Source organism: Plectropomus leopardus, chromosome 17 (genome assembly GCF_008729295.1).
Source record: "Plectropomus leopardus isolate mb chromosome 17, YSFRI_Pleo_2.0, whole genome shotgun sequence".
Classification (NCBI taxonomy): Eukaryota; Metazoa; Chordata; class Actinopteri; order Perciformes; family Serranidae; genus Plectropomus; species Plectropomus leopardus.
This window is the reverse complement of record NC_056479.1, coordinates 1,722,052-1,794,140: the sequence shown is the minus strand read 5'-3', so window position 1 is coordinate 1,794,140 and position 72,089 is coordinate 1,722,052. Positions and strand designations below refer to the sequence as shown.

General features: G+C 39.2%; 3 protein-coding genes across 6 annotated transcripts in view; 2 read left to right on the top strand and 1 right to left on the bottom strand.

Moving 5' to 3' along the window:
• cog1 (component of oligomeric golgi complex 1) overlaps positions 1-5,281 on the top strand; it is an 18,029-nt gene extending 12,748 nt beyond the window's left edge. Inside the window, exons 12-16 of one of the 4 annotated variants that reach the window (XM_042504617.1) lie at positions 373-481; positions 707-816; positions 1,542-1,623; positions 1,769-1,792; positions 5,053-5,119. In XM_042504617.1, coding sequence (XP_042360551.1) covers positions 373-481; positions 707-816; positions 1,542-1,623; positions 1,769-1,777 — 310 coding nt within the window. In that variant the 3' untranslated portion in view covers positions 1,778-1,792; positions 5,053-5,119. Of the gene's footprint in view, positions 1-372; positions 482-706; positions 817-1,541; positions 1,624-1,768; positions 1,793-5,049 lie in introns of all 4 variants that reach the window. The other 3 variants (XM_042504616.1, XM_042504615.1, XM_042504613.1) reach the window with 3 other exon arrangements.
• Positions 5,282-17,523: 12,242 nt separating this feature from the next.
• gna13b (guanine nucleotide binding protein (G protein), alpha 13b) lies at positions 17,524-42,704 on the bottom strand. Its single transcript, XM_042505851.1, has 5 exons — positions 42,422-42,704; positions 29,192-29,421; positions 27,520-27,570; positions 25,422-25,622; positions 17,524-24,999 (listed from the first exon to the last, which is right to left on the bottom strand). The coding sequence occupies exons 1-5, from the start codon at positions 42,702-42,704 to the stop codon at positions 24,628-24,630; spliced, it is 1,137 nt and encodes a 378-aa protein (XP_042361785.1). The 3' UTR covers positions 17,524-24,627.
• A 2,705-nt stretch (positions 42,705-45,409) lies between these two features.
• On the top strand, positions 45,410-71,487 carry rgs9a (regulator of G protein signaling 9a). The gene is made up of 17 exons (XM_042505673.1): positions 45,410-45,478; positions 49,551-49,638; positions 53,684-53,734; positions 53,870-53,976; positions 55,329-55,380; positions 55,908-55,966; positions 57,769-57,845; positions 58,757-58,838; positions 59,073-59,135; positions 61,637-61,666; positions 61,896-61,957; positions 63,351-63,464; positions 64,950-65,065; positions 65,356-65,443; positions 67,070-67,208; positions 67,724-67,806; positions 71,331-71,487. The coding sequence occupies exons 1-17, from the start codon at positions 45,410-45,412 to the stop codon at positions 71,485-71,487; spliced, it is 1,437 nt and encodes a 478-aa protein (XP_042361607.1).
• Positions 71,488-72,089: the final 602 nt, after the last annotated feature.

Genomic DNA, 72,089 nt, shown 5'->3' with positions numbered 1-72,089 from the left:
CACCGCTGCTTTGATAAAGTTTGGAGAAGATCTTTTTGTTTCAAAATATATGAGTTTAGTCTCCTAGCAGTTAATTTTGTTGTCCATTTATGATGGAATTCCAGGCAAATATGTGATCTCACTTCCCAGAATTAGCCAACAGTTCACCTCATTTAAGGGGATAATGTGATCATGTAAATCAGAGGTTTAGAGATGGGTCATTTATAAAAATATTAATTTAGTGTTTTGGAGTTCTAATGCAAAGTAATTCCAGAACTTTTTTTCCCAGCATCCTTGCAATATTTTGGTTGCTGAGTTTCTCTTTCAATGTAAAATCCTGACCATGTTAAAATTGCTCTGAAAGCTGCAAACACTGTGTTGTGTGTCCTTCAGATTCCACGAGGTCTGTGATTGGCTGGAGGGATACATCGACCCGTTTGACCTAGACGTGTTCACACCTCCGCTGAACGCCAACCTCAACCGCCTGTCCCAGAGGACCTCGGTACTTCCAGGCCTTTGCCAGCAACACACACACACACACACACACACACACACACACACACACACACACACACTAAGGAAAAACACATTGTAGCTGTATCTTGATGAAGCATCGTCACTAAATGTATAGAACAACTCTTCAGCTCCTAATGCCTGTATTGTGCAGACTGTAGAGCTAACTCTGTTTGTAACATTGCCTAAAGGTTCATTTGACGTTGTGTCTCAGGTGCTGCTGGGGCTGCTGACGGGCTCAGAGAAGCAGTTTGCCTTGCGGAGCAGCAGTGTGAACTCCCAGGAGCCGTACAACATCCTGCCGCTGGCCAGCAGTCAGATCAGGTGAGAAGTTCACTCTAACACAGTGACTCAGAGCTGCTCTGTGGGATGTGATCCTATACCTGTTTTTTAATTTGGAAACAAATTTGTTTCTCCTTCAGCAATGACTTCACACCTTTGTTAAAAGCAATACAATTGTTTTGCATTTTTAACTCAGTGGGTAGACTGTTCCAAAGTTTTGCTCCAGTAACAGAAAATGGCTGATTGTCCAAATGAGGTTTTGCACATTAGAATGCGACAGTTTCCATTATGGCTCCATAACACGCCTATGTGGCCTTGGATTGGAAATAATGACAGCTAATGTGGTGACTGCAATAGAAATAAAGCTGCTAATGTTTTGAACATCCATCACCATGTTTCTTGGAATGTTATCGCCAGAGAAGAAATTGCAGAATATCACTCAGTTGTGTTTTATCGACATTTAAAAAATATTGCTCAAGTTTCAAGCAAATCTGTAATGAAAACTCGCCTTGTAATAATATTAATGCTAATTTCTGCTGGCAATGAACGTACTTCTTTAGTTCAACCAAAAGGAGACCAAGATTATTTAAGGCAACCAACATGTTACGAACTAAAAACTCTGAAATAGCAACAGCTGTGGCTACGCCTGTAATGTTCCTGTTTTTACTGCAGCTTCTGTTATTAGTAAGAAAGGGGCAGGTATTGTTTGTTCATGTGATGTGTATAAGTGTAATGAGAAAAAAACACGACTGTTGTGTCCTCTGCAGGTTTGGGTTGCTGCCTCTCAGCATGTCCAATGTGCGTAAATCCAAGTCAGCCAGCAGGAGCTCTGATGCTCCTCATCAGCTGGTGAGTAACAGATGTGGGATCAGCTCTCTGAAGCTGCTCAGAGTTTCAGTGTTGTTTTATATGCTGACAACCACTGTATGTCTTCATTTCATTGTTGTGTTCCACCTTGCGTAAATGTTGTCTGTTATACCCTCTGCCTTTCCAGCGTTTTTGAGTGTGAGCAGCCCAGGCAAGTTCCTCAGTGTGTATGTGTGTGTGTGTGTGTGTGTGTGTTTGTGTGTGTGTGTGCGTGTTTGTGTATGCATTTTGTTTGTATTGTCAGTAGTGCCTTGGTTTTACCTGTGGTGCATTTGCAGTGTGACAGTAAAATGAACTGATGAAATGATGCTGGAGTCAGATGGGTTAGATTAAAGAATGCTGTTCTGCTCTCTTCTCACTAATATCCCTCACTCTGCTTGGGCTTCTAATGTATCTCAGGATCAGACTATTTGCTGGAGACTTTTAATGGGGCAACAGCACAGCAGCAGTGACCCCGGGCATTCTGCCTGTTTTGAGTGGATCAATCTTCCCTTGAGATTCATGCATTATTAGTAAAGTTTGAGTTAAAGTGACAGTTCACCTTGAAATCATAAACACATATTTTTCCTCTTACCAGTAGTGCTATTTACTGATGTGATAGTTTTGGTGTGAGCTGCTGAGTGTTGAAGATATCGTCTGCAGAGATGTCTGCCTTCCCTCCAATATAATGAAACCAGATGGCACTCAGTTTGTATAAAAAAATACATGTAATACATATACAAAATACATGTAAAAAACTGAACAGCAAGCACAGAGCTTGTTGAATGCAGTTTTATGTAGGAACTATTTTCTGTCTACTAGGCTTAGGTAGTAAAACAGTATTACGGTATACCAGGGTATTTAGAAATCCCAAAGTTATTTCCGTACCATCATATATACAGACACTCCTATTATAGTAATTGTTTGTAGTGTACAGCACGCACCACCAGAGCTCTTCAGTCTCTCTCAGTCTGAGCTGAGCTGAAAGACACAGTGATACCTAGTGGTGGAGGGAGAAGTTACAGGACTGTAAACGGTGCACTGTTAGTCCCACTGCTCTCTGACCCCTATAGAAAGTCCCCCTATGTCTAATTTTTGCGATGTTACGGGCCAAGAACAATAACTTCAGTTTTGTCTGAATTCAACATCAAGAAATCATGGCTTATCCAGGCTTTTACGTCCTTAAGACATGTTTGAAGTCTAGATAGCTGATCAGTTTCATCTGGTTTCATAGATAGATATAGCTGCATATCATCAACATAACAATGGAAATTTAGAGTGTTTTCTAATAATGTTGCCTAGAGGAAGCATATATAAAGTAAAAAGGATTGGTCCAAGCACAGAACCTTGTGGCACTCCGAAGCAGACCTGAGCATGCGCGGATTAATCAGCTGAGCTGGAACATCAGCTAGCTCAGTGGTGCAAGTTGAGCTGGCAGTAGATGCTTCCCTCTGCGCAGTGATACAATTGGCAGGTGTAGTTCGGTAGAAAGAAAATAGTTCCTACATGAAACTGCTCACAACAAGGCCTGTGTAATATCTTGACTAACAAGGTCATGATTTCCGGAGAGAGACATTGCTGTTCAGTTTTTTATGTGTGCAGTATGCAGTGCCACAAGCCGAGCACCATCTAGTTCCATTATATTGGCGAGAATGCAGACATCTCTACAGTCGACATCTCCAACACTCTGCAACTCACACAAAACAATGTAGACTGGTATACAGCACTACAGGTAAAAGGGAAAATATGTTATTTTGATTTTAGGGTAAACTGTCTTTTTAAGATTAGCAGGAACTAAAAAGCATATCTTTATGAAGCTCAAGTTGGGATTTGTCCAAAAATTCCATATTTTAGGTGTCCTTGTTTAAAAACAGACAAACTGACACTTTGGGTAATAATATTGTTTGTTGTCTCATCAACAGTCACATGATAACAACAGTATCAGTTTGCTTTGGAGCTTTGAGTTGTATCACTTTGCACATCCAGCAGTGTCCCCATGCTTCCAGTCTTTGTGCTAAGCAGGGCTCAAATTGTCTCTTCTTTGTACAGGGCACACACAGGTCCAATCAGTTTCTCTTCTTTTCATCTGGCTCTTGACAAGACAGCAAACTTGCAAATATTTCCAACAACCGCTCTTTGGGAACTGTTCAGTGATGAGCCCATAGACACCAGAATAACCCAGGTTCTCTTTGAATAAAACATGTTCCGTAGTAACACTTTCAATGACTGTGTAGAAAGATTTAACTCTTTGAAACCTGGAGCAACATGACTTTTCTTGTACTGCCTTCAGCATTTTCAGTATTTTAACTCTTGAACCCTGAGCAAAGTGGCGCAATTTCATTCAGAAACATGGGAAATTTCTTGGGTAAAAAAGCTAAAAAAAAGTAAACAGCCAGTAAAATATATGTATAGCATATGTATATGTATAAATATATGTATAGCATTTTTGACAGAATTATACATTTTAAGCACTTTTTCAGCTCATTTCAGATTATCCTTTTCTTTTTCTTTTTAACTTATTTATTCATTTTTCAAACAATTTTTAGGTAATTTTCTTATAGTTTTTTTTTTTAATTTCTTGCAAATTTTGGGGTAATTTCTTCTTTTGTTTCTCATTGCCTTCTTCCCATATTTTTAAAAGAAATGAAGCCAATTTGCACAGGTTTGAAAAGGTTGAAGGTTCCTCAAAAAACAATAAAAGTATTACTTAAGTGTTGAGCCAGGATCTACCTAGCCCTGATCAACAACTGTTATGCTACAAATCACAGTCCTGGATTTCCATCGGATCTGTGCTGGTATTTTTATTTAATTTATTAATGAATAATTATTATCAACACAAATATTTGTGACATTGACTTGTCAGTTACGACAGAACAACAAACCCAAAGACATAAGCTGAAAAACAAAAAACGCTTGGGTGCATATACATGTTTACATGAAGATTAGTGTATCTATTAATTATTGTTCCAGTCCGGTGTCTTCTTTTTGAGTCTTGTATGGATACCACTTTTCCCATCTTCTTTCTAGTTGTGCGTCTTGTAGTCTTACAGTAAGTGTGTCACTTTTTTCCATTGAAAAAGTTTCGTCCACTATTTTTAGCCATTGGTCCTTCGTTGTTGGTGTTTCCTGACCCCAGTTAGAACAGAGATATTTCGGACACAATAATTAGAGCGTGAAAATCACCTGCACGTGCCATCTCCTGGAACTGGGAAAATAAATCATTCTAATGAATTTTATCAGCCCTCGACTGACTGAAATGTCCAAAACTCAGAAGACTGCATAATGGTAGTCCTGGATCAGTGCTCTTTATCTTTTACAGTGGTAGACCCAGGGACAGTGGTGTTGTATGTTGTCATCACTTACCAATGACTAACAACACCATCCACCAAAACCATACAAAGCAGACCTAACGTTGTCTCCTCCCTCCAGCAGGCACCTCCATCATCCACAGCTGACAGTGAGGACAGCTTCCGGCCAGGCAACCTGTTCAGACAGCTGGCTGATCAGGACGAAGACACAGCCGCTCCCTCTTTATTCAAACTCAGCTGGCTGTCTGGCATGGCCAAATAACCCTTTAGTGCTCCAGACTTTTTATTTGACTTTGCAGAAACTTTGTAAAAAACAAAAAATAATATGTATAGTAAAAATGATTTTGTCTTTCAAGAAATGTGTCTTGTTTAATTTAAATCACTTGAGCTATTGATGCAAGTGACACAAAACAGATAGTTGGATGGAAATAAGTGAAGTGTTCATGTGTGTCCAAGCTGTCAAGTGGGGAGTGTCAATGGGTGCAGATGACCCAGGCTCAAGGGGGGGCATGAAAAGGTCCAACACTGAGCCTCAAATGGGAGCCAGTACAACAGTTTACTTGCTGACTTAAATCACTGAATACACAATTTATATGTATTTTCATGAAAAATAAATGTATGAAAATGAGCAGACAGGGAAATGTTTGGCCAAAACAAATGTGAAGAAGCAGCAGGTATGACAGGGAGAGCTGAAGGTGAAGGTGAAGGTTTGGCGGACTAATGTAACAACTCACCTTTAAAAAAACATGCAAGGTAAACAGATGCATATGCTAATGAACAGGCTACAGGTGGATCTGTCCTGCGGTCATTGGTTGCTCCAAATGAAACTGAATCATCAGCTGTATCTATATATATATGTATATATATTTATATATATATATCAAATTAAATTGTGATACGGAAAACCACAAAGGATGCAGCTGCTGACATTTCAGACAAATTAAACAATTAACCACAGCAATAACCCTGCTAATGAATGGGTACAGAAAAGTGCCCATTTAAAAAAAACAGTGCATAGAAATATTAAATTCACTGTTTTGAAAAATGGTAAGGCACTGTACTTTGTTTTATCAGAGTAGGGGTTGGCAGGGGTGAAATGCATGACCCTTCCTTCACTATAAATAGCTAAATTTCACAGTTTTGGGCTGGGATAAATGGTGTGATTTTGGAAAATTTTAAGGAAATATGCCTTTAAAATCCATTTGTGAGTTTTGAATACAAAATACAACCACCTAAAGTTTAACTGTCCCTCTCCTCAAAAAACATAACTCCATCCCCAGTGTTTAAAAAGTCATTTGAAGTGCCTCACCTGTTTTGCACCACCCTTTTATAAGTAATGAACAGTCCCTAATGTCACTTTCTCCCTCACTGAAATTTAGTGCAACTTTAGAGTGTATTTACCTTCCTTGAATTGTGTACATTGGGTATGACTGGAAAACTGAGAGCTGACAGCCATACTCTTAATACTATTTTAGTTCTGCACGTGATTTAACCAATATTTGATTCATGTAACCCCCAAGATTGAATGAACACATGAACATGTTGGCTGTGCTCTTGAGTATTGTCAGTGCTTGCACTCTAATTTTCACGATACACATTATTTTTACCAATGTCCATGCACAGACAAGCAGCAGCAAAGCAAGCAGCATTCTTCACATACTTAACCTTCATACTTTGTGAGGACGTGGATGAGGAGGAAAAGCATCCACCAGGTGGCAGATCGAGACCGAGTTCTCCCTGCTGACTGAATATCTGCAGCATTTCTCAGCATCGAGATTAAGAACTGCTGTGCCTGCATGCAGCCTCACAGAGCTTGTTCAGAGTGGGCTGTTGATTTGACCTCTGACCTAAGATGCAGTTAACAATCTGCTGTTTATATGGGCTTTATTGCAGCTTTCAAAATGCAGCATTTATTTCTGAAAATGTGCACAATCAATTTTTTTTAACCTGTTCTGTTCAGCAGCTTAGGCATGCAGTATGAGAGGTCTGGATGCCTTGAGGTGCCATAACAGATTTGCTCTGCAAAGGAGGAATCTTCCTGTTGCAGTCCGTACTGAGATTCATTGGCAAGGCTACCGGACAGCACAACGTTAAAGTGGATTTGGGAGAGAGAAAAGAGAGAGGTTGGGGGACACAGAGGGGAAGACACAAGAGACAACAAAAACAGCAGCAACAATAACAACAATAACGACAATGAAAACGATGACAACAATGCTAACTACAATAATGACAGCTGCTAGTATTTCCAACAGTATTAACGGTGGAAGCAGGCAGGAAATGAGTAAGTAAAAAAAAAAAGAGGAAAAGAAAAAATAAAAAAATAAGTAAGTAATTACAGAGAGAAAAAAAAGAAATTAAAAAATAAAAAAAAGAATAAAGTAAATAATAAATTAAAAAAAAGAATAAACAAGAAAAAACAAACAAAAAAAAGACCCCCCCCCCCCCAAAAAAAAAAAAAACATGACAATCTATTTTTCTAAGTAGCAAAAGATGGATGAGGTAGCCAACATATGGAAGCCATTAATTATACAAGGTACAAGGTAGATTTATTGTCATTTTTCTTAAATGTGGTTTAGCAAGAAATGAAATTAAAGTTGACCCTTAATCCCGCTACATCTTTTTGGCTTTGAAGGAGGAGTTGAGGAGTCTCACAGTCTGGGGAAAGAAGCTGCTCTGTAGTCTGGTGGTTCTGCAGCAGATACTTCTGTATCTTTTTCCAGATGGCAGCAGGGTGAACAGACTGTGGCTGGGGTGGATGCTGTCTTTCAGTATCCTTTGGGCTCTGTGCAGAACCAGTGATATTCTGGGCAGTTTTAATCACCCACTGTAGAGCCTTCCTGTCCTGGGCTGAGCATGAACCACGTCTGTGATGTTTCCAGTCAGTATGCTTTCTATTGCTCCTCTGTAGAAGTTAAATAGGATCTTGCTCTGGAATTTAGCCTTCCTAAGTTTCCGTAGGAAGTAGAGCCTTTTTTGTGCTTTTTTAACCTGGGTGGTGATGTGTGATGACAAAGACAGGTTCTCAGTGATAGTAATTACAAGGTTCCTATAACTGTTCACCTGCTCCTCAGCTCCACTGATGCAGACAGGGGTGTGTGTCTTTGCCTCCTTCTTTCTAGCTCATTGTCAGAACCTTTCAAGTTTAAAGGATACAATATGATAAAATGTATTGTCCCTGTAGCATAGTACCTTAAAGTTTAGGGACTTGTGTGAGACTGATAAAAAATAAATACATTTTAAAAAATGTGGTTTAAGTCAAAGCAGCAATGATACTGTATATGTACCCTGATTCCTGACTTTTAGTCCCCAGTTAGTTCCAAAGATGCCGTATCCTACACTTCCCATGACTCAACCAATGGCATCTTCTTCTTAAAACCTTCCCTGCTTGGGAAATACCTGCATGAGTCCAAGACCAATCTATGAGGAGGTGGAGCAAGTCATGTTCAAATTGGAAGCTTGGCGGTTCGATCCCCGGCTCCTCCAGTCAACATGTCAAAGTATCCTTGGGCAAGATACTGAGCGTCAGATTGATCCATGTGGTTGCTCTATTGGAGTATGAGTGTCTATGAATGGTCAAAAACTGATGGTCAGGTGACACCATGTACTGTTGCCTCAGCCACCAGAGTATGAGTGTGTGTGTGAATGTGTGTGTGAATGGGTGAACATGACTCGTATGTGTGCAAGTGCTTTGAGTGGTCAAAAATGACTAGAAAAAGTGCAGGTCCACTTACTGTGGTACTAATTAGTTAAGCAAATAAGCAAATTAATAAAACATATTCATCAATTTGAAGACCCATGTGCAGCATTTGAAAAATGCGCTGACAATCCCGCTACACATTAGGAAAAGGTGGTAAAATAAATCACAAAAAATTAAGAAAAAACTCTTCATATACATCAAAACACAACACATTATGAAAATGTGCTACAATACATCACAACACAATGGAGGCATTTGCCAGAGGACACTTAACAGTGATGCACACATTCAGACATGTTTTTTTTTGACTGCAGTTTATGACTTACATTACTGGAGTTGGCCATCCATCCATCCAACCATTCCCCATTATTCCATCCATCCATCCATTCATCCAAAATGTGTTAAAATGTGTCTTATAAGCTGCCACACATGTAAAAGCTGATGTCAAAATTAAAGCCCAGTTCTGGTGAATCAGTCTGGTCTTTTGTTAGTACGTGGTGCCATTATGGAGTTAAATCTGTCAGGCTGTGTTGTGGTATTTGCAGCACATTTGCCAAATGCTGCGCATGTGTCTTTAAAATGATGGTGTTCTCTTAATTAGCTTGTGTTTTTTGTATTTGCCTGTGTTTTCTTAAGTTGCAGCACATTTGTGGGTCTATGTAGTCCCTCAGCTTTAACAGTTTTATGATCAGGGTGAACTTGATCTAGTTTATTACATCTAGTCAAGTAAACAGATTCACACACTGTTCAAGTTTTTCATAGAGAAATGAGCTCTCTTTTACTTCAATTTACTGATATTGTATGGTACATTTTGAACACAATAGTGAATAATATCACTTCAGTATCTCCTCACACTGTTACTAATATGGGATAATAGGCATGGAAAGAAATTAACTATTACAATTTCAGCTAAAGACAAAAGCCTGTTCAATCAGCTCTAGTGAAAATCAGACAAACAATGGGCTGGGCTTAAGAAAAAATGGCTAATGTAATATATGGTGATAACATTTTCTTGTTGATTTCTGGAGATGCCTTTCATTCAGATGTATCCATGAAAACCATTAAGAGATTATGAGACATTGGACACAGGGACAGACATGTAAAAAGCCCCCCGGCCCTCTTACATTGATGCCAGACAGTACTTTTGGCATCTCTTTTGGTCATGTTGAGTGGCTTTGTAATTGTTTTAAGTCTTTTGGTTTTGTTTGGAGTCTCTTAGTGGTTGTTTTCTCTATTGTGGTCATTTTGAGTCTCTTTGTAATTGTTATGATTCTTTTTGAAGTTGTTTTGAGTCTATTTGTTTTTTGTTGTCGTTCTGAGTCTTGCAGTATTTGTTGATATCGCTTGTTGTCATTTCGAGACATACTATACTATATACATACTATGTTATTTTTATCAGTTTTTGGATGACATACTATCTTATGATGTTTTGATCATGTTTTGAACAACATACTATACTATGATGTTTTTATCATGTTTTTGAGGGACATACTGTACTATGACATTTTTGTCATCTTTTGAACAACATAGTATGAGGTTTTTATCAGTTTTTGAGGGACATATACTGTGATGTTTTTTTGATCATTTTTTGAATGACATACTATACTATGACATTTTTCTATGACATACTTTGAATGGCTATGATGTTTTTATCATTTTTTTTGACGTCATACTATACTACGACATTTTTGTCATTTTCTGAACGACATATTATCCTAGGATATATTAATCATTTTTGCAGGTATTATAGTATGATTTTTTTTCATGTCTTGAACAACATAGTATACAATGACTTATTTTTTCCAAGTTCTTTTGACGTCATATTATTCTTTGACATTTTTATCATTTTATTGAAAGGCATCCTATACTATGACCCGTTTGTTTGGTTTTTTTTTTCATTTATTTCCAACATAAGACATAGGACGTTTGTATACTTTTTGTGCGACATCCTATACATCCTATCGTTTTCATCATTTGCGAACAACCTATAATACTATGATGTGTTTGTTTTATGGTTTGTTTTAGTGACTACACACTATAAATAGCTTGTCTTTTATCAATTTTTGAATGACATACTTTTTTCTGACATATTTATCACATTTTGAATGACAAACTACACAATGACATTTTTATCATTTTTTAAAAGACATACTACACTATCATGTTTTTATAATTTTTTGAATGAAATAGTATACTATGATGTTTTTAGACATTTTTGAACAACATACGATACTGTGACATTTTTATGATTTTTTTAGCGACATACTATATTATGACAATTTTATACATTTTTGAACAAAATAGTATACTATGACGTTTTTATCAATTTTTGAACAACACACTCTAGCATGATATTTTAAAAAATTTTTGAAAGACATAGTATACTATGAAGTTTTTATCAATTTTTGGACGACATACTATAGTATGACGTCTTTATCATTTTTTGAATGGCATACTATACTATGACGTTTTTATCAATTTTTGAACGATAATACAGTATGTTGTTTTGATACGTTTTTGAATGACATACTATAGCCTGACCTTTTTATCATTTTTGAACAACATAATATACTATGACATTTTTTCAATATTTGAATGTTACACTATAGTATGACAGTTTTTATCAGTTTTGATCGACACACTATAGTATGATGTTCTTATACATTTTTGAAAAACATACAATAGTATACCGTTTTTATCAACTTCTAAACGACAAATTATAGTTTGACATTTTTATCATTTTCTGAACAACATATTATTCCAGGACATATAAATCATTGTTTGAACGTACAATACTTTGATTTTTTTTTTTCATGTTTTGAACGACAAAGTACATTTTTTTTTCCTCATCCCTATACCATCATCTTTTGTTTGTTTGTTTGTTCCATTTTTTTTTTTGGATTACATAGCATAACATGACATTTATATACTTTTTGTGCAACATACTATACTGTCGTTTTCATAATTTTTGAAAGACCCACTATGCTATGATGTTTGGGGTTTTTTTGCAAATTTTGCGGGACACACTGTTCCATAGCTTTTTTTAAGTTGTTGTTTGAACGACATACTATATTATGACATATTTATCCTTTTTCAGGACATGCTATAGTATGACATTGCTATCTTTTTATAAATGACATACTATAGTATGACTTTTTATCAATTTTTTGACCAATATACTATACTCTGATCATATTTTGAATGAAATACTGTACTTTGAATTTTTTGGCATTTTTTGAACAGCATAATATCGTATGAGGTTTTTTTTTTATCAAGTTTTGAGGGGCACGCTATACTATGGCATTTTTATCATTTTTTGGACATAACATTCACTGAAATTTTAATTTTTAAAAAATTGTAATCATTTTTTTGAACAGTATATTATCCTATGAACATTTAAGCAATTTTTCAGTGACATAGTATATTATGATGTTTTTATCCTTTTTAACTGACATATCATAAGCTGACTATTTAATGCTCATGCAGATGACATACTACACTATGACTTTTTTTTTTTTGCAATTTTGGATGACATATTATATTATGACTTTTTTTCCATCGAGGGGGACAATACTGTAGTATGTCCTCCAAAATTGCAATGAAAAAAAGTCATAATATATATATTATACTATGTGTATTTTTTTTTTTTTTTTTTTTTTTTGTTATTTCAGACAACATATCTATCTCTGGAGGAAATGGATGGTTTGCTCTGAATCCTGGGGCCCAGCCGCTCGCAGTGCCAGCTTCATGTCTCATGTTGTCGTCAATGGTTTGACTACAGCAGGAAACTGTCTGAGACTGCACCCAGCTTTCTCTCCTGAGACCAAAGAACCAGAACACAGACACACACAAACACACACACACACACACACACACACACACACACACACACACACACACACACACACACACACACACACACACACACACACACGCACAGGATTGGGGGACCAAAACTTTTAATTCAATTCAAAGTGCCATCTTGGCATGTCTGCAGTGGTAACACTTGCCATAGAGGCGATATAGTCGGCTGCCTATGGCACCATCCCGAAGAGGGCACCAAAATTCTTTAGGGAAAAAAAGTTCAAGTGAATCATCACAGTCTAATCATAGTGTGATGCCCGAGTCAAGTGGACATCAGGGGACCTTTTTACACCCAGCTATCAGCCACACAGCCAGTGGAATATATAGAAGAGTATGTGGGTACAGATGACCCTGAACCAGCAGTGGTTTATGCTCTGCTGCTGCTGGTGGTGGGTGTGATGAGGGACCCAGTTTGGAAAATTTTGTCCCCCTGACACCTCCTACCCTCAGCTGTTGTATTAAAAAAAGAAAGGCAATTGGGTACTGTGACCTTGGATAGCTTCATGTCAGTTTTCAGTACAACGAGGAGATGAAAGTAATATAAAGAAGTCCTGAAGCAACGGAAAGAGGTAACAGATGTCAAGGAAAGAGAAAGATTATTCCAGATGGCATGTTATACTGGAATGACCTACGTCCAACTCCTTTGAAAATTCTGGGGACAAAGTAAAAGGGATATTGCATATGTCTCAGTGGATATGAGGAATTATAAGTAATCAAAAACTGTTTTAAATGTGAGGGACAATTAAAGTGAATACATTTGAATGCAAATTGAATCCAGTGAGATTGAGCTTGAGACTTAGGCTGCAACATATTCAGTGAATCGTACATAAAGCAATGGTGAGTTCTGTATTAACACTACAGAACAAATCTACACAGAGAACAAAAAACGACATTTAGAGGGCTAAGATGAGTGTATGATGTCTTTTGATGGACAATGTCAGCATAATCAATAATAGGAAATATCAACTGTGAAATTACTCTTTTTCTGTCCTGAAATGTTACACAATTTATAAATTGACAGCCACATGCTCTAGGGCTGTCAATTTGGGGCTTAAAGGAGAGTTCAGATCGATGCAAAGTCCAAGATATTTAAATGAGTCAACTTTCTCAAGACACGACCCATCAGCAAAATAAGTTCAGGGGATGTGAATGGTTAAGTTGTGTATCAAAAACCATGCTGCAGAACTTCTTATTCAGGACAATTTTGTTGTTATGAAACTAATTTTGGACCAAGTTAAAATAAGACTGTAAAGAATTCTGGATTTATGAGTTCTGGTAAATCATTAGACGGGTTCACATCAGAGATTTGTGCAAAAATTAAGAGATATTTTCGAAAAGTCTTTACCATACAATTGCGAGATGCGTTTCCACTGAGTGATGTTCTGTGACTTCTCCTTTGGTGATTAGCAGCTTTGTTTCTATTGCAGCCACCACGCTAGGCGTCATTATTTCCAATCCAAGGTCACTTAGGTGTGTTATGGAGCCATAATGGAAAGACAAGCCCCTTAGATGTGGGAACAGCCACGTATGAGGGACATCTGGGAGGTGATAGTCCACAATTCAAAGCTTCCACATGATCCGCTTAACTTTCGAGAGTTATGTGATGCAGTAACAGCTCTTGTAGCTCCTGCTGCATCATGAGGGAGCCAGTTTCTACTGACAAGCACATTACCATAGCATCATGTGACCTAGAAAAGACAAAAAAAGTGTTTCCATCACAGTTTTGCAAAACACAGGTTTTTGGAGTCGCCTGAAATATCACCTCATGCATGCGTAAAAACTTTTTGGGGATAAATGAGATTTTTTTTAAAAATAGACGTGTTTCCATTACGTGTATTTTATATTCGCAAATTCAAATCGTGCAATTTGAGGGTTAATGGAAACCTGGCTACTGGTGATGATAAATAAATGAAGCAGACCCAAGTTGGACCCTTGTGGAACACTGTTTTTATCAATATGCAGCCAGTCTGAAAACCCTTAAGAACACGCCAATGTCTCTTGTAAAGATAGGCAGTAAACAGGAGGAAAACATTTGGTTTTAAACCAACAGAAATTAATTTATATAGGAGGAGTCAGAATTGACTTTCAACATTGTGGGGAGGCACACAGCTGCCTCCCCACAATGCTCTTGAGTTATTGGAAACGTTGAAACTAGCATCCTCAGGCATCCATCATCAGCTGTAACACGGCGTTATAGAGCCCATAATCACAAATCACAGTTTTCCTCAGAGGGCTTTACAGCAGACACCATCCCTCTGTCCTTACACCCTCACATCACTGCTGTGCCGCAAATCAAGCACACCCTTTCATATAATAAAGCTTAAATAAAAAATATTTTTGCTTGAAAATAACTAAAATGATCAAAATTGTTGTGCAGTATCCCAGCTAACAATATTGGTTTTAACAATTTTCTGGTAATGGTACAATGCAACCAGTGCAACTTAGTTTTAGTTTTCAGCGGCAATTTTTCTGTTAGTTCCCAAAACAGTCTTCTTAAAATTGGGGTGACATTAAAAAGTGTAAAAATTGTTTTTTGGGTTTTTTTTGTGGACATATTTTCTTTTTAAAAAGTTCTGAAATCTCAATCCTCAATAACATGTTCTGAATGTTGCTTTGAAAAAGTTCTTCCTTTGTTCTCATGTAACATTATGGGAACATTTTATATAAGAACACTCTGATCTGTCACCTCTAAGCGTCACCAAAAATCCTCAGTGTTGCAGTTATGACGTTAGGTCTTAGTCAGCATTTAACTTTCAGGAATATTATTTGAACACCCTTGAACATCTGTTCATTAGATTAAAACATTAGATTAAAATGTTTTATTTAAAACATTATTGCTACTTGTAGGTGATGTTAGCCAGTGTTGTGGGAACATTCTCTGCAAGCTGGGATATGCATAGTATTTATACATCAGCATCATATACCAAAAACAATAGTTCAGCCAGTTTGTATGACAGAGCCACATCTTATTTGCAAAGCAGGAATTCAATAAGAGCACAGATACTGACAGACATGTTTTTTAAAAAACAGTTTATTTATGTTTGATTTATTTAGGAGTAGAAGGGTACGACAGCATAAGTTAGACTGTACATTGAAAGCTTGTCTATCTGAAAATAGCAAAACTGGGAGAATTTTTTATTGTATTACTTGATATGAGGAGAACTAACTGCTTGAGTGGCACCATTTAAAAAAACCTAAAACAGTATAAATCCTTGTTAACATGATTGGAGAGTCGAGGCAGAGCTTGGAAAAGGAGGCACTAAACATCAGTATATTTGGCAGATCATTTGCAGATTTTTTTTTCCTGACATGACTAAACATACATTTATAAGACACTGGTATTAAGAGAATTATCAGTCAGTGAGTTCATCATTTTTTAACACGACACAATACAGTCATGGCTGTGGAGCAGTGCTGTTGCATAGTTCCGACTATGGAAGGTGACACTGTGTCCTTTCACAGGTATTTACAAACCAAACATGTACGAAAAGGCTTTTCACTCAATTATTTAACCAGAAAACACATTTTTGACAGTAAAGTCAGCTTCACAGGACATACAGAAGAGGAGGGTACGAAAGCACAAGTGTCAGAAGGCAAAGTCAAAGGCAGAGTCTGGTTCATCACGGCTGAACCACAGAGTGACGCGGAGCTTAAGGAGCAGAAATCAAACAAGGCCTTGTGATTCAGAGAGGGTTCTTCCCTGTCCCCAGATCAGCGTCAGGTCGGGTGAGACGGCACATGCCCCCATGGGATGTGCTGACAAATCCACATGGGTGCTGGAAGGCAGATGGTGACTCAAATACAAAACACTAAGTGTCAGCCGTCACAAAGCCGGGACCACAGAGAACACACGCACAGCTCCTGAGCAGCCAGCTGACAACTGAGAGGACCTCGTCTGGGATGTGAGGCAGAGAGTTTTTTGGCGTTGGACTCTCAGTAAGCTTCAAACTAATTGCACATCACATCACCCAACAGCCTCTTTGAGACGGCACAACACACAGTAGTCAGTTAACTGCTCAGGTGTTTGAAGAAAGACATGAGGTTTGAACGTCTTTCAGGCCTTTTTTTTTTAAATTCTCAACCCCAATTCTGTGATTTAGGGTGAACGATACAAAGAGAGAGAGAGTTGGCTGTTGGCGCGAGCTGCAGGCTTCTCAGCCCGACATCCAGCCTAACACTTGTAACAACTTTATTTAAACATGTTATACAAGCTTGTTTGTGTAAAAAAAACACCAAACCCTTTAAAACCTGGTCAAATTGACTCGATTTCTTTCAAAAACGTACAGAAGGCAATGAGCAACTTGGTAAAAAAAATGACCCAAAAATGAAAAGACATTAATAAAAAGTACAAGAGAGAGTTAGCGCAACAAAGGGGAAAGTTAAACAACAACAAAAAAGAAAATTAACCTGGTAAAAACATTGTTTAGAAATTACAATAATTATGTTAAATCATTTCAAAAATAAAATAATTAATATAAATATAGTTAAAAAAATATTTTTCTAAATCTACTTATTTCTTACATCTTGTGGAACATTTCTTGCCAGGTTGCTGTTTTTCCCATGTTTTGTTTTTTTATTAATTTTTTTTTTTTTTTTTGGCTTTTCAGCGTTATTGGATCGGACAGACTATCAGTGAAAGGAGGGAGAGAGAGGGGAAGACATGCAGCAAAAGGCAAAGGTCGGACTCAAACCCGCGGCTGCTGCAGCAGGGACATAGCCTTCGTACATGTAGCACCTGCTCTACCAGCTACTGGGCGGCCTTTCATATGTCTTTGAAAGAAATCAAACCAAATTGCTGAGGGTTCGAAGGATTAAATACTTGTGAAAGGTGTTGAAAGCAGCACAAGAAAAGTGACGTCACTCCAGGTTTCAAAGGGTTAGGGGATCAAAGCAGCAGTGGACAGTCAGCTGCAGCAGAGCCACCACTGCTCTGTCTTTGCTAGAGAATTAGGGCAACATGAAAATAAAAAAGAAGTAGGGAACTGAGGTTTTCCTTAAAAGTTAGAGTTTGATCTCAGAATGTATTTAAAAAAAAAAAAAAAAAAAAAAACTCAAATGAAAACGTAACTGCTTTTTGTAGCTTTCAAACACATCTCTGGGTCTTAATCAGTGATCGGAGCCGGCTCAGGAGTTACTCTGGTCCCATGACAGACATAGATCTCTGTCAACAGACGGTCTTTGGCGTTAAAGCTGACTGCGATCCTGTGCACACTCCAATCACCGAGGGAGACCAAGAGCTCCAAAATGCATGTAATTCAGTCCCTGCAGGATGCTGCGATTGCAACAATTAATGCAAAATTAAACTAACCCTCGTCTATTCTGCACAACCTTGCAACTTTATCCAATCACCTACAATTTTCCTCAAATTTGACCAATCATTGTAGTTTCACCAATTATAGCAAGCCCCTGCACAACGTTTCCAAACTCACGTCCCTGTTTCTGTCAAAGTCCCGAGTCAGCGACAGCATTGGACCAGCCAAACTTTGATGCCACCTCTGCTGGAGTCAACAGTCCACTAAACCACACTGTAACCCACCAAGTCTTTATCATCATATCCTTCCACATGATTTGAAAGCACACAATACCTGACGCTGACTGACATTTCTTTAATATAATGTCACATTTCTTTTCCTTGTTATTGGTCTCCAAACAGATCAGGAAGGTGAAATCAGGAACATTAGGACATAAAACCCCTAAACCTCCTGCGAAATCCTCAAGAGACTGCAGAGTGTGCCTTTTAGCTTAGATTTGTTTTTTGGTTGTTTTTACACATTCTGTTTCAGTAGGTTCCAAATGAACTTCCATACTTTAATCCATTTTTCTTTCTTCCTGGAGTAGATTCACATTTTGAAATGGATCACCAAATTCAAAGTTTTTCCTCAGATTTCTGATAAACCTCACAACTCATATCTTATTTAGTCCACTTAGTTTTCTGCATCCATCAGAAAAGAGAGACAGTTTAGCACGTGTTATGGAAAGATGTGACTCCTACAAGTTAACTCTGAAAGCCTGGGCCTGAATTCGGAGCCCTGATCTTAAACGACAGTGAAATGTGACATCACAGAGGCTACAGAGCTAAGACAGTCTGACAGCATGAGGGACATCAGCACTAATTTGTACAGAGTGGACAAAGGCCGTGTCAGGGAGCCGGCTTGTTCTGCTATGACTTCATGGTGTCTCTTTGTTTGTGCAACAACAGGCTTTCTTCTGGCCTCAAGTCATTACATGACACAACAGTCTGGATCCAGACTCTGCTGGGCTTTCAGCCTCCGGCTGTCTGAGCAGCAGCAGACAGGACGCAGTGTGTTTGTGTCTCACACACAGCTTCGTTCAGATGCGGACACACTGACAGAGAGGGAATCAGGCTGACTGGCTCCACACAGTTTGTTATTCACTGAGCTGCAGCTAGATGCTCTTGTTGGTCAACTTCCTCTTTCAGAGTTTGGAACACACACACCAAAATTAGCCACGTGACTCCGCTGCTCCATGCTAACACACATGTTGAGGGACAGAGGGCACCTTGTTAGTCTGGGGGACAGGAAGGACTGAGCTGATACAGCTCGGGGACACAAGTGGCTTGATTTGTATCTCTCAATGTATCAAGTCTTGCTTACAGTTGTAATTAGTGAAGAGCATGGGACTGCGAATACCTGGGTCTTTATGGAGACCCTTGGGGGACATGAGCAAAACCTTTTTTTTTCTTTTTTCTGGTGATTATCATATAGTTTCTTGTTTTCACTTTACAATGACACGGCAACGGTCATGAAAACGCAAACTATGGACTCCGGGTTCCAGAGTGTAATCTTTTGAAAACGCCGCCCCTTCTGTCACTGTGTAAACTGGAAAGGTACGGATCCTGTGAGCATGATGACATCACACCCACACTTGGTCTTCTTCTATGGTGTGACATTACAAAGTTAAACCACCAACTACTGGCCTGGCATGCACACTACAGCATTTCACTGTTTTTGTGCATCCGTGTGCATGAGGATCATTCTCACAATGTTATCATATTCACATGGCTCTTTTTTTAAAAAACGCAAAGGACAGACTTAAGTTTAGTAGTTCTCGTAAGAAACTGGCCTTATACTCCCATGAGGCCCTGACACACCAGGCCGACTGTCTGCTGTTGACTGATGATGAACATCAATGAGCGTCAGTTGCTCTAGATTTTGTGATGTGTCTTCCAGTGTTGGCACTAGTCAGACAGTATGCTGAGTCAGTGTCAGAGCCCGCTGGTGAGAGAAATCACTCTGATTGGCAGTTCAGCCCAGCACACGACAGGAAGTAAGGAAAATAAACAAAGAGCTGAGGTAAAGAGAGCGAGATCCAACAATCTTGTTACATAGGTAGGATTTTTTTTTTGGCCATTGAGCAGAAATACTTTTAATTATTCACCGGTGTTTTGCTAATGTGTTAACTAGCATCTTGAGTCCTTTCTGTCAGTCTTCCGTTTTCTCTTTTGAATGACCTCTGACACAGACACAGAGCGGACCTGCTGTTGGATGTAGTCTTTGCAGTGTGTTCGAGTGCAACGTTTTGGCTGAGACAAAAGCAACAGGAGGCAATGAGTCAGTCGGTCCTCTTTCTTTGCTCTCGGTTTGGTGTGTCTGGGCCTACAGGCTTCATAGGTTGGTAGTAAAACAGTTACAGTGTGGACAGTTGCACTGATAAAAACTGAGACAGAAGACTAAAAAAGAGGCTTTACCGCGTGCAGTGTAGATGAGACAGAGGAAGGTTGGAGCGATCAGTCAGGTGGGGGGGTAACTGGGGCATATTCAAGCTAAAACAGGGTGTTATTCAGTCTTCAGTAATTAGCTGCCATTAACATTCACAACACAACTATACAGACATGAGTAAAAAAGTAAAAGCTTGGCTAAATTATGTAGAATGTGTTCTAACACAAACACAAGAATATGCCGTTTGTTCAGACGGGATCAATAAAATTGTTCCTGTAAAACTGATTTGAAGTCTGCTCAGTAAAAAAAACTTCATTACTAGTGAAAATTGGTGTGATACATTTTTATCATCTTGACGTTTAGCCTTCTATGTATGCTGAAGTGTTAGCATGAACCAGTGGAGCCAGGACTTTAGTGTTCATGGTCCAAAACTCGTCTGGAGGAAGCTGAGTAATGGGACGAAACACCCTGAGCCAGGCCTTCTGTTTGACATAAACACCTCCGAAAAAAGTTCAAATAAAATAACACTCATGGTCATACATACAAATGTGTGTGGGGGGTTACATGAGCTGTTAGAGATGACAGTGAGGTGGGTGTGAGAAATACATACTGATAAACATGAGGAGAGGAGTTCAAGTGAACTGTACAGAAGCAGAACACCACAGTAAGATCAGCCAGCAGATACACGGTCTGGCTGCATCCCATTTGTTTTTAACTTAGGATGCGTGCAAAGAAGGGAGAGACAGACAGCTCTAACATGTACCTTTTTACAAAATAAAAATAATCTGGGACAACAAAGAAATACCAAGCCCTCTCAGTACTCGCAGTATGATACACAACACTTGAGGAGGTAATCCTACTGGGAGGAAGAAGTAGAAAAAGAAGTTTCCAAGCCTCCACAGGGCTTCACTGATCATTTGGCCATTTTCAACCTGGACCACAGCGTCCATCACTCTTTCACTTTCATAGAGCCCCCTTAAGATGCTTTCAAACTGAAACCTGTGCAACTGTCACAACAGTGCCAACAATAGTACATGACGGTTACACGTGAAGACATTTTTAAGCCAAGGACATCATGTTTTTCAGCTAACATCTTGTGCAGTATTTTCACACATTACTAATCGTTGGAAATCTCTTTTTAATCTCCATTCATCTTTAATGTTTTTGGAAATAATGGATTCAGCAGGATTGAAAAGATCTGTGTCTTGCAGCTTTACACCACCGCTGTAATGCAGACAGACACTGGACACATTTACATTTTGGGGTCGAACAGGATTAAAGACAAAGCAAGCAAGATTTGTTTTTTAAAAAAAAAAAGAAAAAAAAAGTTCAATAGAAACTTATCATGGACCCAGTGTGCCCTTGGTATGAAAATGTCGGGGGTGTCTGGGTTATGTTTTTTGTTTTGGAAAAACATCAATTGCACACAGAGAACATGGCAGTAGGAACGCAATGTTACGAGCCACACCACATTCATGGTATGGGGTGGGGGGGTGGGGGGCGCCACTGAGGATCATAGCACCAACAGTGTTTGACCCACAGGTGGCTCTTCGCCTTCTAAGCCCCATTTCTACCAAGCAGCCCAATTCAGTTCAGTTTGGTACGCATTATTTTTGTTTCCACTTTAGGATGTTGTGACTGGTACCTTTGGAACCAGTCCTATTTTCCATCGCCTCTCTGCTGAGGGTGCCTCACACACTGATACAGTACTCAAAGACTGGGTCAACAAAGACAACAAACACTGCAGTCTGTTGATTGGTCGTAGAGAATCAACACTATAACTATAAAATGAAAGGATGTTTGCATCCTCTAGCAGCAGCTGTAGACTGGGTCAAATTTTCTGGGCCAACTACCAGCAACTTTTAAGATGGAACGTTTACTTGTAATGTTATTCAGTGCATTTGATGACGACATAAATCCATCAACACACCTTAAATTTCAATATGACAACTTTGACCAGTCCATGTGTTTTTATTGTCTCTCTTGGATGACACACATTTTTAGTGATGAGGGATCTTCAAGCATTTAAAAAATTATATTACTTGCAGCCGAAATATGTGAACTGCATAAATATTCTAATCGCTTACTTAAAGAAATAAACATGGCGGAACGTCGTTCCTGTGCGCATAGGCAGCACTAAACCCCTACACTTGCCTGACAAAGAGTCAATACACAAACCTGCTATTTATAAATATCCCATAGAGAGAGACTCTCACTCCAGCCTGCTCTTTTTTGTTCTGAAAATGTTGTGACAAACAAGGTGCGGGCTTCACTCTCTATCACTGGTGAACAAGGATATACAGTGAGTGCTGCTGGACACAGAAATGAGTGACTGATTATCCCGCCCACATGTGAGCGTACTGTCTGCGATGGACACATTTCACAGATCCAGGGTCTAGGTGCATGTCTGTGAGGGTTACTTTTGATTCTAAAGGTACTATAATGGAAGTTTTTGGTGGAAATGGGCTCTTGATGTTCTGGCATGGTGCACATCAGCTCCAAGGTGCACTGGGTGCTTTAACCTGTTTATTCTTCCTTGCAGGTCTGGATGGCATATTGAAATTCAATCATGATTTGATCAGAGACAGCACCAAGACTTCTAATACCAGGTGGAAAATGCAGATGTCATTATCCAGATAAAACTTCTAGATACAGATCAAATGGGATCATGGTTTGGACTGTTTGTTGATTGGTAAAATATGGTCCTGGTTGAAGATGGCCAGAGTTCTGCTTTTGAAACATAAGAAGTCGTCTGTGCTGGCACACACTGAGAAAAAGACACCATGAAATCTGTCTTTTTTTTGGGGGGGGGAGCGATGGCATGAGAGTTCTGCTTGGCTTCAAATCACAGAGATGTGGGGTTCACAATGTGCCCTGAGAAACAGCTAAATAAAACGTGTCACTATTAACCCTGCGCTAGCTACCCTCATAGCACGGTGTTAAATTTTACAAGTGGTCTATGTATCCAGTTAACTGTAACAGAGTCCATCAGCAAATCCACAAAAGTGTAAACCCCTATAAAATATAAGTTAAAGAAAATGCATAGGTACATACAGTATATTCATATATTAGAAAAAGAAACGAAATGATTAGAAACCTAGAATTAAGTGGACTTAACTGGAATTCCCATCTGTGTGTGTGTGTGTGTGTTTAGCCCAGTTCAGACCAATGATTTACGATGAGACCTAACCATTTCAGAACACCGCAAAGAAAAGTTACAGCAGTGTGAACTGACTGGTCTCAGGTTGACTCAGACTGGCTGATGGCGTTACTGGCAACACAAGCGTTTTAAGGCACATCACCTGTATCAACAGCCAATCAGCTTTTAGTGAAGTCCACTGGTCAAGTCAGTTATCTGTCCGCAACTGGTGTCTTGAAGCGGCATTTTCTGACAATAGTATCCTCCGTCACACCCTCATTTACATCCCAGCAGCTGTATGCACAGCTGCCGGTCACTGTCCTTACAGTGTGTCACTGCTGCTGCTCGCCATATGTGCTGCATGTCACAAACACACACACGCACACACATATGCTCACTGACTGATAAAGCGCTGCTGGTTATTAAAATTACTGTGGTATATTTACTATAATTACAATCCATCAGAAGTTTAGGTTGTTTTATGTTTTCTCTGTTTTTTTCAGCGGCCTACTGGAGGTGCAGCTGTAGCCAGTATCTCACTCTCACTATCCTCACTCGCATTGTTAAGATGCTTATATTCAGCTACAAAATGAGCCTGAAAAGCTGGAACAAAGTACACAGTGTTGTTGCCATGGAGATGGTGCACCACCTAGTCTTGTTGCATTGGCAGATTTTTAGAGCGTTGCAGATTGGTGCATTGCAAGCAAGTTTAAACTTGTCTCGTCGCAAATCTTTGGTGTGAACTGGGCTTTAGTTCCACTGCCCACAGAGGAAATCCCCACAGTGATGTCATCACCAAGTGTCAGTTGAGAGCAGATGAGACAAAACAAAAGAAGTTCTGAAAAGGAAGGCAAGACCTGGCAACAGTCGCTGATGACGGGTACTCAGTTACATCTATTTAAAACAAGGCCCTCCCCCTCTCCTTCCCTAGCAACAGTGGTCAGAGCAGCAGAGAAAAGAGTGTGTGGCTGTGAATTAGAGAAACACACAGAGGAGATGTCAGAGAGATTGACTGCAGAGTGTGGACGGGGGGCAGAGTGGGGGTTAGAGGTCATTTACAGTTGGGGGGGGCTCCGAGCCAAAGGTGGCTGTTAGAAGTCACAGTGAACGAGCTCAGTAAGGCAGAGAGCAAGCGTGGGGGAATGGCGGTAGTAGTGGTGGCTTTAATACACAGTCAAAGTTCAAAAGTCAAGGACGGAGGATGGGCGGGTGGAGGGGCAGTGGCCTCTCCTCTTACAGGCAAGAAAAAGGCACCTGGACACCCACTTTCCATCTGCCTCCATCCATCCCTCCTCCTGCTCCTGCTCCTGCTCAGTTCCCTCACTGCAGCATCAGCTGCTTGAGGTTGTCGTGCAGGATGGTGTCCTTGACGTCGCGGAACACCAGCCGGATGTTCTCAGTGTTGATGGCTGTGGTGAAGTGGTGATACAGCGGCTTCTGCTGCTGCTCGCGGCGCTTTTTGCGAAAGCATTCCACCAGGAAGCGCTGGACGTCGGCCAGGCTCGTGGGGTCGCCCGAAAACTCGGGGAAGTAGTCTTTAATGGAGACCTGCTTCACCTTCTCCTCCAGCAGGTCCGTCTTGTTCAGGAACAGGATGATGGAGACGTTGCTGAACACCCGGTTGTTGACGATGGTCTCAAAGATGTTGAGGGACTCGCTGAGCCGGTTGGTCTGCCGGTCCTCCATCAGCACCTGGAGGTGTTACAATGCACATATGTTTGCTGGGGTTAAAAGTGACTGTGACGCTGTGTGTCTAGTATGAGAAACACCTGACGTTTGTTTGAGACTGACGTGAAAAATGTCACTACTTAGAACCACTACCTTTGCCTTCCTTGCCAAAAATGAAATATGATAAAGCAGCTGATAAACTCTCATGCTGGTGTGTTCATAAGGGGATTAGTTTTAGATGCAAATTTACAACAGGGAAAACAAGTTGTGGTGCCTGCAGCTTTTCTCATTGTAATGTGAGATATTTCATTCAGAGGAGTCTGAGTACTGTTGAGTTTCTCGGTCTACATCTGTGACAACCTGTGTGTCACCCTGCCCTGTGGAATACATCCATCATGTGATGTTCAGTGAGCCTAAGCACACTGTGTGGCTTCCTGCCGACTCACCTGGTCGTATTCAGAGGAGGAGACGAGGAAGAGGATGGAAGTGACTGAGTCGAAGCATTCGAACCAGCGCCGCCTTTCAGAGCGCTGACCGCCCACGTCCACCATCTTGAAGGGCACGTTTTTAATCTCAAAGTTGTATTCATGGATGCCCTTAGTGGGTTTTCTGGCCAGGAGGATGTCCTGTTGGCTGGGGAGGTAGTCCTGCAAGCACATTAAAGATTGATTCTTCTTCTTTTTGGATCTATGTCATATTCAATAACGTGGTTTTTAAGCTGTGTTGGTACATTTTAAAGTCTTTCATTTTGACAGGCATATTTGTCTTGTACATATCTTCCAAAGAAACCTATCCAAGACATGAACTATAAAAAAAAAAGCAAATCCATCAACACAATCAACCACACACACAAACATACACACAAGATCTACAAGAAATGTAGATCCTTGTGTTTTAGATTAAAAACTGTGCACACGCTTCTCTTGCTGGTGCTTTGGGGACATCCCTGCTAAATACTGCATTCCTAAAATACCAGAGCGCATAAACAAATGTGGGACTTCAAGAGTGTGTGTGTGAGAGTGTGTTTGTGAGGGGGGGCAGGACTTGGTCGTTCTCCATGATCAGTTCAGAAGACTTAACCAAGGCAAGCCAAGGCAAATAAAACAAGTGCATCTTTGACTATTAGCTATTGACTATTACCAAATATTATGAAATGCTCCCAATCATGTTTTGACTGTGTGTATTTGTATATGCACGTGTGACTGTACTCTGGCTACACCAGATCCAATTTCACAACATTCCAGAGGTGATGACTCATCACTAACACAGACCATGATGGCGTGTGTACGCTTTAGACACAACACACTCACATATATGGTTTATAGTCTGGGAAAAACACCTACAAATAAAGAACAGTTCTCCCATGACAAGTTGAGAATAGTGTTTGGTTTGAAACTCAAAGGCTCTATTCATACAACTAAAGGGACTTTCACACCTTTAGTTCAGTTCCTTTGTTTGGCCAGAAGAAAATCATCCATTGTTGCTAATTAATTTGGTACATTTCATGTAGACTTATTTAAGATGAATAAAACAGGAGAAGAACTTCCACTTGGGATGGGGCAACATGTCGCCCTCACTATTCAAAATCCTATTTTGACAAGTCTCAGGTCACCTGGGTGGCTGGGTTGACGGTGACAGTAACAAGCACAGCATTCTCTGGAAAAAATGTTTCAGCTTTCAGCAAGCATTTTTAAATGCTGATATGATGACATTAGTTTCAGGTAGAAAAAAGGTGCCTGTCTCCTGACCTCTACTTGCTAGCCTTTATACTGTATGCTCCTCTGGAATTTAGGGTTTGTTTACACTGCAACTGTTCTTGCACAAAATGTTAAACTTTTGTCATGGTTTTGCTGTTAATTCACAGAACAACAGCGTTTCTGGGGGGTGAAAACCCAAACCTTTGAAACTGGGTTCCAGGGTGTAATCTTTTGATAACGCCACCCCTTCTATAGCCGTGTAAAGTGACAGTGTGCGGATTCTGTCACAACGGTGATGTCAGGACCGCACGACATGCGCATGGTGTTTTTCTATGGTGTGTCATTACAAAGTTACACCGCTACTGGCCTGACATGCATACTACAGCATTTTCATTTGTTTTTGTGAATCTGTGGGCATGCGGATCGTTTTCACAATGTTATCATACGTTCACAGATTTCTTTTTAAAAAAAAAAACACAAGGAAAGGAATTTTCATTACTTATCATTAACTCATTTAGAAACAGCTTAGTAGTTAAAATATATATAATCACATATACTGACTTTTAAATATGTTACCACTCAGAGGTTGGGGAACTGACAAGTTAAGAAGTGTCACTTTTTGTTTGTGGATTTTTTAACATTTATATGCAACATGAAGAAAGTTACACATAAATCACACTAAGAACACAGCCCAGTGTGGAGACATGACCGAGGACAGGAAAACAACAGTTTCACTTCTCTATTCAACAAACTAGCTCAATTCTCTCACACCCATCTGCACCATCAGCCACTCTGCCTCCTCGGGATCTGTGATTGGTGGAGCCTCTGTTCTGTGGGCGGGACTTACCGACTGTCCGAGCTTTTCCAAATTGTCCAGGAAATACTTGACTGACTCACCCTGAGGGAGGGAGACAGAGAGAGAGAGAACAAACTATGATTGCTGTGTGCAGAGTTGTGATACCACATACTGTAAATGCACCTTAACACCAGTCTGTCACAATCAGGTGTGATTATAATCAACTCTGAGGGCTGGCTTTAATATCACACACACTCATATCTGTCTGCGCACAAAATGTACCTCTCAAAACCAAGCTTTAGAAAATGGCATACATTAATATCATTTTCTACTTTCATTAAGCTTATTTTGAACCACCATCAGCCCTAAACATATTTCAGTCATAAATATCAAATAGTTAATATTAATATTAATTCAGAATTTTAACTCTTTCAATGCCAGGTTTTTGTCATGATACCACTATGTTTTCAGATGGAAAAAAAACACAAAAATGAATTATTTTCAATATACTACATGTAAAGTAGATGTTTTGTTTTGATCATCATTTTGATCATTTTGATCATCACAGCCTGGGATATGTCAATAATTTGCAGTGACTCTGATTGTGACAGTGCACCTAGTGGAAATAGCATGTATTTTCTCCATATGCCACATATGGCAAAAGTGACGTCATAAAATGGAAAGGAGTAAATTGACAAATTCCAAGGAAAAATCCCAAAATGACATCCAGAAATAAAACAATACATGTCTTTACAGCTTTGGGATCACAGATTGCAGTTGCAGAGGATGCAGTTTCCCTGAAAATGCTAAATTGTAAACAACTAATCCCTGTTAAAATCAGAAGGGGGAGAGCTAGTTCAAGTTAGCTCTAATGAGCTGTAGGCCACAAATGACAGTTCACAGAGGTTTCATTGAGTTAAATTATGATGCATTTAAGCTCTATTCAGTAAAAAAGAGGATAGTGAGGACAGCGCTCCAAATTAACTTTCCAGCTCCTAAAATAGAAAATCAATACATGGTGAATGCTATTATCGTGGCGGGCAGCCACAAATAAGTGAACGTGTGGGAAAGACTGCAATACATTTTTATCACGAATATGCCAGATTAATTACATTGTTATGTAAGTTTAGTTAATGCTAATAGCTGTATTCACAGGGTTACATTAGAAAGACCAATGCAGATTTAGCTAACTGCACTCTAAATCTAAGCTGCTCCAAACAGATGCTTGGCAGGCTAATTTCCCTGCAGGACAATTATAGATTATTATCCTGTGAGCAAGACACTGTCAGACTACAATCTAAAACTGTGGAGACTAGTGAGAGACAGATAGAGGAAGGAAGGGTGTGGGGAAGCAGAGGGACAGAGCAGAGAGAGAAGCAGCCCTTCATTAGCTTGTCTGTGTCCATCTGTGTGTGCTCAGCAGCTGCAGCTCGGCTCCATCAATTGTGAGGACGGGTCTTTATCTGCTGCCGTCAATGCTCGTCTGTACACTCAAAGCCCCTAAACCTACTCACTGGACCCACAGTCACATTCACACAGCTTTCAAAGTAAGCATCATGGACGTCTAACTATGCGACACAGGGCAAACACTGAGGAGATATGGCTAAATCAAAGCACATCAGAACCAAGTTCAATGTGACTTTGTTCTGTATATAACATCACAGCTTGCAGTGGAAATGCGATGATGACATTCAGTTCAGAGAAATAGATCAACCAAGCTTACCAGCTGGAACTCTCGGCGGCGGTCATAGGCGTTCTGGATGCCCTGGTCGGCCCAGAGGGCCCGGATGGACGGCAGGTAGTGCTGAAAAACTTTGGGCTCCACCATGCCGTGACCGTGGGCCATCACCGACCGGGTGTCAAATGCCATCATGGTGTCTCCATGCCGCTGGTTGGACGGGCTGCCCCATGGGATGTGTAGCTTCTCTCGAGCATCCACCAACACGCGAATACCTGAAGTAAGAGGGAAACACGTCAGACTTGTATTCGAGTCAACATTACTCATTTCTCTACAGATTCCATTACAGTCTACATTTCCTTTAAAATCCATATATATTTATATGTATATATATATATATATATGTGTGTGTGTGTGTGTGTGTGTGTGTATTAGAACAAAAGGATTACACAACACATGCAAACACTATGGCATTGGAGATGTCAAACTATAGACAGTTAGTACTTTTAAGCGAATGGCAGAGACTGCTGTATTCACTGCCCTCTTCTGTTTCCGAACTTTACCTAACCTCACTGACTAGCCGATCCACACTACTTGGCCAACCAAATAAGTCGTGTGGCCAACTGAAAGGAAATGTTGATTGCAGGGCTGTACCCGACTCAGAATTTAGCCAGTCGAGTCTGATTTGGCTGTTCAATATGAATATTTACCAATTTTGTTTTTTCATATAAAGTTTTAGAGTTTGAACGGGCTCAGCAGGATGTTAAGTGTGACAGTGGCATTCACTCGATGTGGTATACAAGCCAACGGCTAGTTATTGAACAAAAGCCAGAGACTGTGTATTATTAAGTTTCTATGAGCTATAAATTAAGCATTCAATTGCAATCTGATTGGTCCACTCAATGGAAACAATATCATCTCACAATTGTGTTTTATCAACATTTCAAAAATATCACTATGAAGACAGTTAAAAGGGCTGTGTTTGCGTTTGCTGCAAATAAGACACAAAGCATTTGTTGAATGCAACATCATTTCGTCTACCCATCGTTCTTCCCTGTAGAGTTGCTGTTCTGTGAAAGCTTGTTACCAGCTATGAACCAGGCTAAAGCTAACTGAGTTAACCTGAAGGTCCCAGACACACCAAACAGTCTTTAAAGAAGTACCGGCAACAAAGGCAAACTGTTGCATTGCCTCATGTCACCTGTGTTTTGGCCACAAAGCTGCACTTGAACACCCCACAAAGACTACAACAGATAGCCAACAAACAAGTACCTTCTGCTCCTATGTGACAGTGTTTACTGTCACATAGGAGCAGAAGGTACTTACTCTCCACAGCAGAAGACTGGAGTTGTCTGTATTCATCTTTCAAAAAGAGAAACCAGACAAACTACAGGACAGATTCAAGACGCTAGTAAACCAGCACATTAACAACACGAGCAGACAGTGAAAGAAATTATATTTAGCATGTGCTGCCAACAATGACACAGTAACAAACTGTTTCTGCTAAAGAGCTCAATCTCATGTCCTCTTGACTTTAGTCGTTTATTTACTTTACTCACTTCCATTTCTCTTCTTGTTCACTAAGCTGAACGGCCAATCAGAGTGATTTTTCCCGCTGACAGGCTCCGCCATCTCTAACACCAAATCAACATGCTAAATTGGCCAAAAAACAACCGATAAGAGCCATCTAGTGCCAACAGTGGGGCATAAATCTCAAAAACTAGGGAGACACATGCCCACCAACTGCCTGGCATTGATCAACGACGAACTCTCGGCTTGGTGTTTCAGGGCCCTGAAGAAACCAGAGATTAATCTGCAGGAGACGTTTGTCTGATAAATAACCAAAGCATGCCCCGCTAGTATTCAACCACAACCTGAACCTGAAGACAAAGCTGTTCAAACATAACATTTCTGCATCAAAACATTGCAGCCAGAGATTTCATATAGTGAAACATCAAGAAAAAGCTTACTTGGTTGAGCACACGTTTGTGTCAGGCTGTGCAGCAGCAGAGATGAGCAGTGAGGTGAGGCACTGAGTTTACATTAACGCTCTGTGAACTCTGCTTCACCCCTTCAAACAAGCCTGCTCTGACAATGCTTTATGTTCCTTAGCTGTCTGCAACACGTGGGTTAATCCAGCTCTGTGCAGTGTGTGTGTGTGTGTGTGTGTGTTAAAAGCTTAGGGATGAGTGTCTGTCTCCATTTCTTTGGTTCTTGTGTTGAGAGATGCAGCTTTCATGCACAAAGGCAGGCACTCTGAAAAAAAACATGAGTGCAGTCCAACTCTTTGTATTTCTCAGTTGGAGACAGACAACAGGATGCCAGACTTAACCAATGCATTACTGACAATTTATTCTGACATCCAACATTGCCAACTACATCCTGTCACAAGAGTATTATTTCAGGGTTTAAACAGAGGGGAACAAGGGACTGCCACTGCCACAGTTCTGGTTTGTAAATCTGGTTTGTAATTTATTATTACAAACCAGATTTGCCAAACAATTCATGCTTTAAATTGCAGTTAACTGCAAATTTTCAAAAGTTAATCACAATTTATTACAATTTTAAATCACATTTTCAGTTCCATTATTTTGCATTACAAAACGGTTTTGAAGTCCGTATTGACAAGGTAAAGCAATTCTTACCAGATTGTCTTGATTAGGAATCAAATGACAGCAAAAAATGCATTGGACTAGCATAACGTATGCATTTCTGTAAAAGGGAGAGTCATGGGAACCAAAAGAACCCATTTTCATTCAGATATTTTGAGGTCAGAGGTCAAGGAACCCCTGTCAAATGGCCATGCCATTTTTCCATTGCCAAAATTTAGCCTAACTTGGGATAATGAAAAAACTGACTCTTGATTTCACATTTTACATTAAACTTGATTACTACATATATAATCACTTTTTAGGCTGAAACAAAAACAGCGGCTTATTTACATATCAAGCAGACATAAATAACACTAGGTGGGTTTCTATTAACCCTCAATTTGCACAAATTGAAATTACCTAATGGAAACACTGCAATTGCCATTTTTCATTTTTCCACTCCCACGAGGTGGTATTTCAAGCAATTCCAAAAAGATATATTTCGAAAAGCAATGGAAACATTTTTTTTGCTTTTCAAGGTCACATGACGCTATGGCTACATGCTTGTCAGTAGGAACTGGCTCCCCCATGATGCAGCAGGAGCTACAAGAGCTGTTATTACATCACACAACTCTTCAAAAGTTGAGCGGATCATCTGGAAGTTTTGAATTCACAATTCCTCTATGAAATTGTGGACTATCAGCTCCTGGAAATCCCTCATATGTGGCCACTCCCACGTATAAGGGGCTCGTCCCATTATGGCTCCATAACACGCCTACGTGGCCTTGGATTGGAAATAATGACGGCTAGTACGATGGCTGCAATAGAAATAAAGCTGCTAATGTTTTCAGCATTCATCACCATGTTTCTTGGCACCAGTTATCACCAGAGGAGAAGTCACAGAATAGCACTCAATGGAAAAACAGTCATCTTGCAATTGTTCCATCAACATTTAAAAAAAAATAGCTTAAGTGCAAAATTGTGTAATGGAATCCCCCTTATTGTCATTTAATGTCATACTCTTTAACCTCTATGGGCATGGGTCTGTCGCTGCAGAGTCCAACCAGAGATACTTGATCATTGACAGCACCTCATAATAATACTACATCGTGAGATCCTTGGGGAGGGGGGCGGGGTGTAAAGCAGAGTTGAGAAACAGTGAAAGCTCCTAAACCCCAGCAGGTCAGATTATTCCACCTGGATCTGTTAGGTTTAAAGCTGCTGTGACACTGGGAGGGTGAGTATCGAACTTCAATGTAAAATGTACCTACTGAATTACATCTGTACAAGAACACATTTACTTTGAATCTATCATTGCCAAATTACAGGACCTGAGAGCACATCTGGGTGAGATCACAATATTTAGACAAGAGCAGGAGGTGCCTTAAAGCACTGGAGTCCTGCTCCGGAGCTCCGAGGCCAGCACGGAGATCTCAACTTCAGACAGGAGGCATAAGTGCCTGAAGCTGGCCGTGGAGCTCCACGACCACTTCATTGACTTCCCAGCAAGCCAAAACAATGATCTGCTGTGATGGTTTCGGCATCTGGTCTATTGTCATTTCTGCAGTATTTTAGTAATAGCTCAGAATCACTGCTAGACAAGCAGGCACACATAAACACACACACACACACACACACACACACACACACACCAGCAGACAGATAGACATTGTGATTAGAGAAGAGTGTGATGAAGAGTGTGATTAGAAAAGAGGAAATGAGCAGACTTTCCTTTTTGTCGACGACATCACCCTTGAAGCTTCCTTCCAAAAATTATTAATTACTGTACTTAAAATTAAAATAATTTAATTTAATTTATTATTACTAAAGTTATTTCAGAGAAATTAAGTACCATAAAAAGCTACTGGTACCAAATTACAGGCACCGGTATTATAGTTACACTAATAGCATCAGTCAAGTTATTTGTGTAAGTTATACTCCTGGATCCAAGAAATATGGACACTGGGGTCTTTTTGACAAAAAGTCAAAAAGACCCAGTACCATTAATAATTCAGATTTTGCAATAAAACAACAAAACATAAAGTCAAGTCAGGGTGTAATGACCACTGCCTCGTCTACCCTTCAGGCAAACAGAGCTGAAACAAATAGGAAATGAATCATTTAGTCAATCAACAGGAGTGTGTTATCTTACCCATGTTGAATTGTAAAAAAAGTAAATAAATAATTTTAAAAATCATATTCAGCACGGACCCACACATGTACACTATGGAGTACAACAAAAGCTCCATGGGCCAAAAAAGGTATCCAAGAAAGCCCCACAATTATTAGATGCATTTTGCCTCAACAGCCAAAACAATAAATTAAGTGCTTTTTAAAAATCATCTGAAAAATGGCATGGCATTAGAACTTGGGGATTATCTCTCATCGTTATCTTCAATCGCAGGGTTGCAACGCTGTAAGATTTTTATTTTACAATAATCATCTCAGAATAGGTCATGGTTTAACTGGATCATGTAAGATACACTATAAAATTTAACAGACCACTTCACAGACCACTGGAAACGGATTATTGCACCGAGTAACTGTTGGAGCTTCTTAACTTTGCAAACTAGTAGTGTCACAACTGCTGTCAAACTGTCAGGGGCACACTTAAAACAAACAAACAAAAACTCTTACAATAAAATTTGCCAAAAATTATTGAAACCTGCAACACAACTTTTTAGAAAAGCTGCTGCGAAATCAGGCATTTCAGACCACGACAATCATAAAAACAGCCTGCAAAATCCTGGAGGTACTGGGCATTACACAATTATTACTGACCCAATGACCCTGAAAGGGATAAAAACATAAGTTTTTGGTTTGAGTTGAACTAGTTTTTTTTATCATAATTGAAAGCATTAATGAAAGTATATGTCAAATATCTGAAAGAGAGTGGAAGAAATTAGATGTTCACACACAGATGCATTTTTTCAGTACCATAGCCAATTGGCACAAATGTACAACTACAAGACAAATAGAGTAAATACTGCAAAAGACTCCAAACAAGCTTATCATCACACATTTTGCAGGCTTACATGTAGAGCAGCATGTAGAACAGAGACCTATATTGAATGCATTAATGATACCAGGTTTCTTTTCCTCTCTCGTCATAGTGGATGATCTCAACACAGCATTAAAACTGAAGGGGTTTCATTTCATGACAGCACGGTACAACACAAAACAACATGAGCAACAAGTGTGTCGATAGTGCGTCACACAGAGACCGCTGCTGCTTCCCCCGCCTGTTACCAAAACTCCCCTGAACCCCGACTGATTTAACTTCTATCCTGAAATGACACTGACAGTTTCCTTTTCAGTTTAACCACATCGAGCGTCAGTCACTTCCCCCTGACTGAAGCTGAGCAAGCCTTTCCAGCCGTCCACTTCCCTGTTTGCACTCATTCAAAGGGAGTTTACGTCAAACTGCCCCAACGAGCCCTGTGACATCATGGAAGTGCAAATAGAAGCTCCTCTTTCTGTAAGGCACAGGTTTATTATTAATCACCTCACACTGTGCAAAACCAATCGCCTTTGACTGGCTCTGATTGGGACAATAAATCTATGACAGTGGTAATGTTTAGTACGGCTGGGAAAAACCCAAATCAGTGGGTGGTAGGGATGGGCGATATGGCTTTAAAATAATACCACGATATTTTTGGGCCATATCCTGATACACAATATACATCCCAATATTTTGAAATCTCCTCTAAACCACTGTTAACTACTAACATAAATAATTGTCAAGTGCACCACAGTTACAAATGAAGCAACTACTGCCATAAAATACTTAAATAAAAAAGTTATAATAACGTTTAATAAAATACTGTTATGATGTTAAATAAAGAACAAGTTAAATGAAGAACTGTTATAGTAAAGTAAAATGAAGTATTGTTTACATTAAAATTAGTGCTTTGATTTTAAAGGACCTGGCTCGTCTTGGGTCAAAGTCTTGATGTTTTTGTTGTGCTCTTGAAGCTTCCAGTCAAAAGCTGGATGTTAACGTTAGCAGACAGTTAAACTGTAACCACAGTATGAGGATTCATCCAGTGCGAGCTGGAAACAAACTAATAGCTCTCCAGTTCAGAGATTCATAGTATTTTCACATTATAGTCGTGCTCTAGGGTCGCAAAATGTGACTAAATTGTCATGGTCTTGAGCTCTGCAAAAGCCCTGCTTTTTGTGTGTGTGTCTGTGAGAGGCAAAGAGCTCTAGGAGAGAGAGGAAGACATTAAACGCTGTAGTTAGTGTCTTGTGCGGATTCCCCACTTTCAGTATTGCTGTCCAGCTCCTCCATGTTTGTTTGTTATGGTTCCGTGTGTTGTGTAGATGCTATAGATATTATATAATTATAAAAAAATATTTTTTTCAATATTTTTTTAATTTGTCAGGCAGTATATTTCGTCATATTGCACAGCCTTAGTGGGTGGCAGTGGGCAGCCTGTCACCTGCTCTTTACAGAATGCTCTATTAGTTATGTGAATATGCATGTGTCTGATTACTCAACACAGTGTACTGCAAAGTGATGTCACATTGCATCGTGGCAAAAGCTGAACAAACTTTAAGGTTATTTTGCCATGCGACCCTGCATTGTTCTACCAGAGCCTCTGCATCAGCATCCACACTTCACCAACACAAGAAGAAACCAGGTTACTTAGACATATCAGGTTTTTCAGGATACCCAATAACAAGTTCACATACAAACTGTAGTAACCTGGATACTGTAAATCTACATATACACGCAGCAGGTCAGTCACAAGGTTCATACACAATTTGGACAATACATTTTCATGACCTTGGGGCAATTTTTAGAGACCATACATTCTGAAACAACCATCAATACTCCTTATCAGTTCTTTTCATTAATATGTAATAATTTTCTTAAATATATATAAAAAAAATAATGAATTCAGGATTAGGATTAGAACTGAATATTTAAATATAACTTAGGGACTTATACTTTATATTTTGAGATAGGGAAGGGGCATCCAACTTAAAATGGCTGTATTTTTTGTTCATTATACGAAGACGTGCCAGCCAGTTTGGAAGGCATGTTTTCTTTGAAAAAATGGCCTTTTTTAAATTTTAGGTAATTTTTTTTTAATTTCTTTTTAATTTTTTTAATTTCTTTTTCTTGGCAATTTCTTTTTTTAAAAAATATATACTTTTTTATTGGTGATTTATTGAAAAAAAATTAAATTTTTTTTTCTTGAAGGTGACTTTGAAGAAAATATTATGGATTTTTGTTCTTCTTTAAAATGTCAAAAAATCAAAAACTACCCAAATTTAACACAGCCAGACACTGTGAAAACAGAAATTTTTGTTTAATTTTTACATTTCTGATGGTCCCTGAACGCGTGTGCTATACGGGTACATCTATTTTTCCAAAACCTGGATATTACTATTTGTAAATTCCATGACTTTTCCAGGTTTTTCACGGCCATACTAACCCTAAGTCTTTTCAAAACCGTAACTTACATAATTTAACTTCTGTTACGGTTCTGACAAACCATGGCTCACACTGAACATCCACTGTTACATTCATGGTTTCCCGCTCACCTGATGTCTACTTAACCTGCCTATCCTGCCAGTCCCAGGCACACAGTCTCTCTCTGCTCCCTCGCCACACACACTAACACTAAACTCTTCTGTAGAGGCTGTGAAACACTCGGCTGTTTTGTGACAGTGTTTACATTTAGCTTTATTTGACCTGTGTTGTGCCCTTATGATCAACATGGCATCTTTTTAATTGTTTCTTATCTGCATTTGTCCAGGATTTAAGTCGGTGTGTGTCTCTGACTGTTAGTGCAGGGTTGATTACATTGCTTAAAACTGCTCGGTAGAACAACGTCAACTCAGCTTATGAAATAAACCCATACAGTAACTCTGACTAGTTGTGTTTGGACCTGTGGAGCTGGATCCTTTGTTGTATGTAAGAGCAGGCAGGATGTGGACTACAGCAGAGCAAAGACATGAGCTCCCCTAAATACATGATTTGTGAATTTATTTGGGATTGGGGTGGGGATGGATGGGTGTCTCAAACATTGGTAATATGCTATTTTTACCAAGCACTTCTATTTTTATGTCTTGGTCATCATGGATCATGCATGAAATCAGGCTCTATTGATGCATGGTTTGTGCATGACAGTGATTCATTACTTATTCAATCCAACACTAAAAAGATGAATGTAATGTCTGTTTGTAGTGTTCCAAACATTGAAGATATGAGTTTTAAAAATAAAACAACCAGGGTCCAAAATTAACACCTGCCAAGCGCCAAATGCAGGTAAATTTTCCTTCTGGAATGTGAATCAAGGATGGCTTATTTAGAAGACTACGGTTTAGTCATAGAGCTGATTAGATCGCCTCCAATAGATTAAGTTAATTTAAACAGGTAACCGTCATCATGTTCACTTTCTGATGTTTATAACAAAACAATTTTCATGAAAATCGGTGCGGAATTATGCCAGTTACAGTCAATTTTGTGGTGAAATCTGCATCTCTCAGAGAAATGTCAAGCTGGGGACACACTATTTACATTTCTACATCTATATGCCAGACTATCAAAGATACCACATTCACACCTACTGCCAATTTAGAGGCGCCCATTAACCTACATGTCTTTTGAATGTGGGAGGAAGCTGGGGATACCAGACAAAACCCACACAGACACATAGGGAACATCAAACTCTACACAGAAGGGCCTCCTCACCCAAAGTCCTAACCTCGCCCCAACCCGGGTTCACACGTGGGACCCTCTTACTGTAATGCGACAGTGCTAACCACCACACCACCGTGCCACCCCTGTACAGAAATATTCATGTGATAAAAATCTATGTTAATGGTCTCCACTGTGTTTTGGTGCTGTTTACAGGAACCCTAGTTCTAGGGTTTCTCTCTCTCTCTCTCACACACACACACTCTCTCACACACACACACACACACACACACACAAACACACACACAACCACACACACACACACCCACCCACACACACACGCACGCACTAGGGCTCAATTATTTCCATGACGCTAAAACATGGACAGAATCGTAGTTTGACAACAAAAAAGGAACCATCTGTAAAATACAGAATATTGTGGATTTTCCTACCATGACCTAAGCCCTATGAACCAACACTGCTTCTGTCCTCTGCTCTCTGTCTCAGTGTTCCACCGAGGGCGGGGTTCAGCTGCTCCACACATACTGGGACCACTAAGTCACGTCAGGGCAGTAAATGCAATCAGCCAGCTGATCTGTGCTCCTGCTCTGCTCTCTGAGACTTGGCTCAGCTCTGCCGGGTCTGTCTTTAACTTGAATGTCAGCTGGTTTGACCATGGAGGTGCGAGTCACAGCTCACTTGACCACAGTCGGTCAGTCTGGCTGGGTCAAATGGTGTCCTTCTGTGCTCACTGGTGGTCCAGAGACAGCATCTCATTTTTCTGCATCCAGCTAGCTGTAACTCCAAACTCTTGTGTTCAAATGCACTGCACTGAAACGACCCAGATCTACACTTGATGCATGACTACCATGCTTCTCAAAATAGGCTGTTAACACCTTAAAAATACATGTACGAAAACAAAATTAATTAGATTAATATAAATTATGAGGGAAAATACTTTGCACTTCTACACAATTACATGAAAAATATCAGTTTTCAATACCACTCCCGATATCACAGGGAAATATTCCAAATTGACCTTGAGGGCTGAAAGATAAATATAATAAGGCTATAACATGAGAACTTCTTTCCCTTTGGTCAGTAGCAGAGAACAGCGGTATGAACATTAAGGATAAGAGAGAGCAAGAAAGTTCAGCTGGTAGCGGTGTATCGATGTTGCTGAAAAAGAGTACTGACACCATTTCAAATATTCATGATCCTATCGATAATCCCACATTTTTGACAGCACTACTTCAGACAAGGTTACATTACTAAAGCTGCATTAGAAAGCTAGAAGTCAGGTTACAGCAAACAAAAACAGTTTTACTAAAAACATGTGTTTATAGTCATGATAAAATTAGCTCCTATCTGTCTTCTATCGCCCTTGCCTAACCGTGACAGGTAAAAGGCAAGACTCAGGGTCTATTATGAATGCAGAAAGATGTTTTAGAGACTATTCAAAATAGTTTTAAACTGTATAAAAGCTAAAAAATCACCATGATGATTTGATAACAAATTTGCTAAAAGTCAAAACAGTGTTGCATAAGATGCAAAATCAGATTGAAAAGCTCCAGATTTCCCCCAGCAGAGCAGATTCAGATGCCAAACACCACCACTGATTTTCATCTGAGGTGATTTTCATCTATCAAGTAGATTTACTACAATATTCTTTGGTTACTCCAACTCACTTAATGGCAGCGGCTAAATGTCTATATGTGTTTTCCCTCCACAATCCATCTAATCATCAATTATCTATAATCATGTATACTATTGAGTGTCACACTACAGTTGGAACTGGGCAAAGGCATAGTGCACCATGGACAGGTCGCCAGATTATTACAGTTCTCCACAATAACTCGGGTTAACAAACGAAATGTATCAGCAAACGACACAGCAGACTGCTAAGTGTTAATGTCGACTGGAAGGTTGTGGCAAAGCTACAGGTTTACTGAAGTAATTCTGCTGCTTTTAGAGAACAGCTGAAACTACTGACCAACGGCCTGTCCATCTATACTGTGACACAATAGAGAGGAGGGAGTGAAGTCTCTCTGCCTGCCAACCTGGAAGTTAGCGTCGCCCTGGTTCCCTCATCAAAAAGCCTATGGGATGTCTCCATTGAATTTTGGATCATTGCAGCAAATAAGCTCTGTGGCAAACAAACGTTTATGGTACTTACAGGTTTAGTTCTGCAAGATAATTTTCACAAATGAACACCATTTTTGGGAGTTTTAAAGCCTAAATGCAATTGCCAGAAGTGAAACCCTAATGTTAGGCTAAAAAGAAACTACACTTCCATTCCAAAACCTTACGTCACCACCACAACGAAGCTGTGAGGCCGCATACGGCGAGGCATGGCGTGATGATGCGAGTCTCATTTAGCCATTTGTTAGCAACTGCAATTTTTAAGACACACAAAAGCTTCAAAGTTCACAGTGGGGTATTTTAGGTCGTAGAACAAAACTCTAAAACTTGTGTTAACCACAGACTTTATTTAAAGCTTCTTACCAAAACGCCATTCAAAAAACCAACTGACTATGAGGTATCATTTACACAGCAATAGTTCTTGTATGAAACGTTAAAAACTTTGTTGTAGTTTGGTCTTATGTTCTCACATCAATGGTTTGGGGCTTGAAAACAAACTTTTGAAACCGGGTTCCAGAGTGTCATCTTTTGAAAATGCCACCCCGTCTGTCGCTGTGTAAACTGGCAATGTTTGTATCCTGTGAGAATGATGACATCACAGCCACGCTTTGTGCATGCAGGTAATGTTCTTCTACAGGGGCGATCACACCAAGACACATTACTTGAAAAGCATTGCCAGAAAAAAGCATTGTTTTCCTATGGTGCAGCGCGCCCGTTGGGGGCTCCTCTCTTTGTTCAGCGCAACATGTTTTTTTTGGCAGTTTTTGGGTGTGCATACAGGTTAAAATATTCATGCAGTATGCACATGCAGCCCCACTCCACAGGTGCTCCCAGCTGTTGTCCAGATGCACCTCCAAGGTGTTTTTGGAGTGGTCGCCCCTGGGAATTGTGTGACGAGGGAACCTGAGGTGCTGAAATGCTAACCCCTTCTTTAGGTTTTAGGAGTTTTCTCTGGTCACAGAATTTCCTATTTATCATATAATTCTTATAACCTAGGTGGATGCAAACGGTTTAGAGACACCAAAGTTTATTCAAAAAGCATTAACATTGTATATTTTAGCACTGCACTGCTAACAAACTGCAAACATGCTTGCATGTCTTGTAAAAAATAAAAATAAAAAAAAATACTTGCAGGAAATGAGCAAAATCCACCATCCTAATGCTGGTAAAATATGTAAGTGGCTCCCAGAGTTGCTTCATTCACTCGCCTAATAAACAATAGCTATCTGTTGAGTGGCTGGTGGACTTTTAATCAACCAGCACAGTGGCAGGTGGACAAAAAAGTTCATTTCTGACCCTGATGAGTTGTCAAATGATGCTGTAAGTGTGCAGCAGGGTGACTGAGGGCGCCGTTTAAATGGCCAATGTGTCAACTTTAAGAAAAGCTTCTGTCATGTAGGAGTTGAGTTAGGAAGGCTGCCCATTACACGACAGGCATGTTTATAGTAAACAGGCTCAGTTTCAAAGCATTTTGGTGTCATTTTCTCTCCATACACAACCGAGGGATGTTTCTGTGATAACAGGCTCTGAGAAAACTCAATATCAAACCATTGTGTACGTGGTGTACAACTCAACATTTCATAAAAATATAATACGTGGGAAGCTCTGAATAAACACAAACAACGACCTCGTAACACGCTCAACCGTGCCCTGTAGCCCCACTGTGGACACCAACACAAACATGGGCGTTTCTCGGTCGCTGAAGCTGCTAACCACACTGGCTTTGTCGAACACAAAGTGCCCCTCCAGTCGGCTCAGCTGCAGCTAGCATGGCTACCAACTTCCCACTCAATACTCTCCACAGCCCAAACTAGGTGACCAATACAGAGGTCAAAAACCAGCCAGCACCCACATATGACACACAAAGTATGCTCAGCGCAGACTTACCTTTTATAACATTACTAAAAATCGTGGCTCTGAAGTCTTCTTTGGCCTTCTGATCGAAGTCCTGCCCATGGATAATGCGCATCTGCTTGAGGAAAGTGGACTTGCCGCTCTCGCCTGCCCCAAGTAATAAGATCTTTACTAACCTTTTTACATACGTTTTATCGCGATTAATACACTTATCTATCTCTTTAGACTTCCGTAACTGTTCTGCCTCGCCGCTTGTGAGGAGACAGTTAGGAAAACATACAGATAAAACGGAGCGGGACGGCAGGAAATCCGCCATCTTTGAAACAACTTCATCGATACAGCGAGGAGGGCTGAGCTCACCCCAGCCCGCTGCTGCCTTCAGGGCCCGTAGGAATCCACTGAGATGAAGCTCTCAGCGCAACATTCACAGTTTAACCATCGACACTCAAAGAATCTGATTTGTCGATAATATTCAAAAGTCAAAATTTCACCAAGAATGAACAATATTTAATTGGTTTGGTCATTATTTTAGCTAAAGTTCACATTCATAAAATACAGTTGAAAGAAATTGCCCTTGCATACCACTTTCATATGTTAAAAAATATCAAAATAAAAAATAACCCAAACTATTAATTTATGCACATTGTACAACTATATAACTAATCAGGTAAACCCCTGTGTATGGTCATACCCTCGTCTATTTTATTTTTATTTCACTTGATTTTTTTTATTTTATTTTTTATTTTATTTTTGTCTGTCTGGTTTTGTATAATGTCGTCACTACGTCCATTAACAAAGTATTGATGTGTACTTATTTGTCTCATTATTTTCATTTAAAAAACGGTGTCATTACTTGCCACTGTATACCCAAATTGAATGTACTGACTACTGAATGTAGGCTACTGTTTTAAAAACTGTTAATAAAAGGTAAAACAAACAAAAAACTTTAACGATCGAAATCTAACCTGTCAATACTGAACTATAGCTAAACTAAATCCATGTAAAAAATGTTGTGTGGGAACTGGGCGATATTTTTAAACCAGCTGCCTAAACTGAATTCTGACCCGATTACACATAAATAACATGTAAAATAGTGAAGTATCTTCACCCAAAATATAACCAAAGGAATTCACAAAATACAAGTCTACCGTTTTTGTTTTTTTGATCTGTGATTTCTGCATAAATCATTAAAAACGAACTGTGGTGTGTGCTCAGCATATCATAAGCTATTTAATGAAGTTCAAATGAGCCTCTTTTGTCTGTTACTGTATATCTTATTTGCGTCAAACAATTACATTTTTTTGTAAGTACCTGAACGCAGCAAAAGTGAGAGCTACAGTGGCGGGTGAGGCACGCTCACGACAAAGTACTTGAGCGCGCCTGTACTTCAATGTTTGGGCGGGTCGCACAGATTTCTGTAGCAACAGCTTTTGTCTTTTTTTCTGACTTAGCTGGAAAGATATTTCAAAACATCTTCTTCGCCAAACTGTAGCCCACTGTTGAAGGCAAAAGATGAAAAGTTTGTAATTTCAGAATTGTGATATACAGTAGGCTAGGCGCCCATGACACCATGACTCGATTTACCTGTTGGGGTCAGGGTCAAGAAGCAACCACCTGGCCTAAGGTTTATGTGGTTTTGGTATTGGATAAAAATCTATGAAGAATTTTCTCAAACCACTTGAGACATAAAAGGCCCCCTGGTGTTTGAGGGCCCCTAGGCAGTTGTCCATTTCCATATAAAATTCTGATTTGTAGGCTAACTCTGAGTCATGACTTGGACAGCCATAATTAACCTGTTATGTCTTACCATGTCATAGGGTACTTGTGAGTTAGAAAGACAGAATGACCTGCAGTTATGATTATTATTAAGTAAAACAGATTCTGCACATAGACTATAATCAATGGACAAAGACATTAGCCATTGGTTTGTGTCTCCAGTTCTGGCATCTTGTTTTTTTGTCAGAGGTGACCATATTCGGGTGAGAGTGTGGAGCTGTGGAGGAGCGAGGGGTGGATCTGACGGAAAGCCGTGGACACTATCATTATATAATTGACCTGGCTGTTGTAATTCCACTTTTGGCTACTATGTTAAATTGGCTTCAAAATCCGGCAGTGTTCTGGGGGCTTGTTTCTTAGACTTTCAGTATTTATACTTCCTTGGGTCACATGATCGCAGCCTTCCCGATTATGTGGGTTATGCTGTGTTTACATGGGCTCAGGCAGACAGAAAATGGACAACACCATCTGAGCGGCACGTTAGAAACAATCAAACAGTCCCACGAATGGCAGAGTCGTAAATCGTAACATTCGTGGTGACTTTCAGCAATGGTGATGCATTGTATTGTTTACAAAGAATGGGGTAATATATATTATATAAAATTATTTAATCTAATTTTTCTAATCCAGTAATTGTCTATGCATTTTCACCTTAGTGAAGGAGCGACTTACATCCTGTTGAAAATTCCATTGCGGACAATTGTAAAAAGTTCAAATATTAAAATTTTAAATGGCAATGCAAGTTACCGTTGCTGGTATTCTCTGCTGGCCTCACCTAATTTTGCCTTCTTGCATTTGTCAACTAAAATGATTTTTAGTTTTCCATCTACTGTCTTCTTGGTTCGACTAAACACAGCATTATGAACAAATGAGTTAGTAGGAACAGTGCATGAGAACATCCTGGTTAATTAAACTACTTATAAAGTCTTTGGTGATTGTGACACACTCTGGCCTCCATACATAGCCAGCTAAACTAAATGCTTGACTTTCACTGGGACCTATCATGGCTCTCTTCTCACAGAGGGCTTTTCTCTCTAACGGCTCGGGGCAGAGGCCTCCTTTAGCTGATTGGTGGATAAATCCATCCTTCCCATCCTCTTTACAATCCCCACACAGCGGGAGTGTGTTAAAGTCTGCTACATCCACTCACTTCTCTGTCAGCAGCTAACTGGAATATTTCACACAGGATTTGTCATTTTTTGGGGGGTTTTTTGCATCTGATTAGGACTCCATCAATCCGCAGATATGACAATTAGAACAGCCCGTCCAAACCGGGGACAACATTTCTGGCCCCGCATGCACTGCTTGAAAAAGGTGGGTGGATATCATTATCATCATAATCATCATCACTACTGGTTTTATTTAGCGCTTGCTGCTGTTAAAACATAACATTTCTGGATCACACTGAAATTTGATTTTATTCCACAAAGAATTGAAACACAGAAGCTGTGGAAGAACAAATCAAAAGCCAAAAAAAGGGGGGTTTTCGGGATAAATCTTCCCTGACTCAATACTGTCACAGATAGATTATTGTTCACATTTTCAGTTATGTATATATTCATTTGTATAAGATTTACACATCATATGTTTGCCACCAGAAGAGCAGGGGCTTGTCAAAGACCATTTCTAATTCCACTCTAAAGCCAATTAGCTGTGCCGCTCTGCTGCCAGCTGTCACTGCAGTCAGTATTTACTGTACAGTTAAGCAGTAGAGCCTGACCTCACCAGGTACCCAACCACTTGTTAATATTAACTTCAGACTCTCTACCACACTGAGGCAAACGAGAAAAGGACTGGACTGAATCCTAACCCTAACCCTAACCCTAACCCTAACAGAAAAAGAAAAAAAAACTTTAAGTTTATTTGATTACAATGTGAAAGGAAGCAGATAAATGGGGAAAAAAGGAAATTATATTTAAAATATTACATTGTGAGGCAGTGACACCCAATTTACAGTCCACAGGCCAAATATGGCCTCTGAAAGGGTGTTGTGTGGCTCTCCAACCACTTTCTAATTCAAAATAAAAATAAATTGATACTGAGAATTATTTCTGTACTTTTAATAATCATAAGGTGCTACAAAAAAGTGCCAGTGGAGGATCCCCCACACCTCTGACAGAGGTCCTGGCTAAGCCTCTAATGTCCTAAAATCCAAGAAATGTTCTAAAATCCTAAAAAATGTTCTAAAATCGTAGAAATGTCCTAAAATTCTAAAAGTGCCCCAAAATCCTAGAAATGTAGTAAAATTCCAGAAAGGTCCTAAAATTTAGAGATGTCCTAAAATTCTAGTATCATCCTAAAATCCTTGAAATGTCCTAAAATTCTAAAAATGTCCTAAAATTCTAGAAACATCCTAAAATCCATAATCATATAAATATCCTATATATGTACCTATAAATACCATAACCCAAAAAATACCATACTCCTATAGATGTCCCAAATCCTAGAAATTACCTAAAATCCTTGAAACGTCTTAAAATTCGAGTTTCCTAAAATCCCAGAAATGTCCTAAAATCTTAGAAACGTCATATAGTCTTAGAAATGTCCTAAAATCTGAGAAAAATCCTAAAATCCATAATCCTATAAATATACTATAAATGCACCTATAAATACCATAATGCAATAAATACCATACTCCTATAGATGTCCCAAAATCCTAGAAATGACCTAAAATCTTAGAAACATCATAAAGTCTTAAAAATGTCCCCAAATCCTAGAAACAAGTATGGGGCTGCTACAACTGGCCCCTGGCTTTCTGTCATTTCACAAATGAGATCCCTGAGCAGAGGCAGTTGCCTTTTTTCAGTGCTACGTGTTTGTGGTGTGTGACTTTATTCTCTCATTAATTTATGCAAAAATAACACAGACATGTCTTTCATTTAATCTAAAAACCTGTTTACACAGTAATGAGAGTATGAAGGAGAAACTTTGCCCTGAGAGGAAGCATTTCTAAGTTGTGATGTTTTGGGAAGTGAAAGTGAGCTGATCACATGTCACTGAGGAGTTAACACACTGATTTACATGTAAATCATCACCCATAGTCACCTCACAGTGGTGACATGATTTAATAATTCACTGAAATACACGGACTGAACAGAGTATTTCTGTAAAATCATCTCTAATCAAATGTAAGAGTGTAATGTGCATTAATGGGAGATGATCACTGGCAACATGGACAGCCAATTGATGGGAGTAAATGCAGTAGTGTCTGCGAGTGTCTGCCAAACTGTCACCTAAAGTGGAAAATATTACATACCTTTAAACTTAATGAAAAACTGTGTTGTAAGTATGTGATAATCTGAGTTATTATGTTTGAAAATATCGATGACTAAATCTCAACTGTTACCTTACTGAGGGAACCTGGGTCAAAATGTATATTTAATCCTGTAAGTATTTCAGTATTATTCTTACATTGTGCTTATTAAAAAAATTGTGCTTATTTTTAAAATCAAATATTCAAAAATTAACTGTCAGCGGGGGGCAGGTAATGTTCAAAATGCTTTAGCACTAAAAAGCAGAAACATTCAAAACAAACACAATAGATAATAACAAAATTTAGGAAAGAAAGTAGCATAAAAATTACAGCTTAAAGATGTAGAAATATAGAAGTGTAAAAACATAGTACTGTATGTTTACAAGATCTTTGAACAGGCAGTGGAAAACTGAAAGGTTTTGATCATTCATTGCAAAACTGCAATGGAAACCCCTTTTTAGTCTTTTCTAGGTCACATGATATGGCTACGTGCTCGTCAGTAGGAACTGGCTCCCTCATGATGCAGCAGGAGCTGCAAGAGCTGTTATTACATCACATAACTCTTCAAAAGTTGAGCGGATCATCTGGAAGTTTTGAATCCACAATTCCTCTGTGACATCATCACTATCACCTCCCAGAAATCCCTCATACGTGGTCACTCCCACGTATCCCACTCACTTGTATTTCCATTATGGCTCCATAACTCGCCTACGTAGCCTTGGATTGGAAATAATGACGGTTAGTGTGGTGGCTGCAATAGAAATAAAGCTGCTAATGTTATGAACATCCATCACCATGTTTCTTGGAATATTATCACCAGAGGAGAAGTCAGACATCACTCAATGGAAACAGTCATCTCGTAATAGTGTTTTATCAACATTTCAAAAATATCACTTAAGTTTTGTTCAAATCTGTAATGGAAACCTGCCTTACACACGGCGTGTGCAGACCTCAAGTTATCTGGAAGTTAATACCAGATCTATGGCACACAGGAACTGAAAGCTACTTTTTTATGTCTGGTTCTGACTGGTGGGACACATTGAAGAAACCTGTCCCAGATTATCTAAGAGCTTTGGATGGCCCGTAACAAAGCGGCATATCAGAGATGGATGATGGCCCTAAACCATTCAGTGCTTTGATAAGTCAGTGCTTTGAAATTATTTCTTAGATGCATAGCAAGCCAGTACTATGTAGCGAAAACATATAGCAAAAGGCTTTTCCAAAAATTGTTAGAAAAATCAAGGAGCCCTATACTGGCTGTTGCAGGCCATATTCTGGCCTTCATCGTGGCTCAAAAAATGTGAAATCCACAGAAAAAAATGGTGAATAAAGTTTATAAAATATATGAAAAAATGCAATATAAGACAACAAAAATAATCTAAAAAACAATATGAGAAATATGACATCCAGAAATAATACAATGCGTGTTGTTATGCTTTGATGGCTGTGGGATCAAAAATTGCAGTTTGAATGGGTTTGAATAGTAACTCTTTTGCACTTAACAGTATGAATGTAACAGTTTAGTTTCCACGGTGTATTTTAGACTTATTGTAGGAGCTGAGCTGGAAATTCACAGATTAAATAAAAATATTTAATCTTGCCAAAATGTATGCCATATGCATGAACATAGACAAAATTATCAAACAATGAAGAATGAAAAGTGCCTAAAATGCAACAAACAGTCCCTGAGGGTTAAACATTTTGGGGTTCCATACACAATAGATACATTACTAAATGACTACACATACATGCCAGATGAATAGGCTTTGTACTTTTAATGTAGATTGTCATAACGCCATTGCATTTGATCACACTGAGGTGCTAAAGTCGAGTTGGTAAAACACTATGATCCTGTCAGCTCTAATTCTTACCTGTTCCGATGGCCTTAGTGTAACATGGGGTGTAAATGACTGGGAACAAATATGAAAATCAAAGAATCATCAGTCTTTTAGTGATTCAATCTGTTTTAAATCCAGATTTTGTTTTCCTTGTTGAGACTGTGAAACTCAACTTATTTACAATTTATTTGTTTGCCAAATCGATCACATGACGTTACCAGTGTCTGTGTGGTGGCTGATGTCTCTTTTTTTCCTGAATGCTGCATGGACATCGTTGCTCCCCGTTGGATTTCAGCTGGAGGCCATCATGGTGGAGATGCAGACTGGGATCAAGAGCTCAGAGCAGAAGCTCAATGTCACCACCATCCCTCATGTCATCACAGGTGAGACTATGACACACAAACACTTACAAATCCTGAGAAAATTGCTGACCTTCTCAAAGTGTTCAGTTCTTTGAAGTTAATTTAATGTTCCACTTTTTGAGAGAATATTGTAGGGTTATTACAATTTGCATAATATCAGCTTCATACGGTGCTATAAGAAAATAAAGGTGTGTAAAAGCTGTTGATGATTATGTAATGATGAACACATAGACACACACTGAATTTTTTCGCCTACTGTACAGAGGTTTTTAGTCTCCTTTAGCTTATTGTTTTGGCTTTCCAGCTTGTACATTTCAACAGAAGACTAACAGACTACTGTGGTTAACACAGCCAAGAGCCAAAAAGAAAAGCTGAAAGGATTATCCTAACTGCAAAAGAATCATTTGCACATCGATTACTCACTATGTGTCACCTTAAATCTGTAGAGAAAGTTTTTTTCTCACATGCCTCTATGAAAGGAGAATCCAAAAACACGTTCTTGACTGTTCTTCATGAATTGACCTATCGCTAAGCCCCGTTTTTGAATGCCATGAGCCAATCATATTTCGTGTGGCTACACAAGCACTTGGACATCCTGCTCGCACACTTCCACTCCCAAATGCATCAAAAATCTTATATTTTCCTGTGATTTTATTTAAATGCATGTAGGTATAACTTAAAAAGTGAATGATGTGCATGGGGTAAACAAGGAGTGTATTTTATCCCGTTCCCTAAACCTCACACAAACAAAGTGTCTCCTTTGCATTAGGCTTTGTGGCAGACCACACAGTCAGCTTAACGTAAAGAAGATAAACAATGATGTCTACATTTGTTCTAAGGTAATGCAACATAGGGTGACCTCTAGCTCATCTAGTAAAGTGAGCGCTCCATCTGACTGAGACCTCTGCAGTGGCCTGGATTTGAGTCCAGCCTGTGGCTCTTTACTATCTGTCATTTCTCCTTTTCTCACCCACCTTTTCTGTCTGCCTCTTAACTGTCCTGTCAATAATATGCCCCAAAATAATCAAAAATAATAATCATTCTCTTTTTTAAAAGGCAACATAGTGTTAGCAAAATTTGCTGCAGTCACAAGTATATGTAAGTTCATACATTATGTCGGCAACCTTGCAGCAAACTTTACCAACTTCAGCTTCGTAACATTATCTCATCATGTCATTGGTTCAACTCAGTCTCAGTATTTTTGTTCTTTGATGATCAGACATCAGTGTTGAATGCAGCAAAATGTTGTAGTTAAAGCCCACCTAACTGAACTTAACTTAGCTGTAATGTTACAGAAAGCAAAGGCTGGCTAACGCTAACTCCACAGCATAGTGAAGACCCTTTTGATGGCTTCTGTGGGAAATATGAGCTTCTGTTCCCAAAAGTTCTGTACAGCATCTTTGGATAAGTCTGTGACACTGACAGCCGTCATTGTTTATAGGCAGCGCGCCAACAGTTTGTCCGAGTGAATTAAGTGATCGGGACTTAGTCATATATCAGTTGAAGACATTGGGGTCCACGCAGCAAAACTACATCAAAACATCTACAAACTCTACAATACACAGTGTAATCTAAGTTTCCTTTATCCAGTTGAATACATTTTCACAAAAATATTACAAAACAAATCAAAATTTTTGCACAAATTTAAAGTAACACTCAGTGAGTTATTGATATACAAATGGTGATTTCGCAGGTGAATTATTCCTTTGAAAATGATTCCTGAAAATTTAGTAGGTTAGGCACCAAAAGAGAGTAATTCCTATGTTCTGTGTTCCTCAAGTTACAAAGGAAGAGTGACGCACTGTGCCACAGGGCACAAAGGAAAGGAATTAACCAGCACTCATTTTTTTAAGGCACTGTTTTTTCTTTGATTAATTATTCAAAATGAACATGTTACTTTTACATCCCTAATTTCTGAATCTTATGTCCATGTTCTCTGAGATGTAATTTTAGGTCTTGTCTTGCTTGACAGCAGTAGTGTAGTAGTAGTTGATGAGGTGGGTGTACTTCACAGTAGATGGGCAGGTAACCAAGGAGGAAGACGGCTATACTCTCCTTTATTTTTAACAGCTTTTTGGCTGTTAAGAGGGTACACACTGAACTTTCGGAAAAAGAGGTATTTCTACCTATGTGTACCCATCTTTACCCTCCTATACACCACTGCAGCAATGCCAACTCTTGTTTACTGCATCATCTGCAGCACAGACTGCGTGAAGACAGTGGCAGGCTGCCCTGCTGTCTAAGCTGCTAACACCTGGGCTAAATAAGGCAGGCCACAATAGGATGAGACCTGGACAGTGCTTTAAGAGCCAAAGTGGCTTTTTAATCCAATCAGAGAGCAGCGAGGGAAAGGTCACCATGGATACATGGGTTAACCCCTCCATGTGAACTCAGGTGGTGTGTGAGTGTGAGCAGCTCCTCCTGTGAGTAACATTTTTCTAATGACTGGGTGGTGCAGCAGCAGCACTGTGATGCATCAGCTGCAGTTATTAATGTGTGCTGTCATGTCTCCTGGCTGATGCTGCCTGGTGTTTTGTCCTCCATCGTCCCTGCTATTAACTGGAGATGTGACGTCAGGTGCACCTAAATGAAAGGTGGTGGAAACACATTATTGAACTTAACTCTGAGTTTTTAGGTCCTTAGTGACCCATTAACCCCTTCAGATCCCCTGTCCGCTCTAATGTACATAACTTTACTAGCATGTCTAGATCTATGATTGCTGTCATCTGACTCATTTGACCTTTTTTGTTGGATGTTTGTAAGCCAGTCACAGTCTTCCAAATCATCTAAAGTGGACTACAGTAGAGCAATGCCCGCCTTTTTTTTTTTTTTTACCAGCAGCAGTGTAAGGAATGTTTTATTGCGTGAATTGCGTGAATGGAGCAAATTAGTTTGATTTCTTTCATCAAACACTGGGAAAAGGCAAAGAGCAACTTAACAAGAAATACCCCAGAAATGGCAAAAAATTAATAGATTAGTTATAAGTTATTTCTAAAAGAGCTAGTAAATATTTCCAGCCATATTTAAAATTAATTAATTAATTTATTTATTTATTTATTTTTTGCTAATTTTCAGGTAATCTATTTGTACTTTTTACTAATTTCTTCCAAATATTTTTAATAATTTCTCTACAACATGAAATGTTGTATTAGTTATGAATAAATTAATGAATTATTCAGCACATTAATCATCAGCTGCAATTATCAACTTGTAGTTAATGCAACATGGCTTTTTGCATCATTCGTTGTCATTCTCATGCTCAAATTATCATAGTAAGTTATTTGAGAGACTTCTTCATGTTCAGAGTTGCTGTCTTTAGGAGAACTTTCCAATATCAAGTCAAATTTCTGTTCTGGAACATCATGTTGTGACGAACCCAATTAGATTTGATCTATTTTGGCTTTAATATAATTCAATTAATTTAACATAATATTATGTAAGATTTTTTATTATTTTACTTTTAAATGAAAATGTTATCAACTTATATTTGATCATGTTTATTTATCAGTGTGTTAATTGTATTTATATTTATTACATTTTAACACAGTAAGGGACTATAATTCTCCTTGTGCCACACTCCAGACAGACACTAAATAATTTTTAAAAAAATAGAGCAATAATGATGATTTTCAACAATTTTGATACCAGAAATATGTAAAATACAGATAGTTTGAGGAATAACTGGAGTGCTTATTTGAGTAAAATAATGATTTGGACATGGAGGATGTAATATGTTTCTGAGTCTTTTTTAGACTACTTTAAGTGTACATAAGATGCCAGAGTGCATAAAACAGCATAAAAATAAAGCTTGTTTATCAAAAAGAGTACCAGTGGGGGATCCCCTGTCCTGAAAATCCTAGAACTATCCTAAAATCTGAGAAACATCCTGAAATCCTAGAAATGTCCTAAAATTCAAGGAACGTGTCATTTTGCAAAAGTATATAGACAAAGTAAGTTGAGTGTCTCTGCTATACTGGTTGCAAGGGCTTTTATCTGGAGTGTGTATCATTTGTTGAGTGTGTGCAGTCTGTGCAGTGATTGACTTCTTATCTCTAACCCCTCACAGGTCAGGACATCATTGCATGGATCACCAACAAGATGAAGAGCACCACAGAAGGTACAATGCTATAAAAACTAAAGACTGTTTACTAAAACAGGACATCTCTGCCTGTCAGTTCTCTTAAAGAGAAAACTTATTCATGTGTCATTTACTGCCTCATGTCTTCATGTCCTCTTCCTGTGTGTGTTCCAGAGGCTCAGGTCTTTGGCACCATGTTGGTGGCCTATGGCTACATCTACCCCCTGCAGAACCACAAGAAGCTGGTCATGTGCAATGACAGCAGCCTCTACCGCTTCCAGGTAAAACCAAATCCCCACTTCTCCTCTGCTGCCTAAAGATGGATCAATGTTGCATCTGAAACAGGATTTGGAGAGTGTTTTCCCTCACTAAAGATAGACTCACTGACTGTGTGTGATGTCACCATAGTGAGCTATTGATAAGAGAAAACACGCTGTGGTGTTCAGATCAGGTTGTGTGTGATGTATCTCCCTTTTTTAAAACCGTTTGTTGAAGAAGGACATAATCCTAAATGTTTATTTCAATCTGATATTGAGAAGATGAGCTTATTTTAATTTCTCTTCTTTATTTTTTGGGATAGTTTTTGGTTTAAAGATAATTTTTAACTCCACAAAGTTCATGGCAATTATTTGCAAGTTACCCCCTTAAACCTGAGCAAATTGGCTTGATTTCTTTCAAAAACATGGGGAAAAAGGCAATGAGCAACAAAAGAAAATATGACCCAAAAATGAGCATGAGCTTAGTAAAAAGTACAAGAAAATAGATGTGAATATTTTCTCAAAGTGTCAACTTTGATGACCTGGGAATGAGAAGAGGCTGTATGCATTTAACCAGGTTTTACAGCAGCAGTCCCTGAGAGCATTTTCTGTAGCCAGCTTTTAAAACTGTTTATTTGTTCAAAATCATGCTTATGAGCACACAATCAGGAAAAGCCATTAAGTATGAATTTAATAAAACAATGGGCCTCATGCAACAACATTCCCTTAAATTCCCCTTTATTTCTTTGAATTCTCTGGTAAGAGAAAAAATAAGAGAAGTCAACTCCAGATGCACCAAACGCTCGAAACAATCCAAATTTGCTCTGACCAGGTGTGAACAATGCTGATTCCCACAGATCATAATTTGCCTGTTAGACTGGAGACATTAAGAAAAGATTGAAAGAAGGGGAACTTCTGCAGGAATGAAACTGATATATTGTTAATTAAGCAAAATAAGTATGATTTCAGGGAAATGTATTGAAGTATTAAAAGTTAAAAATTGTATGTAAAAATGTGAGTAAATTTACTTCTTTACAGTGTATCGCTGTTCAACAGAGACGCAAAGTAAATGAAACTACAATAAATGAATGTGATTGATCCAGTCATTAAAATTATAAAAATATTCCTCAAATGTAAAACTAAATGTTCCTTGTGTTGGGCAACACTTCGTGGACTATGAATGTGAGATGTTTTTCTCTTATCTTGGCACAAGTGTTTTTTTGATAAATCCCTAAAATCAATAGGTACCAAAAATTAGAACAAATCATGAATACAAACAAAAATAAGGGAAATGTGTTTGTATATTGTCTCTTGCACGAGGCCCATTTTTTAGATTGTGAATCATTAATTATGTCTCTCGATTGAACCCTTTTCAGACCCCATACTTCTGGCCAACGCAGAAGTGGGTTGCAGAGGACTCTGACTACGGTGAGTACAGTCTGTCACATTGATTAAAACAGGAGAATCAGGAACTTCAGTGAGTTTTTAGGATGAACTCTGAGTAACAAGACACATGGTCAAGCAACACCTCCGTTTTTTTGCTTGTCTATATTCAAATTCTGAAAATTACTTAATATTCATGGATGAGGAGCATGAATGAGCCACTCTGCTGTCCCTCAGCTCACTGACTACAAGCAAGGCATAAAAGAGAAGTCCAGACTAGCCTTTCAGATAACTCGATAAAACATGTAAAAATGATGGCTGTGGGTTTTTTTTGTTTGTTTGGGTTTTTTTTCACAATTTGGACAGATGTAGGCTGGTAGTTCCTCCTTATTCCTGCAGCCAGGGTAAAAACATTCTCTCTTTATATTAGACTCACATGTGAAACTGATTTCAGTCTGTTCTGACTATAAGTAAGATGTCAAAGAAGATTTTCCAAGTATTCACTGTGTACAACTATTTTAGTGTTTGCAACATCTGTGGTCATTCATGATTTTGTTGTCTTCTGACTGTAGCCATTTACCTGGCAAAGAGGAACATCCGCAAGAAAGGCATGCTGGAAGCCTATGAACAGGTAATGAACAATTACAAAGACTGTGTTTGTATGTGTGTGCTAGTGAAACAAATATACTTTTTGCAGTCTGTGTAAAGCTAAATGCTTTAAGCAGTACTACAGTGTACCACAATACACACTTCACAGGTTACCCCCCTAAAAATAGGCTATAAACTGCTTTCCCATTGCCCGTAGAGCTGTGTACATGGTTCTGCAGCAGAGTACACCTATTTGCGTGTGTGTGTGTGTGTGTGTGTGTGTTTTGGCGTGTCATGTTTGATGTCACAGACAAGCCTGAGAACAGGTTAGTAAACAGAAGAAAGCAGCATAGATGGAGGCCAGTGCTTGCCTTACGATGGTTACGTCTCTTTATTCAGTAGGCAAGTTTACATGGAGCCTACTTATCTGATTAGAATAGGTTTAAAAGACCAAACAGGTTAAACATAATCCATATAAAGACCTTAATCAGCTTAAACAAGTCCAAACTGATTCAAATTTCAACTGGTTGCAGAGGGGTAGTTTAGAACTCTTCATAAACTGATCAAAAGAAAATTTGTATCATGTAAACGATGAAGCTGATTCATCTCTGGCTGCATTCTGTCTGCACATGTTCCATGTGCTCATCTTCTTCTGCTCTTCATTGCCTCCAATAGAGTACATCGGTATTACGCTGTTGCTTGATTAAGAGTGTCAGAAAACAGCGAATACTCTAAATGCTTGAGTAGCTAGAGCAGCCCCGTAACCATAATAACTCACTTACCTGTCCAGGTGTGCGAGGGGAGAGGGAGAGAGCATTGTGCTGCTGTCTGAAGTTATCCGTTATTTACTCTTCACTGCGAAAAAAAATCCACTTGTGGCCTGAGAGTGTGTGAAAAGTGTCAATTGCGTTGGGAGCGCTGTCGAGATATTCAGAATTTTTGTGCATATCACACAGCTGCTCTGTCAACATGTGTCAGCGACATCCCATGTAAACAGCTGACCCGAAATCTTCAGTCAGATTGAGAAAAGGCATGAATGTAAACGCAGCTACTCTCTCTTTCAAACTTGATGCAGACTAATGTGGGTGGATGTTAGAGCGCTGCTTGGGTGGAGACAGACAGTATTTTGTGTTGGCACATCATTGCATCTCTCAGGGGCTAAATTTACCGCGTTCACCAGGGTGTTGTGTTTCCATCAATGCTGATTTAGAGTCAGAGGCAATAAAAACTCATGACTGCAGAGTCGTTTGACCCGAGTGTGAATGCATTTATAATCTTTCCCATTACGCTTAAAGGAAAGATGTTAGCGGATGTTAGTGGGTTTGGTGTTTTGGATATAACAGCTTCAAATCCCTGTCAGTATGGGCGGTCTTGCAGCAAGGTAAAGCATTGAAAATATTCTAAATATAGCGTAAACTTAAATTTTTTGAGGTGGTTTTAAACTAATCAGTGAAGCCAGAGTTTGCTCAGTGCTGTTTGATTATATGCACATGATGCAGCAGTTTTCTACCCTGAAGTTATTGTAAATTAACAGAATAAACCTGCTGAAAGGAGGAGTCGGACATACAGTCAATAAATGGATTCTCCCCCGGTGCTTGTATACAGGGACAGCGACAGTAGTGCAGTGAGATGGCCTAATCAAGCTCTGATCGCAGCTCAACTAAACTGTGCATGTAAACACACTGAGTGTCACAGAAACTTGGACCTTGATTCCGACTCTCAGCTGTGAAAAGGCCAGCAGAGTATCTCCAGTCTGTCTCCCTGAAATGTTTTCTTCCCAATGAACAGCTGAGTGATTTTACAACTTGTTGCTCCATATCATCTCTGTATTTGTGTTTTAAACAGGCACATTATAACCACCTCCATGAATGGTTCAACCACAAGTGGGACTTTATTGTGATGCAGGCCACTGAGCAGTACAAGTAGGTAAAACCTGTGCAACTACTGAACCTGAGTTAGTTTTTCTTTTAACAAAATAATTTTTAGGGGGGGCTTTTCACATCTCTTTATGGTGAAGTTGGAGACTAATTCCAACATTTAAACTTTTCCATAAACAATATTTGCATATTCATAGATTATGGATCATACAGATGTAATTTCAAGGATTTGTTATAAGAATTTATTTTTGTGGAGAAAAAAAGGTGACTTAAAGGCTTAAATGAAGAATTCCAATATGTTATTTCCATGACCTGGGAAAGCTCAATCAATATTTTTGAACATGAGCTACTTCCTCTCAAAGCCAGAAACCAGAGACATAAGTCTCACACATGTGATGTCATCAAGTATAAAGTGTGGAGCTGCTGTTGACAGGGAATGGGGCTGGTTTTATGGACCTAAGAGCAGGGTTAGATATTTCTTTTTAATTGCATTGCATTTTTAAATTGCAAATATAATTGCTGCCAATACCACAACACTAGCTTTTGCTATTACCTGTTTAACAACGCTAAAAAAGGATAAGCAACCATACAAAAATCAAATATAAAACTGGCAAAGTGAAAATGTAATAAACAAGATTATGAATCTGAATAAACATTTGAAGCCAACTTTCAGTAACAAGTTTTTGATACTCTGTGTTGTGGACACATATTGCTTAGTCTCGAGGACATATTTTCTATATGAAAATATATACATATATATGTATTTACTAATATATGTTGGAGAAGTTAGACGTACTCAGAGAGCAGTTTAATCAGTCCAACGAACCGGTCTGTGAACACAATGAGCATTTTCATAAGTAAGGTTTGGAACTTGATAAGTTAGTTCCTCTTGATGTCACCAACTTCCCATTCTTTGTGTGTGTGTGTGTGTGTGTGTGTGTGTGTGTGTGTATCAGGGCTGGTAAGGAGAGGAAGAAGCCAGATCGTGTGGTGTTTGACTGCCAGGAGAGGGCCTACTGGATAGTGAACAGGCCACCGGTCAGTGTTTGAGACTGTCTGTCTATCTCTCTCTCTCTCTCTCTCTGTCTCTCTCTATCTATCTATCTATCTATCTATCTATCTTGGTAGAAAGATATAGATATAAATATATGCACTCATATATAATCCAATAAATGCATATTAACTGGAGTATATCTCCATTAGCAGCAGGGGGATGAAAGATGTCATTATAACACTGACTGTACATTGATCATGAATCTGTCCTGTGTCCAGCGGCGAACTCACAGTGCTTTGGACTGCGGTCCAGAGCGTCTCATTGATCCCAACGCTGATGAGGTAACAGGTCAGTAAACACACACACACACACACACAGTGGAGAGATTGAGGTCTGTTGGTGTTTTAAGGAACTTAGTGGAGCTTAACATGGAGAGTAATACTACTGGACTGATCTCTGCAGACACATCCACTTACAGACTCCTTTTTTCTCCTCTCCTCTATCCTTCACTTCTCTTTTCACCGTTTTCCTTTCCTTTGCTTTCATTTCAAATTGACTCAATTAATTTATTTTGATACATGGATATATATATATATATATAGAGAGAGAGAGAGATAGATATATATATATATATAGTAGATGTGTATTTTTCGCGTCACAGCAGTGTCAGAAGATTTTTTTTAAAAAAAAAATGCTCAAATGACACTGCTCCCATTAACATCAGCTGAATCACAGTACTTATTCACAATAACTTTGGGGTAGAAAACCGTCATGTCACGCTGAGCAAATTCTGCCTTCATTGATTACAGTTTAAGGCCACCTAAAAAATCACTATCAGGTTAGCTACATACTATATTTAGAATATTTATCCATTTTACCTTGCTGTCAGAAAGCTCTTACTGACAGGGATTTAAAGCCGTTATATCAAAAACACCAAAAACTCCATTGAGAAAACCAGTGATTTTACTCGACTGAACAGCAGAGCTGCTGCTCTACTGCTGCCTCCATCAGCTGCTGTGGAAGCTAAAGAGGAGACGATATTCAAATATAGTGAAGATTTAAACTGATACTGATTGTTTTAGGTGGCTAAAATATGTTTTGCTGTGGCCCCGTCCACAGCAGGACATTGTTTAGCTAAAAAAGCAACACAGTTCATAAAATAAACACAGCAGAAACGTCAGACAGTTCGGACCACTTTGTTAAACACTGTATCTTAATATGTTACAGTTACAACTGAAAATGACAACAGAATAAAACAACTTTTTACATATCTCCTTAATTCAAAACAGAAGCCAGTTTTCTGAGGTGACTTATAGACCATGGTGATTTGGTCTATAATGGCTCTTGTAGTGTTTAAGGCCAAAGGGAAGAGAAAATGTCTCTGAGACAAAGCTGAATCATGTTACTGTGATGGCCTGATTAGCTTGGTATTATTTACAGCACAGTGTGAAGTGCACTGTTCTGAGCAGTTTTAGGAGCTTTGACTGCATCTCCTTTCCTTGGAGAAGGTTTGGCAAAGCTGCTGCTTGCTTTATCTGCAGAGTGCCAAGTTGACTTAAGGTTCTTATCAAATTCAGGAAAGCGTAGGTTGATCTCATGTCCTATTAAAGGACAAATTCCTTCATGTTAACCCGAAGAGGAGACATTCTTTCCATGAAATGACTCCACTTTCACTGTTTGTTTTTTATTCATTCTGTTCCAGAGCACACTGTAGACACTGGAACACAGGTGATAGTATCTGGATGTGACACATACTGTTCTTCCAGTGGATCTTAGGGGTTCCTGGTCATTGTTATCAGCGAGGCCACTAGAGAACACATCCTTCATAAGGCGAATTTCCACTACAGATTTGCACAAAACTTCCGCAATATTTTCAAAATGTCACTGAAGCGCTATTGCGAGATGACTGTGTTTCCACTGAGTGATGTTCTGCAACTCTTCCTCTGGTGATAACATTCCAAGAATGTGGTGATGGATGTTCAAAACATCAGCAGCTTTATTTCTCTCACAGCCTCCACACTAGCCGTCATTATATAAATAAAATGTGATTGATTGATTGATAGTTCTTGTGTAAAGAGAACCGATTTCATTCACGACATTTCTCCATGTCCCATCTGTTTCTCTTTTCACAGATCTCTTTGCAATGATGAGATAAGAGTGTCGAACCTTACAACATAATAGACAGTATTTTTCCCAGACTGTCATCCTTGTGTGTAAATTACACTGTAAAACTTGTGCTCCATGTAGTCTTTAGTCAGTCCCTCCAGGAAGTCAACCAGAAACTGCATCATTGCTAATGGCTTGTAATTTTGCCTAATTCCTGCAAATATCACAAGACAAATTGGTCATTCTCAACTTTAATAGTCAAGTTTGGATTTTTTTTTCTTTTCTTATTTGAATTGGTTATTACACGGGACCACAGCTAGGATCTTATTAATACTGAGTGCCTAACGAGGGACAAGAGACGAAAATTAGCAACAGGTATACACTCTTTGTGCAATAAATCAGTTTCATACACTGTATTGGCATCATCCCCATCAAATGAATACATTGCAATTCATTTTTTTCTGAAAAGCTGCTGCAAATGGATTGATTTTAATCTGCAATAATCACAAAGAACTCTGTAAGGTGGATTATCCTTTACCCTGGAGGGACTGCTTGTTGCTGTCCACCTTTGTGTTTGTGCCAACAGTCAGAGGGCTCACAGTAGCTTTATGTAGCTGTGACTCCATGGATAGTGAGAGGATGCTCCCGTGTGCTCTGTCCTCTGTTACCTTTATTCATTGTGCTTTTCACAAAAAACTTGAACCACACAAACGAACATGTTTTTCTTGTCTTTTAGAAAATCACCTATGACATGTACAGACGCATGGTAAGTCCTCATATTTAGTGCTTAAAAACACACAGTCTGATCAGGTTTGTCACAGCTCCCCAAATCCCCAAAAATTCCTTCAAGCTCATTATTGGTGGTTTGAATCTATACAGTGAGCTGAGACATTTTGTCATGAGGTTGTCATACTACAGATTTGAAAAAGGATCATTTGCAGTCCTTTGACGTATAAAACTTACACAAGTTTGATTGTATTTCTCTTTTATCCCAGAACATCTTCTATCAACAAGCTATCATGAGGTCAAAGGTCAAATCTAGCGTGTCCCTTGGAGCGTAAGTTTCTCTGCTTTCATGTTTGTATGTTTTTTAATAGAACATTTTTTTATTTTTTGATTTAACATATACAAGGGACTTAACAATTGTACATGTAAAACACAAATCTGTAACACAAACAACAAACAACAATAATATTGTCTTTATTGTGTTATTAAAGATGATGATAAATAGTGATGATGATAATAATAATAATAATAATAATAATAATAACACAGATAAAACAATGTAGCAGGAAAACTAACTGATACCAACTGTAAAAAAAAAATGGAAATGTTTAAAAAATATAAATATATATATATATGGTCAGTGTCAGTTACCAGGGGGAAAAGGTCCTGGGCTGATGTCTGAGTGGGACTGATCCCAGCCGCACTGACCGAGGAAAAGTGGGAGATAAATGGTTCCCAGATCAGCTTAAATTTCTCTTGCTTTCCATTGCACACATATCTTAATTTTTCAAGATGAATTAAGTTCATCAGGTCAGGAAGGCAGTTGATATGAGCAGCTGGAAGTTTTGATTTCCAGTTTAGAGAATCAGCCGTGTAGCTATTACAATACTGAATTCCTCTGCTTTCTCATGTAAGTGGGAAACTTTTCATGGGTTCAAATGAATAAGGATTAATTAGGATATTCTTTTAATCAAGACTAATCATCATATAATTACATGCAAGTCTTCTCATAACTTTGAGATCTGTATCTCCTCATTGTTTGATAAGTAGGTATAATAAAATATATTTTCACTACCAGAAAAGACTGTGAAGATTTTTAGATATGAAAAATATTGAATTATGTTGTTATTGTAACTCTTTGTGCACCAAAAAAATGAACAAAGGGCCCACAAGGAACTTAAGAAATATGCAACCAGTGTTATACTACTTACTTAGTGTGTAATTGTACTTCAGAGGAAAACATTGTTTTACGACATTTACCTGACAGAGAACTGTTACATTAAAATGTGATGCATAATTATTCATAAAATTATCCGGCATTCATTTAGAACTGAAACAACCTTGAACAACATCTGTTCACAGTGATTTCACTTTGTTGTTAAATGTCTCTTTAACTCTTCACCTGAAGTCAAAATTTGAATGCAGGACTTTAATAGGTCTTACTGCTTTAATAATATTGATTGTGTCATGTGTTCAAATTGCACCAAATGTGACACTGCATGTCTATGGGTCAACAGTAATACATCCAGGATTTGTGAGATTAAACAAATGAACAGTTCTAAGATAAGCAAAGGACATACACACAGAAACAAATATATATTCAGACATTCTTTACTTTATAGTTAGATTTAGTCATCAGATAAATATTGGCTACAACAGTTTGAGAATGCTGACATGGGGGCTCTGTGGATTTTACTGGTCTTATAATGGCTCTGTCTCTGCAGACTGGCCAAGTACATCACGACCTACAAAAACCACGACCCTTTCCTGGCTCCCTGTCTACCCAGCAATCCGTGGCAAACAGACAACGACTCATACTGGACTCTCAACATGAGGCGGTGAGGACTGCTGCATATTCTCTCTGTCACTGTCTTTGTAATGAAACTGTAGAAAGCGATCCATCTCATAAAAAAACAGCACCTTGTGATTGTACACCTCATCATGTCTCTACAGTCAGTACATTACCTGCTCAGTGTAGTGGAGCTCCGGTTATAGCTCCATAAGGCCATTTAACTGGACTCTGGACTCTTTTACTGTCCTTGTCCCAGTATACAGATATGTTCTCTTTCAGCTAGTTGAAATAAACCTATTTTATTTATACAGTCTATGATATAGACTCAACCACAATCATACCTGTTTATTTACAATAACTTTGGGGTCGAAAACTGCCGTGTCACATACATATAATCAAGCGGCGCTGAGCAAACACTGCCTGCATGGATTTTAAGCCACCTAGAAAAATCAATATCAGTTTAAGTGTATGCTATATTTAGAATATTTTCAGCGCTTTACCTTGCTGTAAGACAGCTTTTACTGACAGGGATTTGAAGCCGTAATATAAAAAACACCAAAAACTTCACTGAGCTGCTGCTCTACCGCTGCCTCCATCAGCTGCTGTGGGAGGAGACAAGGTTCAAATATGGTGAAAATCTAAACTGATATTGATTGATTTATTTATTTAGGTGGTTAAAGTATGTTTTTTGCGGCCCCTTCCACATCAGGACATTACTTAGCTTCTGTGCTGGTGTTGTGGGACTGTACATTATCAATGGGAGGTGCCTTTTTTCCCTCCTCAGTGCTTTTTAAAAATGTTTTATTGCCCTAACCATTTTGCAGCACCCCTTCCCATTCATAAGTAACAGTCCCTAACCCCTGAGGGAGGCCGGCGCAGGGACCAGGAGCACGGGCAGAATCCTGAGTCCAGTTAAAGTCTGACTCTGGTGTTGACATGACAGAATAGCTCGGCTTCCCGTGAATTATCTGGGCATGTTTATTTCAAGAAATTCAGAATTTGAGGACTTTAGGGGCTTAGCCCACACAAGCTCTATGAACAATCTCTATTTTGATCTTTTTTATGCACTATGGCATCCACTTACCTTTAATACCCTTTGTTTTTCTAGGATTTCAGAGCATTTGTAGGATTTTAAGACGTTACTAGGATTATAGTACAATTCTCAGATGTTAGGACATTTTAAGGATTTCAGAACATTTCCAGGATTTTACAACGCTTTGAGGATTTTAGGATGTTTCTAGGATTTCAGAACATTATTGTCTTAGTACTTGAGTATTTCCATATCATGCTGCTTTACTTTATGAAGATACAGATTAATAATTCAAAATATAATTAGCTAATAAATGATGACTGCCCAGCTGTGTGTGTTACATTTATTGTTTGAATGTTTGACACTCCGTACAGATGGGTCTGCATAGTAAATATACCATATAACAGTATTCCAAACAGTTTTTTATGTCTGTGGATACTTTTTATAGTCCTAGTCATCTGTGTCTGCAGTCAGAGTGACTCAGCATGTGTCTCTGTCCAGAGTCGATGTTCCCACGAAAATGCGAGTGGAGCGCTGGTCCTTCAGCTTGTTTGAGCTGCTGAGCGACCTACGAGGCCGAGACGACTTCAAGATTTTCCTCAAAAAGGAGTTCAGCGGTATGTGGCCATCAAGCACCTTTCGGGTGGGATCTTGTGTTGAGCCTGACTGAGCGTCCCTGAGAGGGCTGAGGGATAGTTTGTGTTTACAGCTCTCAACACAAGAGCTCCCATCACTCCCTCTGGACCCCTCGCTCTTGTTTTGGGTACTTGGGTATTTTTGCAAGTATTAATTTCAGCTGTCCTTATAGCCTCGCAATGTAGAGTCAGTTTGGGTGTGAAAAGACTGTAATAAATCAGTGTCCAAATATTTCTATGTATATGTAAACTGTATACACTGTGTGTCTCAGGGGAGAACTTGGCTTTTTGGGAGGCAGCTGAAGAACTGAAGTGGGGCACTGCATCTTCCATGACATCAAAAGCTGAGACCATTTTCAAGTAAGACAAAGAAAAGAGTGAGTGTGTGTGTGTGTGTGTGCATGTGTGTGTGTGTGTGTGTGTGTGTGTGTGTGTGTGTGTGTGTGTTTGTGTGTAGGTGTGCATGCATGTGCATTCATGCATGCTTGTGTGTTGTGTGTTAGTGTGTTTGGTATCCACTGGCACGGACATTGAGAAGAACATCCTCTGGTCCTCCCATCCTACACTTTAGGTATCCTTCTGTGTCTGCTCCTTACGTTCCCAGATGCCGCTAGCGTGATGTCAACATAAGCAAATGCTGAGATTATATTGCATGTGGTTAGGGTTAGGCAACAACAGCACATGGCCACCAACACCGCAATGCATGTGCTGGCATGGGAAGGAGGCACATGGAAAAAAAAAACATCACATTCAGCCCTTACACTCCTCACATTATGTGGTTACTAGCAGTGTTTCAACCCGCCGCTGTTCTGCTGCGTTTCATGCAGATTCAACTGGTGTCATCCAGCCGTCTGTCGGCGTATAATAACACGCTCTCACCTGATAGAGTTTCATGTGGCCATGAAAGGTGACTTTTGGAGTCGCTATCTTACATCAACAGCACTGTCAAAGCAGTGACATTTTAACACATTCTCATACCAACTCGTCAGTGACCTTCTGCATCCACTTATGACATTTTAGGTATCCTTCTATGTCAGCTGTTTACGCTCTGGGATGCTGTTACCCTGATGTCAACAAATGCACATGGTGGGATGAAGCAGCACGGTCTTTATGTTTACACAACAGTACGGACTGTAATAATGGTTAGAATTAGGCAACAAAGTCACGGATGGTTGGGTTGCGGCAAAAGAGGCACATGGCAAAGTGTAGAAAAAGTCGGTTGTCTGCGGGACCCGTCCACCTTCCTCCAGCTACCATGTAGGTGCACTCACGCTCCGTTTAATTACATGTTAGCATTATTGACTTCAGTGTTTCATGAGTATGCGACTGGTTCCATCAGCGTATTTATATAGCTATAGGACGAAGGGAGCCTGACACCTGAGAATGGTATTGCCAATGACTGCTTCACAGTAATTGCAGTGTGGGCTCCATAATAATAAAAGAACTTGAACTGTGACTGAAGCCCAGTACTGCCACTGATAATCTGCTTTTAAATACTTCAGAGTAAGCTTTAACCCTTCCTCTATTAGAGAGCAGTACGCTCTGAGTTTTGTTTTTGCTAACCTCCAAAGGTTAGTGGTCTTATTTTAGTTTCCCCACAAGAATATTTTATGCACTTTCATATACTTTACACCTGTTTCATATGACATCATCTCCTTTATCAGATAAAATTAAGGGTACAGGAAATTACCATATGTATAAGCAATACATATGATTATTTCCTAATTGTATCTGCTTCTATGAGCTTAATTCTGTTATCTACATTTTAATAATTTATTTATGAAATTGTTCTTTAGTTCTTGCACCATTATCTGTTCATGTACGCATTGCTGCTTAACATTTGTACTAAAATGTTCTTAATTTTGGCAATGTGATAAGGGAGCAGGAGGGAAAGGCTACATGGATCTCTGATATCTAGATTATTATTATTATTTTATTATATTTTTTCCACAAACTATGGTTGATGTGGAGTGTCCGTGTGTTCAGGACCTTCCTGGCCCCAGGGGCCCCCCGCTGGATCAACATTGATGGCAGGACAATGGGTCTGACAGTGAAAGGCCTGGAGCATCCTCACCGCTACGTGCTGGAAGCAGCACAGACACACGTCTTCCTCCTCATGAAAAAGGTATGCCTGTGTGCTGGTAAAGAGGCAAAAAGGTACATTCTCATAACCCTGACACTTACAATGTCAATAATTCTTTTGTCAGAGTATTTTATTAATGCCAATACCTGTTTAAGGTTAAATCCTGGAGCAGCTTCAGTTTTCTTATGCTGCTGTCTGATGCCTTTCACTAGTATTTAAACCTTTGAGCCCTGAGCAAATTGTTGTGATTTCTCCAAAGACATGGGGAAAATGGCAATAATTAATCTAGTAATGAATGTTACACAAACTCAAAGAATTTATTTGCTTTGGAAAATTCTTTTTAAAAAGGGAATGGGTGATGATAAAGTGGTTTAATTCTAGTGGGCTAACAGAGACTACCAGAGTGGACATTGGTTCCTTTAAGTGAGGACTATGAGATATAATATATTATTCACGCTATAATTTGATACAAATGGTATCCACATGTCCAGATAAAAGGCTCTTGTGTTTAGTGAAGCTGAGCTCAGCTGCACTCTTGTGTGCTTTCATTGCTACAGGATACTTTCTTCCGTTACCTCAAGTCACCAGTGTACAAAGACATCCAGAAGAAGGCGCTGAACCCTGAGGCTCATAACTTCAGGTTGGTGGCTAATCCATATTTTACTGACATCTGTTTAATAGATTCATTTTCTTTATATACAAAAAGACTTTGATTCTTAAGTTTGATTCTGCTTGTAGTTTCTCCCATCAGTAATAACCTCTTCACCCCTCAGCTTGATACCCACTTATGCAAACACTGTATAGCTAAGGGTTAGGGGGGTTCAACACATTCAAACCTAAAGGGCTCAACAGAATTGACTAACAAGGTCAGACCATAGACTGTATATAAAGATGGAGGGCGTGCCTCCATTTACCCCCACTATGCTTAAGGTTCGAGGCAAAACACCCGTCTGACCAATCATGAGGAGCCCCATTGAATGCAAGATCATGGCTTGGCTGTCACAGCTGTCAATCATTGTGGAAAATCCCCTTTTTCATTATTTAATAACTCAATAACACCAAACTTATAATTAAAACAAACATTTGAACAAACATCAAGGTGAAAAGAATTACCTTCAGTGTCATAAAACATCTCTGGGAAAAATTTATTTGGCATGCACTTTAAGTTTTTAGTTTAGCCTGTGTCCATTTCACTAACATTGAGGGGCAGGCTCTATGACCTATACTGCAGTCAGACACCAGGGGGCGATCCAGATTAAAAAGTTACACTTTGGAGGAAGTGTCATGTTGTCCATCTTGTATACAGTCTGTAGGTCAGACAGGAGGCTCGATTAAAAAAACTGAGCATAGCGTTAGTTCAAGCAGGCCACGGTGTCAAGCGCTGCTACTGTTGATATCAGCTGATATCATGCAAGCCTCATCAGCTGATGGCCAGCTGATTCGCCTCTAAGCATCTGATTCGCTTAATTCACTCATGTTGCCTTATTTAAGCTGCTCCAGCCCACCCGCTCTTCCCTGTTCCCTCTGCATGCTGCGCCCTCCTCCTCCCTGCCTCCTCCTTCGTCTGACTTGATCTATGACATTGTGTCATTGATGCCTGCTCTGTGGGGGATTTTGTTCTTTTCTTTTTGCTGCTGATCTCCCTGCCTCAGTAACGTGCTGTTCCTGTTTAACGCTTTCTACGCAAGCACGTGGAAGGACAGGGGGTCCCCACAACAGAGCCACACTGCGAAATACAAATAACTGCACTAAGTAAATCTAAAAGCTGCTACGAAGTGTTTTTCTTGACTAAGTGGTCCTGACTGAAATGCAGACAGAACAATCAACAAACTGGAAGTGGAGACAGGGTTCCCACACATTTTCACAGCCGAAATTTCAATACTTTTCCATAACTTTTCAAGGACTCACATAAAACGTTCCATGATTTTTTACAATGACTGTGTAGTGCACTTTAACTATATCTCTCAAGATTTAGTACAAAACTGGGACTCTGATGGAAAAAAGCACCAAGCACAGTTTATCAAATCCAAATCTTTACTGGAGGAAGCAGGGGTCAAACACATGTAGGTAGGCAGTCAGCAGAAGCAGAAAAGTTCAGGGAACTCACATGAGTAAAAAAGTCCATTAATCATAGCAGCGTTAAGTTAGGAAAAGGCTAGAGAGCATGAACACACTGGGGCCACAATGACAATCTGGCAAGTAAAAGAAACTGTGGGCTTTAAATACGCAAGGGCTGATTACTGACTACACACAGATGAGTGAAACAAGACACAGGTGAAACACACGAAGCAATCAAAAGAGAGGAGAAAACTCAGGAAGTAAAATAAGCGCTAAACATAATGAGAACACATTTCAAAATAAAGCGGCCACTAGGCGGCAGTGGAGGGGACTGAAATTCCATGTCATCTTAGTGTACATGGAATTTCTTTTTTTCATTTGTAAACCAAACCATGTAAATATCATATAAATCCAATGATAATTGTCCCTCAAGGCTTACTTCCTGTTGCCAGTAGGTGGCGGGACCCTTATCAAACCTATGAAGTTCCAGGCAGATGCCACAATGTACAGCAAAGTTACAACAATTTCCTGTTTTATGGCGAAACATCAAATTCCAACACCACGCTATGGGAAAACCGTTTTGCATGGACCTTTCATCATTTTTGATCACCAAGGGGTTTTCAGATTAGACCCAACAAATTTTAAATCGATCAGAATAACGCTGCAGGACAAGTTCGCAAAACTACGAAAGGTGGAAATTGTCAAAAATGAGCACAAAATTCAAAATGGCTGACTTCCTGTTAGGTTTGGGGAGTGGGTCCAAAAGGCCTTTTTGTGCGTCTGAGGATGATACTCAAGTGTACCGAAATTTGTAATTGTAGGTGAAACTGGCCATTGGGGCTACATATTAGGGGGTGCTGTGGAGCCATTTTGACATGCCCATTTCTGAAACCACCATAACACGCTTCTTTTTGCCAGGCCGGATGTGCGCATAAAGTTTCATTAATTTTTGGGTATGCTGAGACCTCCAAAAATGTGATTAACTGGGGAGAAAAATGATAATTCCTTGCATTCCAAGAGGGTCTTCGCACCGCTTTCGGTGCTTGGGCCCAACTAATAATGGGGCACCCAGTAGCTCACCTGGTAAACCTGGTGAGCTACCTGCGGCCCTTTGCTTCACGTCATCCCTTCTCTCTGTCTCCTTTTCACACTCAAGCTGTCCTGTCTCTAATAAAGACAAAAAGAAAAAAAAGCTCCGTACCTTCTAACTAGCAAGTTCTATCTCTGGTTCAAGAGAAACCAACCTGCACACTGGGTGACAGTTAATCAACTGTCAATAACTCCATCTCAGAAGTGTGGCACATTATCAAAAGTATTAGTGGGCAAAAGTATGGAAATTGTGCAATTGCATGACCGGAAATGTTAAATCCCACTCTCACATTATGTTTCCTGTCATTTAATAAACATATTGATTCAAACACTACTAAACATAATACCAGCTAGCTAGCGCACATGGAGGGAGAGACGGCATGTAGGGAGAAAATGAAGAACTTTATGTTATGGTAAAGAAAATGTCACACATTGACATATTGGAGCTACATTACGTCAGTGGCTAAAGAAAATAAATGTTATGTTATGTTATGTTATGTTATGTTATGTCAAGTCAAGTCAAGTCAAGTCAAGTCAAGTCAAGTCAAGTCAAGTCAAGTCAAGTCAAGTTAAGTTAAGTTAAGTTAAGTTAAGTTATGTTATGTTATGTTATCCACGGAAGACACTGTCATGATTTCATTACGCACAACCAAATACTAAAAATGAGATTGTGGAATTCCATGACTTTTCCAGGTTTTTCATGACTTTGGGGTTGTGGAGAGCTTTAGATAATGCTTTTCACAGAGCTCCCAAACAGATTGACAAACATATCGTATTGATACTGAATGAACATTTGAGCTCTGCGGATGATCCAGAATCATGCGAAAGTTGCTGCTAGAAATTGAACTTGTTATTTGCCGTGGACAAATGAATAAAATCACTGCAGCCAGATATCTGAAAATATGTTTGAAAATATTTTTTTCTGCCTGACCCTGCTTCTTTAAACCAACTGAAAGTCAGAAGAGGAAGAAGCTTTCTCATCATCTTAAATTGATCTTGTATCTGTTTCCACCCCAGTCCAGCCCAGCTGGAGCAAAATGCTAACAACCGAGGCGCAGGCATCCATCCCATCATCCTGTGGCAGCAGGAGGAGGAGGAAAAGGCCAAGGCAGCTGCTGCATCTGCTCCCGTTGACGTCAAGGCCATGATGAGCAAAATAGACAGGAAGAAGTAGAGATATATAATATGTACATGGTTCTACATGTCATGTCGCACACAAAGTACCAACACAGGAACCAGCCCTGTTTGGGCGTAAACACTGTACAGAAGAACTGGCTTTGCTCTTCAGTGTCATGCCAATGAATGTTCTGTTTAACCAAATTATCAAATGTGAAAAATGTAGTTTATTATGGAAGGATTACTGAACAGGCCTACTGTGCACTGGCCCAGGGCCCCCTGACCACATGTTTGAAGTCACTGCTTACATTTCTCCTTGGAAAATCAATCAAATGAATTTAAAAAAGATGCAAAGTGACTGCAATTAGACAAACAACAGAAGACACAACTACAAAAAAACACAAAATGACCACAAAAAGGTATAAAACTATTATTCAGACAAGCTAAAGAACAAACAACCACGAAGAGCCATTGAATTACTACCAAGTGAGTGAAAACAACCACAGGGACTCAAAAACAATTACACAGAGACTCATAATGACTATAAGAGACTTCAACAAATATAAAGATTAACAATGAAAACAAAAAGACCCAAATTTACTACTAGACTACAGCAGGGACTAAAAAAAACAAACAAAGAGACTCAAAGTGACAACACAA

Bases quoted from the DNA above. Each gene is read 5' to 3' on its own strand.
- gna13b (XM_042505851.1), bottom strand. From the start codon at position 42,704: ATGGCGGATTTCCTGCCGTCCCGCTCCGTTTTATCTGTATGTTTTCCT. The intron at 29,422-42,421 runs GTAAGTCTGCGC...CTCTTACTTCAG, and splicing joins TTTTAGTAATGTTATAAAAG to GTATTCGCGTGTTGGTGGAT. The intron at 25,623-27,519 runs GTAAGTCCCGCC...ATGTGCTTGCAG, and splicing joins TGGAAAAGCTCGGACAGTCG to GACTACCTCCCCAGCCAACA.
- rgs9a (XM_042505673.1), top strand. From the start codon at position 45,410: ATGACAATTAGAACAGCCCGTCCAAACCGGGGACAACATTTCTGGCCC. The intron at 61,667-61,895 runs GTAAGTCCTCAT...CTTTTATCCCAG, and splicing joins ATGACATGTACAGACGCATG to AACATCTTCTATCAACAAGC. The intron at 67,209-67,723 runs GTATGCCTGTGT...TCATTGCTACAG, and splicing joins TCTTCCTCCTCATGAAAAAG to GATACTTTCTTCCGTTACCT.